A 53295-nucleotide genomic window follows, 5' to 3' on the forward strand; every position below is an offset into this window, starting at 1 on the left:
GTCCCACCCCCGCTCACCACTCCCACACAGGTCCCACCCCCGCTTGCCGCTCCAACCTGAAGCAGCCACCCCTCTCCACCCCCACTGGATTGGGTAACTTCTAAATCAGATGGAAAAATTGGCTCCAGTTTTCCATGTTGTAAATCGCCCACATAAAACTCTTATCTGCTCATTTTTGTCGCTGCCACCTTTAGGAGAGATGAGAACTTGTTCTCCAAACTAGCATTGTTAAAACTCAAAGTGAGAGCATTTTCTGCTGGGTCTTGAATTTCACATGTTTTCTTCTTGGTTTTCTTTTAAAAGAGAGGGGGGGGGGGGGGGGGGGGAAACAAGCAAGTACACAATTTTAAATAAATCCCTCAACTTTGATGGAAAACATTCAGACAGTTTGATTGAATCCATTTCTTTATTCTATGAGCCATGTTTGAAGGCCAATAAAGTATATACAGCATTGCTTTTACAACATTGACTTGTTATACTTCATACATTTGCATAAAGCATATAAACAAAGTATGAAATGGTGCGAGTTTGAACGTAACATTTGCATAACATATAACACAATGCAAGTATAAACATTACCTGATTTCCATAAAACAGAAACATCCAACTTAATTGTTCATCCCTCAGGAGGATTTTTTTTAGTGTAAGTCACTTTAATAAATACTCAGGATCAGACTACAATTATTTTTTACTGAATTACAATATAATTATTCTACTGAAGCATACCTACAGTTTACCCAAGTAAAACCAGGCCATTAATTACATTTAACCCCTCCTTATCCATAAGTGTACAAACAGCACTTTTTTTGCGGATTAACACTGTTTCGCTCAATTTAAATAGGGATTAATTACGAGTCCACTTGTATTAAATAGAGAGAATAACACTTTTTAAGATACAAGGTTTTTGGCTCGAGCAGTTTTAATGCAGAGAATGCCAGTATTTTCAATAACATAACAATGTGCAAAATCTACTGAGAACCATCAGTAGAACCAAAATTAATGATCAACGTCTGTCAACAGGCAAACTCTGCATAATCAGTACCATCAGACATTCAGAATTAACAAAGTGGGTTTGAACTCATCATGGATTGGAAAGGGTTAAAACAGCACAGTTCTACACATGGAGATGATAGGGTAATCACAGAATTTACTGAAGCCCACACCGTGGTCAAAAGCAATTTGCAGACGAATTAGAAATTCAGGCCGCCAGTTTAGGATGGGCGCTGCTTTAACTGACATCAAGGATGCCCAATTAGTCAAGGCCAATACCCAGTGGAACCACCTTATTTCACAAAGATGGTAAGATTTTTTTTAATAGATCTTTGGAAAATATGCCCAATGTGGAAAGCACTGGGATGGGAATGCAAATGTATTTCAGACATGTTGTTTGGCTCAAAAGTAAAACCCAAAAGTGTGCAGACACATGGCTGAAGTAAAAACACGATGCTGGAGAAACTCAGCGGGTCAGACGGTGTCCTTTATAGAGCCAAGTTCACATTGCTTATGCATCTTTTCGGGCTTGAGTCCCTTCATCAAGGAAGGAGCAAAATATAGGTAAGCAGGCTCAAGCCCGAAATGTTGTTCAGGTGTCTTTATCTTTGCTATATAAAGTACACGGGGCCTGCCTAGATTTTGCTCCTACCTTGATGAAGGACTCAAGTCCAAAACGATGGTGATGTGTCTTTATCTTTGCTTCACAGCTTGACCTGCTGAGTTTCTCCAGCGTTGTGTTTTTACTTGTCAAATAATTCCGGCAATGATTTTACACAAAGTTGGTGGAAAACATTTGTTTAAAAAAAAATTATATTCATGCAAATTACTGATGAGAAAAAAAGAATATTTAATTGTACTGGTCAATGCCATTTTATCACTTCATTATAGGTGAAATTCTTTTAATTTTTTTTTTAAGGCCCTTTCGGCCCATGTGCCCAATTACACCCAACTAACCGTGCTGTCAGTGAACGTGGAAATTTTCAATGGAGGCTGTGAAATGTGTTCCATCAAACCCAGAGAAAACCAAAGTTCACCTCTCAGATATACAGAATATTGGCTCCCTATTTATGAAACAATGCAAAACAAAAACGATTCAATCCTTTTTTAAAATACTGATTTACACATGGACGTAGTTCAATTCAGCTAAAAAACAAAAGTTGCTACATTTCTTCAGATTGGGAACCCTGTCCATATTCAGAAAATTCCGTGATACCCTTCATCTGTACCTTGCAGAAGCTCACAGAAGCCGACATATATACAGCAGCATTCAAGGGCGTCTACTACGTACCTACGTGCAGCACACAAGAAACGTCTACAAAACTGGCAGCAGATCCGCACGTGCAGAGAAATGAAGTTCCTCAAGACAGTGATGCACATGGTCTGGAATCTGCTCAGAGTATTTATTCAGGAAACTTTACACAATACTGAAGGTTAGCTCCCACTGAAATTTTTTTGTTTAAGAAATGGCACAACAAAAATCTGCGCTTTGGACTGCAAACATCTTACTGTCACTAGCAGGTCAACAGTGGCATTTCAATTCATTCACAGTCCCCATGCTGAAATGACCCGATTTGAACAATTTCATTGAATTCCCAGTAGTTCTGTAAAATGTAAGTGTTCACCACAGATTGGTCATCGGTGCTGAAGAATGAAACTGCTTTTCACTTTTATATCCCTGACACCACCAAACCAGTGGAGGTTAAGAACATAAATGTTAATCTCATGACCATTACAGCAAGGTGAAAAAGTGTAGCTAAACATGACAGCATTTAAAATATTTGTTTCCAACTTAATATTTTGCCAGCATGGTGATAAGGCACTTGCTTCTCACCTTTATATCTTTGTTAGGCAAAGCCTTGCATTTCCAAAGTAATCGTGATAAACCAAGTGTGGGCATTAGTAGCATAGCATCTTTTAATCTTGCCCTGCCGCAACATTCTATCTCGGAAACCATTCCAACTGGCCCATCCGTGTGGAAACTTGAGCTGGAAAAGAATTTTAGTGCTAATCTGTAAACACAACTTTAATTGGCTGTCAGTTTTTCCACATTTCTTAAAAATTAAGGTTAAAAAAAAAATAGCCTCGCAATGAAGTTAATGTGAAGAATTATCAAATTGTAAATTTTGCCAAAATACATCGTGCCTGACAACTCTCATAGCTTTGAGGAAACATCATGACCACTGCTTCAAGGCTGCAGTTACATATACAAGTCTGGCCAAAGAAAGTAAGAGATTCAAGGATGCTTGGCTCTCATCTACGGCGGGGTGGCCAAACCACGGCTCGCCAGCCACATGTGGCTCTTTGACGTATAATGTGCGGCTCGTGGAAATATGTTGGCTGAGAGGAAATGGATGGGCCGGTGCTCACCGTGGTATTTTTAATTGGCATGGCTTGCAATTATGTGATCGCGGCTCTCAAACATCTGAAGCTTATCGTATGTGGCTCTTAGGTTAAACAAGTTTTGCACCCCCGACGTACGGACTTAAAATGACCCTTTGGTTGGTGTTGAGCACCGCTGATCTCGCCGTGGGGGTTGCTGTGTTATGAATCGAGCAAGCTATTTATATTTCTACCAGCAGGTCAGAAGGAATTCTGGCTGTGGTAGTGCTCAAAGGACGACTTCTTCCTCTTTCACATCAGAATTCAAGACCCAATTCAATCGCCAGTTTTAAGTTCGTAGATTCTGGCCAACCTTAATCCAGAGTTGAGGCCAAAATCAACCTGATTTGGTAGTAATTAGACCAGTGGTTCTCAATCTCCCCCTCTCCCCCCCCCCCCCCCCCCCATATACCACCTTAATTCCTTACTAACCACAGAGCACCTATGTCATAGTGGTTAGTAAGGGATTACTGAAGGTGGTGTGTGAGTGGGGGGAAATAAAAGGTTGAGAACTATCGTCTTAGGTTCTCTCTGATTAAGCAGAAATGTAGCTGTGTGAGAGGGGTTAGCCCTCGATGTACAATTCTTTTATAAGCTGCATGTGGTATCTCTCCCTTATCCAAGACAAACAAAACAAAGCTGCTAGTGTCCAAATCCATGCAGCTCAGCTGCAAGCAAGACTTGAAAGCAAACATCAATCTTCACATTCGATCTCATCATGCCTGACCCATGGGTGCAAAAGTGGAAAAGAAGTTACATTCTTTAGCTCCGAACTCCACTCTGCTGAATCCATTCTGTTTATTTAGAACACTGCAAAGCCATTTAGTTGGCAGAGTAAATTGTAAAAGCTGTGCAAGAAACTGCTGTATTTCCAAAAGGGCAGAGGTGGACAGCGCCGATGATCCATCACAGGGACTCGGTGAAAGAGAAGCTGGAAATTGCCAACTGCACTCACTGACAGGAGGAGGAAATGCAAGGCAGCTCTCAACTTTCAAAAGATATAGTGAACACATTTTCAAAGCTGCAATATATTCAGCACTTGGTTACAATTTCTGCAGTTTAAACGCATGAGCGTAATAGCTGAAGACAATACAAATAATTGAGTAGGCAACAAACTATCATTTTCAACTCAATTATTAAGCAGGTTTTTTTTCACCTCTGAAATTGCATAGAATTGAATTCAATTGTAAATTCTTAAACTGTGATACCATGCCTCCACCTGGTGGAATACTGTGCATGGAGTTCAAGTTTACTGGCTACTCCTTGTGTTCCTAATTCTCTTGCTTCTACAGTTATCAATTTGGTTCTGAGGAATATCATGAACAACACTTGTCACTAGACAATACAATCATTACTAGACAGATTAATCCACACTACCCACTCTGGTTTCTATTTCCTGTTTTCGACCTCATATTTGGGAAGAGAGGATAATCACAGCCACATCAGTCAGCCGTCACATGGCCATAAGAGAACACCTCCAGCGTGAATCACTGAAAAGCAATAAAATCCAGATACACTATCAGTTTCATCGTTCCCTCTCAGGCCACTGTCCACTGCCGCCACGAGCTAAAGCCAGCCTACAGATCTGAATCCAGGGGATGCCTACTCGGCTTGCTGCATACCTCAACAAAGACCACATTTGATTTCCTTTTGCTGTACATTTCACAATTTTAATGGTTAAATCTGGTAAAGTGTGAGCAAGGCACACAATGATTCTAGTCTAACTTTGCTGAGGCGAAGTACTGGTTGTCTGTCTAAACATTCACAGAACCAAGTTGAAAAGGAACAGAGAGGATTGCACACACAAAAAAAAACTATCAGTCCACATTTCTTTTACAGTAATATGACATCCTCTAAACACCAAGCCACAATCAACAAGCAAAAATATAAACTGAAAAAAGATCATAATTTTGTCATATTTTATTACACATTCCACCCAGTTAGTGGGCTCTTCTTAGCTATAGAAACCTAACACAAACTAAAGTGCAGTATCATCTCCCATCACTGTAGTAATTATACTTGATTTAAGGGGAGGTTGCTAAAGGAATTCGGCAAAATAAATGTACCCAAATAATAAATGGAATTAGATCCAGGAATGTCATGAATAACATTTTGCAGTATCACAGCAGATAAGAACACAGGGATTTTAAATTTTCCAATAGGACAATATGTTACAAGACTTCAAAACATACATGGATTGTAGGTTAATCTGGGTATTTGGGCATCTTGGGCTCATGGACCTGTGACCGTGCTGCATGTCTAAAAAAATTAAAAATAAAGACAGACAGCTGGAAACTTAAAAGCACAAAATGAACGATCTGAATTACATTTTTTTTTAAACACTGTGAACAGGGAGTTGGATAGGAAAGCTGCGTGGGGAAATTGGGTTGAGCCAAGATTGAAACTATGGTCAGCACGGATGAGCTGAGAGAAAGGGTCCATTTCTGCGCTGTAAAGTTCTAAGATTTGATGACCTTTAGGAGACTTGAGTAGAGTGAAGCCTCTGCTCTCCCATTCTGTTTTATGCTTGCAAAGTCCACATCCATCAACTCAATTCGTACAATAAGCATAAATATACTGCAGCTTTAAAAGGCATATTGAGAAAGTTGAACAAACATACACAAAAAAAAGGTCAGGCAATATACTCAATTGCAGGAAGTCATCCCACTATTTCCATCCCCGCAGAATGGCTTGTGCCCAGAAACTTGTTCCATGATCACATTAAATGGTAAGAGTACAGGGTGAAAGAGGAATTATGGTCCTTTTTGTTTAACTACAGCTAGAATGCAATGCACAAATTAGTACGTACCAACGATCTTTAGGAGCAAGCAAATCTCAGTGTAAACAAGGCACCAGACCAACTGGATTTTGTTAAACACTATTTTATACGTCAAGCATTGGCACTGTTTGGCACATTTTGAAACCCTGAAAACACCAAGAAGCCAATTACGGAGAAAAATAACCAAAGTGTGTTCAATACAAATTGCAGAAGGCCAACTTGATAAAAACATGTTCTTTCAATGCCACCGTGGAATAATCGGGACTTCACTTCCACAGATCCCTTTGAGTTGTCCGATAGGATTGAGAAGATCCCTTTCTCTGAGTAGATGGAATGCAAACTTAAATAACTGAAAGTATGTGGTATATATCAGTACAATTTCCAAAGCGAAAAGTACAAAGTCATTATTGCCCACCTGAAGCTTCCACTTTTATTTTTGAATATGTTCTCCACCAGCCGAGTGGCTCTCACCTTCTTTCCCTCCACGCACAGACACTTCGCCCCATCTGTAACAGACCCACGGACCACCAGTGAGGGGTGTTGGGAATGGCTAACTCAAGCCCTCTTGCAGACCACCACGGGGAGTTTTATTAGAAACGTTTTTTTGAGAAATTTTAGGTTTTTTGGGGTCTTTAAATTTACAATCTTCTTTCACACATCGCTTGCCAATACCATCAGTCTTCACTGCACTGTTGTAGAAAACCTATAACACACCCACGGACGACACACTTAGAAATACACGATGCATCTATGAATATTCTCAATCATTTCCCTCATCAATACTTTTTAGCTGTTTGGTTTTCATTTCTTCTTCTATCATCCTTTCTCTGCAAAGGCATTAAAACCCATTCTTGAAATGGATGCCTCTGTCAAAACAGCTTCTTCCTTCACACGTCTGTGAACTCTACAGCCATGGCAGAATGCCCCCCACTCACACGGGTGGGTTATGATGTGCGGTGGATGGCCAAGCCAAAGGCGTCGTCTCGTGCTGAATGCACACAGTCTTCAGCATGAGGCAAGGAACAGAATCAAGTCTGCTCCTCCTCTAACAAATGCAACCAACTCAACAACTCTCCCTTTCTCTCCTCTTTATGCTTGCTTTCTCTCATTCCCACTTTAACCTTGTGGCCCTTCTCCTTCACCCCCCCCCCCTTAATACTTGCCATCTCCCCTTCCCCAGACTCCATCATGGATCTCGGAACAAATTGATGGCCGACCATTTCTCTCCGTGGATGGTGCCTGACCCACCGAATCCCTCCAGCTTCTCTTTAATTGTTGACCCTCCCCTCCAGGCATGCGTGAGATTTGTGTCCGTGCTGATTTTATTAAGGCAGCTACACAGGATCAAATTAAAATCAAATACTAATTTGATTCCTGTTGATAACAAAATGTAGAAGTATTTGATTGCGTAGGTCACCTTTGGAATTTGTACCGAATATCCCTAACATCATTGACTGAGCAACTCCATGCAATTCTCACACTGTTTGCCACAGGATACATAACAAAATGATGCATAGAATAACTGTTTGCAAACACCTTCAATAGTCTTCCTGAAACCTGAAGAGACAGTATGTTTCCAAGGGCCTACACAAGAACGGTTTCAAATAGGATGCACCTCAACAAACAAAACGACTTCATAAAGCATTAAAATTTACTAAAAGCACTTGGCCCTATTTCAAAAGTAGCAGCCCATCAAAATCTTTGCCTTTACTCAGATTCTTCAACTCAATGGATCGCTGCAGGAATGTTGAAATCATTTAAAGCCATTCTGAAATATTTGTGTATATCTAACCTTTGGACAGAGACTGTTACTTTTAAAAAAAAAAGGGAAAGTTTTCTTTGAAGAAGAAAAATGCAGACGGTTATGTACCATATTTGACACTTCAGAAGGAGAACATTTTTAATGGCAATTATGGCTAGCAGTGGGTCCCAACAAATGAAGAGCTGAAACAAAGCACAGGAGAAGGATTAAAAACATGCATAAAAATGCCCATTAGACCCATCCAATGAAAACATGTAATACCTGACACAACGTGGGGAAAAAAAACATCTTTCACTTCCACTGTGATCTTGCGCTTCTTAAAAGCATTTCTGTACTCAATGTACGGTAAAAACCCCTGGTATCCGGCACCTATGGGGGATTGGTAGAGGCTGAATAGATTAATTTTTTGGTTGCTTGAGATTGCGTGTTGCATGGATTGGTGAACTAACTGCCAAGGGAGTGCCAATTTTAAACTTGCGTAGTTTTTACCTGTTTATTTTCTGTGATTTTTTTTGCCAGTTGTTTGAAGCTGCTGGTGGCTTGAATTCCAGATAGCAGGTTTTAATTATATCTCAATTCCAATGGGAAAAGAAAATTACTTCAAACAACAAAAATTCCCTTTAATCATTTCCAAAAAATAAAAATTGTGAACAGAGTGGGTTGTAAAAAGCTGAACGGCTAGATGAAGGAATCTTCCAATCAAGTTCTGTAAAAGCTAACCATCCAGAGTACTGATTGGAGACCGGGATTAGCAGAGAAACAGGCCCTTCAACCCACTGAGTCTCTGTCGACCATCAACCACCCATTTTCATTAATTCTACCTTCACTCATTCTCAGCAACTCTTCATTCACCTACATGCCAGGGGCAATTTACAGAGGCCAGTTAACCTCCCCACCCGCAAAGGTGGAATGCGAGAGGAAGCTGGAGCACTCAAGAGGAAGTCCACACGGTCACCGAAGGAGCGTGTGAACTCCACACAGACCATGCCCGAAGTCAGGCTTGAATCTGGGTCTCTGGGTTTGTGAGGCAGTAGCTCTTCTCCTGCATTCTGCCTCCACTGCTATTGTTGCGTTAAAAATTTTGTAAAAAATTAATTGAGGTTCAAGTTTTGTTTGAATCCCCAAAACAAACCGAACAAGAACGGAATCACTTCAAGACCAGTCTCCAATACACAGAAGTGCTGGAGAAACTCAGCAAGTCAAGCAGTATCCATAGGAAGTCAAGGGTAACTGATGTTTGGGCTCACTTCCTTTGCGGTAGACTCGATGGGCTGAATAGCCTATTTCTGTTCCTATATCTTATGGTCTTGTATCCTGTGGATGCTGGGATCTGCTGAGGTTCTCCAGCACCTTCGTGTATTGTGCGTGATCCAGTGCCTGCAGACTTTGTTGATTTAATTCCGACATATCATCTCAGTTTTAACTCAAATTAAATGATTCATATTTGCCTCATTAGCTAACCAATAAAAGCAGAAAAAAAGTGGACAGAGTGTAGCCGGTTAGCTATGATCATCAAGATTACTGAAGTGCCCAGGGCTTCAACTTGAAAAGAATTTCACGTGCAAGTTTATAAAGCTGGAGTTCCAGTTAAACATGGAGATGCCCACTTAAAAGTCCCATATAAAAAGTGGGTGTACTCGGAAAGTGATGCAATTTTATTAGAGTTAAACTATATTTGAGTTTGATACAGTAAAATGTCTGGTATCTGGAATTCAAGCAACTGGCAAAATAAAATCGATGAGGAAAATTAACAAAAAATGTTTAAATAATTAAGAATAAACTATAGGTAAAAAATATATGCAAGTTTAAAATTGTAAAAATACACATTCTGTGAAGTAACACATAAACCTTGAGTGAAGATGCGAGCAAATATTTAGCCTTGGTCGGGCTTTGCTCGTAGCAGCTGGTTGAATAAAGTTGTGTGAAACAGTGATGGCGTCGCCCAGGATGAAGAGCGGGTTGATGCCGCTCGCCGTCAGGGCGACTCTCTTAAAGTGTCTCCTTATCCCCGCTTCGTAAGAGTCACCCTGGTCAGAGGCTTTATCTGTAAATTTGGGGGAAGGGGGTTAATTATCTATACTGTTATTGTCCATCTTTTGGGTGGCTTCGTGAAACCTGCAGATGCAGCGATGGTTAAATCTTTTCAAATAATGTGATTAAAAATAAAGTTAAATGTTTTAAGGTTTAGACATTCATGGAAGTGAAATTTGTTCAGTGCAAGTATTTTTGTCTTATGTCTTTTAAATTGCTTATTCCCAATGCAGGTGTATTTGTTGGTTGTATGAATAAGTCTCAAGCTACCAGAAATACTCTTACCTGGCATCTACCAATCCTCACAGGTGCTGGATACCAAGGGTTTTACTGTATATGCAATATGAACAACATGGATTTCTGTTTTAACATATTTGGTAAAGATGACAGGATGGGATGTTGCTCCATCAGGGAAATGTGTATTGGTGGACGTCAAGGGTAGAATGCAACTGCCCATTTGGTTCCCTCAGGTGCATGCCAAGATTCTCCCTGTACTATTTCAAGAATGATTTGGGAAATTATCCAAAATGCCTTTGCAGATAATTTTTCCTCCATCGTTGTTTCAGTGACAAAAATGTGGTGAATGTCATAAAAATATCTTCGCAAGAGGCTGCTATACACAAATTGACTGCATGGTGGCAGATTCTATATTTCAAAGAAGGTATTGGCCCCTAAAGGTCTTCGGGGCATTTTGAGAGAGGCCTAATTGTTTCCCCAACTCTTGGGCAAGGTGTGGCAGCTCTGGATAAGTTATGGAGCACAACCCCAAAGTAAATTTAAAAAGTTGTTAGATTAATATATTAAATCAAGAAAGTGGCAGCGCTTACAATGGCAGGTCTGTACTGTTGTGCCTTGTCTTGCGTGATGTCCCATCATCCCGTGGTAGTGCTTTTTGCAAACTGGACATAGCAGCTGTTTTTTTAATGTCTATAACAGCGTAAAACTCAGTCCTACGTGTGGGAGTTGGTGGGACTGGAGTGCTGGGCATTTTGGGTGTCTGGGGGTTGTCCGAGTCACTGGCACCCTCCAGCTCGACTTGGATGTAGTTTAGTTGCCTCTGCTCGGCGCACGGGCGTCTAAAGTCAAAGCTGAAGACATTTGGAGTGCAATCTCGTCGCCGGGTGAAGTCTACCTTGTGTAAACCAGGTTGAATTGTTACATTCTCTGTGTTGACGTAGTTCCGCAGTGGGTCAAGGTTATTGTGGTATCCGTTTTGCGGGGGAGTTCCAGAATCACTCCAGTCCTCTTCCTCCCGCCTCTGTGTCTGGCTTTCCCACACAGGAGGTAAAGAGGGCAGATTTTCATAGTTTAGCATGGCTGTCTTCCTGTGAGCACAGTTATTAAGGTTCTGGCTATCCCCACCCATCTTAAGTCGACCTCGTCGTAGCCCTGTACCAGATGACACGGGTAAACCATTAACATTCTCGTATGTTATCTTGTTTGGGGCGCTCACCACATTTTGCTCAGCGCCATCCAGAACATCACAGTCCTGCGAACTCGAGCTTCCACCACCGTATTCAGCGTGTTCTCTTTGCCTGTCCATTCGTTCAAGCTCCATTATTCTTCTCTGAACCGGCGTTGGTCCCAGAACAAACTTGACTTCACCTGGCTGCAGCAGAACCTGAGGAGACCGGTCTTCCATTGCAGGGCAGTGATTGGCGTGGCTCTGCGTCATTTCAGAGAAGGAGGGCCGTAGTTCCGTCAGGCCATGAACACAGGGTCTCCTCTTCCGCTCATCATCAACATTGGAAGTGTTCACGTACGTGTGGATCTGGAGCAAACAGGCCACAAAAGGTTGGAAGAAATTATAACCAACTGCTCACTTAGAATTTATTAACACAATCAAAATAATGAGGATTACAAATCCAATCCCTGCAAACGATTCAAGTTGCCAATATTTTTTGTCAACAGTATCTGTTTTCATTCATCTGAAAAGTTAATCTCCAATCAGTGTGAAATCAACAGTTTCTTCTCTGCAGTCATCAGGCTCCTAAATGAACCCCACAACAGAGCTCTCACACTGCCCTTGCCTGGTGCTAATTGATCTTCCCTTTCATTCTAATCCTATACTCTGTAAATTGTGCTCTTTACATGGTTATATGACTGATGGTGATAACCTGCTAATCTGTTTGCAGAAGAATCTCGGGGTGGTATGTGATGTCGTATATGTTCTCTGACAATAAATCTGAAGAACCCTTCTCACTGTACCGTGTAGTTTATGACAAATAAACTTAAACTAATGCAACAATTCTTCATTTTAACCATTAGAAATAATGCTAGAACACTAATTATCTGCCTAGTGGATTAAAGTGCTGTGAAACTTGCCCAGTCTCATTCATTTCCACCTATGCCAGCAACTTGACATGCACATGTCAAATGTGAATTAAGTTTTTAAAGGTTTACAATAAATCTATTTAAGTACAACTGGGGTTTATTAGTGAATATGTATATTTTAACAATGTTAAATAGTGTCTCTTTATTAGGTAAAGGGATACATGGCAACTTCCCTCACCACCCAGGCCATACCCTCTTCTTGTGGCTATCATCAGGAAGGAGGAACAGGAGCCTGAAGAGGAGCACTCAACCTTACGAAAACATCTTCTTCCCCTCTGCCATCTGATTGGGCAATTAACCCATAGAAACTTCCTCTCCTTTTCGCTTCTTTCGCACTAATTATTTATTTTTTTAAGTCTTGTGTTCACGGAATTGTAATTTAGCACGTGGTTCTGCATAATACTGCAAAGCAGCACATTTCCTGACACATGTTCCTGACAATAAACCCGATTCTAATTCTGCAGTATTGATAATTTTATTAATAAATCCAATAGCCCACATGAATACTTAGCCATCTTTTAATGACTTGGTTGAAATTGTCAACGAAGAACATGCAATGAAAATGTGCACTTTACATCCTACCTGGAGGTCCATTTCTAGAGTACACATAACTAATATAAATTTCAATATTCCTGAAATTTCATTGACTTTACAATCAGCCAGATGAATTCAGGACGTGCCAGCATTGATATCCCCGCAGTTTTGGCATATTTCTTCCACGGTTATGGTGCAGGTGACTTGAGTTCCCAATTCTGATCTCTCTATGACAATGTATAACATTGTTTAAGGCAGTTGACACTATCGAGCCGCAGAAGAGAGCGTGGCTTTGTGTGGCAAAAGTGGCTTGCTCATCTTTCAGCTTTAAAGAAAAATTCAGTTTTGAGTCCTTTCAAATTGGATCATGGTCTCTCAAATATATCCCATTAGCTGGCCTCACATCATTTCATATATATACAATGCAACTCTAATTTTCAATCCACTCAGCCGCAATACCATTAGAATCACAGAATCAGACTGCATGGACAAGGCCCTTTGGCCCAACTCATCTATACTGACCAAGTAGGCATTCTGGGCTAGACCCAATCACCTGCATTTGGTCCATATCCTTCCAAACTCTTCCTATCCATATATCTGTCCAAATTTCTTTGGAATATTTAAATTGTAGCCTCTTCTGCAAATTTGGACAGCAGTTTATTCCAGATATAGACTGCCCACTGAGTTAAAAAGTTGTCCAGCAGGTCCCTCTGTTTTTTGTAATATTTTATTTATCATTTTGAATATATTTAACAATCATACCAAATACAAAACATCAAGAGAACCCCTCCCTCTATACAAGTCCTATTAAACAGAAAAAGAACAAAGAAACACAAAGAAGATCATCCCATTGTCAGTGTGTACAGTAAAACAAAATATTACAGTGTTAAGATCGTTACAGAGGTCTACTGGCTAGCCAGTAGGAATCGTAACCCTATTGTGGTGCATTGAGTTACCGATATGCTCTAAATAAGGCTGCCAGATTTTTAGGAAGGTGTTGTATCCCTTCCTGAGATTGTATTTTCAAGTGGGATGCAGCTATTCATCTCCGAAGACCACCTATCCACGAGTAGATGGGAGTCAGACTTCCATGTAACTGCTATACATTTCCTGGCCACACATAAGGCAATTTCTGTAAATTTAATTTGAGAATTGGTTAATAATCTACCAACTATGGTAAAGTTCCTCAAGAAGCTTTCCCTTCTCACATTTCAGCTATGGCCTTTAGTTCGAAAATCAATGGCCCGTTCACTTTATCATTATTTTATTTTTGTCTGAAAGGTTGCTCCTCAGCATCCTACACACCAATTAAAACACTGTCTGTCCAGCCTTTCCCTTTAACACAAGCTCTTCAATACTGGCAACATCCAAGTGAATCTCCTCTGCACAACTTCCAACTCACTGGCATCCTTCTAATAGCTGGACCCCCACGACCCAGGCCATGCCCTCTTCTCATTCTACCATCAGGAAAAAGGTATAGGTGCCTGAAGATGAACACCCAGCTTCTTCCCCTCCGCCATCAGATTTCTGAATGGACAATGAACCACACACTTCCTCACTTTCTTCTATTCAATGACCTGTACAGCTGTATCGTGATGTTCCAACTTTTGTATTCAATACCCCATCCTATGAAGAAGGGGTGTGTGTGGGACAGGGGTCTATCGCTTTCCCAGCACACTGATCCAATGCCAGAGATTTCAGATGTAATGTTGGCTGTTTATTCCCAATTAATAAAGAGGTATACCACCTGACCCCAATATCTGTTTCATCACTTACAAATTTTATTCTGTCCAAGACTTCATTACTTGCACACAGTGGCTTCTTTGAATGAAGCGGTTCATAAATGTATATCCACACACCTGATCCTCGCCTCCTACAATCAGTGGATGGGTGGACTCCTCACCCACAGAGGAGAGACGTGCACTTCCTATGGAAGGATGTCGAGTCGATGGATGAGAGGAGCCATCGCCCATTGGTGGGTAACAAGGGAATCCGTTAGGAAATCCGGGCACAGTGAAACCTGGGGCTGAAAGCAAAGTTATTAACAATTAGTTTCATTTCACTAAATAACTGCATATTCACACAAACTATTCCACCTTTATTCTTCCTTTTTGAAATCAAGTACCAAAATTATTGAAACTTTCCAAAAAAAATTTTTTTAAATGCTGACCATACAAATCACATCAACAAGAAAAAGGGAAGCAAGGTTGTAATGGAAGATTTAAACTGTGTTTTTTTACTTTTGCGGCCTTTGCTTCTGCAAGGCTGAGAACCTGTTAGTTTTTTAGAATCAGCAGACATTATCTAATTTACACCATGAGGCCCAGGATGCATATTTAGTAGACTCATCAAAATTCCACCATGGGGCCCAGGATGCAGTTGAATGGAAGACATAATCTAATTTACACTATGAGGCCCAGGGATGCAGTTTTCTTTTGTTGGTCGCAGATAATTAAATCATTTGTTCAAAGAGATAAGATCTGAAGTAAACAACTTTTGGGTAGTATAAGGCATGGTCCCGACTCTCCGAGAGGTGGCAAAATCTCTCAGCAAGAAGAAGAACTTCTAGAGTCCAGCTAACGTCCAGGTCGAAGGAGGTGGAGAAGCTGCTACTGGCGCCCCGACAACCTACTACAAATGTGCAGTTATTGCCTTGCTTCAGCAGTTGGGACCAGTCCAGGCGTTGATATATATAATTGGGAAGGGCTTGCATATTGTCGTGTGAATTCAGCTTTAGATTTAGTAGTAAAGACTTGTATAAACTGAACTGCTCTTGGTGTGTGTGTGTGTCTATTTTCTTTCGGTAGCTCAAACACTGTGACCAATCTAAAACGAACAAAATGAGAGGTATAAGACGACGGTTAGCTCAGCAGTTAGCACAACACTGTTACAGCAGCGGGAGTTCGAATCCGGTGCTACGTGTAAGGACTTTGTACGTTCTCCCTATGTCTGCTGGGTTTCCTCCAGGTGCTACAGTTTCCTCCCACCCTTCAAAAAAAAACGTAGAGGAGTGTAGGTCAATTGGGTGTAGCTGGGCGGCACGGACTTGTGCGCCAGAAGGGCTAAATTTAAATCTCACAAGGCTAAGTGTAAATATTTTTATTTAATTTATTCTTTACCATTTAACCCAACTGTGAATATTCATAATTTATTCACTTTATATTTATTATCTCTATTTTCTATTTTTATGCATTGACTATAATTGCATTATTTTATGTAAAATTACAGTAATGCTGGAGAGACCGAGCCGCTCTCGCAGCACCGGCTGAGCTCCTCCAGCATGCCTGTGTTTTTACTACTATCACAGCGTCTGGAGACTTTCACATTTACTCCAATGTGTTTTACATATCTGTTTGGCCGCAACAAGTCAGACTTTCACTGCAAGTGTAGATTGTACACTTGCAAGCTACAAACACAGGGCCTCGTTCCCCCTTCTGCAACTGGACCCTTGATTTTCTCAATGGAAGTCCACAGTCCATACTAATTGGAAGCAATGTCTCCTCCTCACTGATCATCAACACAGGGGCATACCAAGGATGTTTGCTTAGCCCATTGCTCTATTATACACCCATGATTGTGTGGCCAGGCACAATTCCAGTGCTATCTACAAGTTTGCCGATGACACCACAGTGGTCAGCAGAATCACAAACGACATTGAGGTAACGTACAAGAGGGAGATAGATCAGCTCATTGAGTGGTGTCACACCAACAGGCTTATGCTTAAGATTAGCAAAACCAAGGAGATCACTCTAGACTTCAGGAGGAAGTCAGAGGAGCATGACCCAGTCCTCATCAGGGGCTCAGTAGATAGTGGAGAGGGTCAAGAACTTCAAATTCCTGGGTGTCAACATCTCCAGGGATCTGTCCTGGAGCCTCCATGTTGATGCAATCATGAAGAAGGCTCCCCAGCGACTCTACTTGGTGATGTGTTTGAAGAGAATCAATACGCCACCAAAGACGGTCGAAAACTTCTCCAGGTGTACCGTGGAGAGCATTCCGGCTGGTTACATCACTGCCTGGTATAGAGGTGCCAAATCTCAGGACAAGAATAAATTCCAGAGGGTTGTGAACTCAGCCTGTGACATCACAGGAACCAGACTTCACTCCATTGAGGCGATGTCTTAAAAAAGCAGACTCTATCCTCAAAGACCCCACCACCCAGGCCATGCCGTCTTCACTCTGCTACCATCGGGGGAAAAGGAACAGGAGCCTTAAGACGAGCCCTCAGCAGCACAAGGACAGCTTCTTCCCTGCTGCCATCAGATTCCTGAATAATCAATAAACCAAAGACACGGCCTTAATTTTCGTGCACTATTTAAAAAAAAAAAAATATATATATATATATAAAAAATATGAATGTTTGCCCTTTGATGTTGCCACAAAACAACAAATTCTGAATTCTGATTCTGTACTTGTGTAGCTGATAATAAACTGCCATTCGCTCATTTGATAAGTTGGTGTGTAGATGAAATTTGGAGTGAACCGATGGGTGGGAGTCGTGCTCCTCAGAAACAAAGGCAAATCAGATCAATTTTGGGTTTCAGGTGTCACAGCGTTCAAGGGATATAGAAGTAAAACACTGTAAGACCAAGAGACCACTTTACCTGTAGCTCTATGACCTTCCACTGGTTTTCCACCTAGCCCTGTAGGAAACTACCAGCTCCCAGTCATAATGCCTCTCCAAAGTTCTGAATCAGTGCATTGTCTTCCAAATCAGTGCTCAACTTCCCATTAAATCACTGCCAAAAATGTGGCCATCCTGGTCCTGGCCCCAAAGTTAATAAATCAGTTTCCCTGATGATACTGCATCGCCTCTGCTTGCACTCTCTGTAGTTTTTGACATGTTTGGTCGCACTACCCTCTTCCAAGGGCATTCTTTTGTTGGCCATCTACATGCTTGGTTTCAATTCTCATTCAGAGATGTCTCTCCATGGAATAAAACACAAACCCCATCCCAATCAATTCTCATCTTTCCTCCTTCCTCTCCTCTTATCATATCCAGTGAACACCTTTTGCCCTCCCCCTCCCATACTTCCCCTTTCAGCCAATCAATTCTCATCTTTCCTCCCTCCTCTTATCATATCCAGTGAACACCTTCCTCTCTCCTCATCATATCCAGTGAACACCTTTCGCCCTCCCCCTCCCATACTTCCCCTTTCAGCCAATCAATTCTCATCTTTCCTCCCTCCTCTTATCATATCCAGTGAACACCTTCCTCTCTCCTCATCATATCCAGTGAACACCTTTCGCCCTCCCCCTCCCATACTTCCCCTTTCAGCAGCCTTTTTGATATGGGCCCCTGCCTGCTTTTTGCTCACACCTTCAGGAAGGGCTCAAGCCCGAAATATTGGTTATATATCCTTCCCTCCTACGGACGCTGTGAGACCTGCTGAGTTCCTCCAGAATTTCTGTTTTTACAGATGTCCTTCTATGCTCAGCCATGACAAATACTCAACTATCTTTCATTCACCTCTCAACCTCATCTATGAACTGCCTCTTAGAAAATGGTGTCCAAACGTGGCATCCTGCACCTTGATGATAATCACCTGAATACGCCTGGGATTGTCTGATCGCGGAAGCTAAGCAGGCTCAGGCCTGGTCAGTACCTGGCGGGGAGACTGCCTAGGAACACGAGGTGCTGTGAGGGGCGCTGGACAAAGTGGCAACTCTCTGTCTGCCTTACAGTAGTCAGAAGTTAAAGAATTTCATGCACGTTACATTCTAAATGTGGTATTATGAGACAATAAAGGAACCTTTACCTTTATCAATTACCCCTCTCAGTCAGTCATGAACACAGACTGCAGGAAATATTCAGAAGCTAGCCAGCATGCATGGAGAACAAAGTAAGATGAATGTTTCAGACTCATACCTGAACAACTCGTGAGTATTTGGAGCATCTGTAGCCTTTTGCTTTTCCACTCATAAATTAGCACTTACCTCAATCCCCTAATAATCAGCTGACTCGCATCCTCTGGTCTCCCATTTGGACAGCATTAATCCTGATAAATTTCAGGTCACATGTGTTTCTTTAGTTAACTAATCCACTGCAAATTTGCATCAAGGTATATTTAGTTTGAAGAACGATTCCTCCTCCTTCCAAAGGGAATTTGAAAAAGCATAGAGGGTCCCTACCTGAATTGTTGATTGTCCATGGATTCTGCCCGTCCAGCTTCTCACATGATTACAACATCCATAGTTCTTGCTTCTCTTGCTTACTAACCCCCTTTCAGCTCTCTTCAAGGTATGGTTTCAATTTTTTTTAAATTTTAAATTTACAGTATTGTAACAGACCCTATTGGCCCATGAACCTGTGCCAAATGAGCTACAACCCCCGGTACGTTTCAAACAGTGGGAGGAAACCGGAGCTCCTGGGAAAAACCCACACACGTCACGGGGAGAACATACAAACACCTTACGGGCAACACGGGACTCGAACCGCGTTGTGCTCACCGCTGCACTCACCGTGGCACCCCTAACCAGGTTTCTTCCTTCCTCTGATGGGAACCCCAAAACATTGACAGTCCATTTCTCTCCATAGATGCTGCTGGTTCCTTCGAGCTTCTCTTTGCTTGCTCTACTCATTAAAACTTTGCTGACCACATCACATCTCTCGGGTCCTCACTCACCCATTGCTGGCTCACACTGATGGATCGCATTTAAATTCATAATTCATTATTGCTCTGTTAACTTTGTTTTTTTAAGAAGAAACAAAATCCTCCTTGCTCTGACAATCCTTCTTGCATTTCTCCCTCTTTATCCTGTTATCAGTTACCTTAACTTCAACCTGCAATGGAATTATTCAATCTTTCAAACCCATCCGCTTTCGGTCTTTCACTAAAACTAAGTTCTTCAATGATCAATAGGCATTTTCGTGTTAATTTGGTCAATACAATGCAAATATAAAACCAGATGAAAAAGCAGTAAGGTGTTGAATAACAACACAATAAACATCAATCCTACACAAACCAGTCTAACACCCCACCTCCTTTCTATCTCGACCTCACTGTGAGCTTTCTTCACAGGTACTCACTGCTCGGTGTCTGTGGCGTCCTTGGTAAATCAAGGTCCGTTGGATGAGGGTTTCTCGATATCATCACAGGCTCTTCGACGACATTGATGCTGTTGCACTGCATGATCTCTTGGAGAAGGTTAAAAATCTCCTCAGCACGTGCACACTTGAAGGCAAAAATGCCTGCAAAAGAAGTAAAACATCGTAAAAAGGACATCAAGAAATGCAGGATTTTAAGAAATTATGCAATTAAATCTGGAAATGCCTCACTGGGATTCCCATTTGTGCTGCTGAGGGCTCGTCTTAAGGCTCCCGTACCTTTTCCTCCGATGGTAGCAGAGTGAAGACGGCATAGCCTGGGTGGTGAGGTCTTTGAGGATAGAGACTGCTTTTTTAAGACATCGCCTCAATGGAGTGAAGTCTGGTGCCAGTTGGGTTTTTTTAATTGTTCACGTCCAACAAAAGCTCCATTCATACATGGTGTACATCATCAAAAATAGCTTAATACCCATTGCCTTTAGTACTTGCACAAAAAGTAACGCTTAATTTTATGTACAGTGCAACTGTGTAGTTTTTTTTTGTCTTGCAAACAATTCTACACCACAAATACATCAGCATTTCTTTCAACAAACATTAGGTGGTGCTCAGAAACTGTTAGTTACAAAAATGCAATACAGCTTCACAAAGATAATCTCCACTTGCTGCAATGAGATTGATTGCAAATTAGTAAAAAAATAAATATCTTGAGCAAAAAATCTCGGGACAGGATTAGATACAAGAAAAATCACACTGCAGGGAAATTGCAACGTAAAGTCTGAGCTGGTTGAAGTTAAGGTAACTGATAACAGGATAAAGAGGGAGAAATGCAAGAAGGGCCATTGTCAGAGCAAGGAGGATTTTGTTTCTTCTTAAAAAAACAAAGTTAACAGCACAATAGTGAATTATGAAACCCTCTAATCACAACGGTGACATTTATCGGTAAATGAGATCCATCAGTATAAGCCAGCAAGGGGCAAGTAAGGACCAGAGAGATGGAATGGTTGGTGTAGCGGTTAATACAATGCCTTTACAGTGCCTACAATTGGGACTGGGGTTCGAATCTTGCGCTGAGTTTATATGTTCTCCCTGTGTCTGCGTGGGTTTTCCCCCGGCGGTTCCAGTTTCCTCAGACCATTTGAAACGTACCGAGGGTTAAATGGGTGTAATTGGATGGCACAGACTTGTGGGCCAAAATGGCCCGTAACTGTGCTGTATGTCAAAATTTAAATTTAAAACATACAGCATGGTAACAGGCTATTTTGGCCCACAAGTCCATGCAGCCCAATTTGCTCCCAATTAACCTACACCCTTGATATATTTCTACATTTAAATGATACAATATTTTACAAATTCTGCCAGTTATTTAATGCACTTCAATTTACAAAAACCATTACAGAGGCCAGAGAATTAAAACTCAAAATAATTGCCATCATTCTTGTGAAAATCTTCATTTTATTTAATCAAATCATAGATTATTATTACACATTAAATAAAATTTGTTTCAACACTGGAAATGCACCGTTAGGTGAGAAATTGGAGAGAGCATTCTTCATGAATAATGCAGACGGCCACACCTCATATTCCATCTGGGCATCCTCCAACCAGATTCCATTAATATCGACCTCCACTTTTCTTGTACTCCCTCTTTCCTACCCACCTCCTCTATCCTTTCCTTTAGTTCCCTTTTCTTTTTTTCACCTGTCTCCCTTCCCCCAGCTCTACATTCACAGAGCTAACCCTTCCCCTGATCAATTCTCACCTTTCGTCTCCTGCCCTCCTATCCATTTCCAATTATTCATCTGTTGATGAGTGCTGCGCCTTCACCCTTTCTTTCCTTCTCCTCCACCCTTCTTATTCTGGCACCTGCCTATTTTCTGCTCATACCTCAACAAAAGGCTCAGGCCCAAAATGTCAATTATACATCTTGATCTCCCATGGACGCTGCAAGACCTGCTGAGTTCCTCCAGAAGTTTTGTGTTTTTACTACAATGACACCAGTCTTGCATGTTTCGCTTGCGTTGTTATTTATCCATTTTACTTGCCGAGGTGAGTCATGTCTGTCCACTTTATGGATGGCGCACACTGCAGCCACGATGTAGCAGTGGGGAAGGGGGTCAGGTTTTCAGGCTGTGGATGTGGTGTCACTCCAGCAACCTACTATCGTTTGGATGGCATTTTTTGAGTATTGGTGGAGCTGTAGTTATCCAGGGAAATGGAGAGCGTCCCATCATACTCTTGACATTTACCCTGTAGATGGCAGAAAAGGTGCCGAGAGGCAAGACTATCTCAGCAGAGATTCAGCCTTTAATGTTACATTCTAGGAGTTCCCGAATGTTGATCAATTGGATAAAAACAATGGTGACATGCATGAATATGTTCAGACACCAAGAAGGAATGGCTTTCCAGCAGTCTTCTGGTCTTTTACATCTTGTAAAGAACACACAAGTGATTTCATTGATATTTATATGATTATTAAGAATCAATATGATGGTGAGAATCCCCAAATTTAAAAGGTAAATGAAGATCCTCTGGCAAGAAGCTCTTCAGCTACCATCGGGAAGGAACCTGAGGGCGAGCACCCAGTGGCACAAGGACAGCTACTTCCCCATTGTCATCAGATTTCTGAACAGCAGATGAACCATAGACACTGCCTCACTTTCTTTTTTTTTTGCACTAATTTATTTTTAAATGCAATTTTATAGCAATATTTGCTATAAAATAATGCTGTCACAAAACAATGAATTTTTGTTCCATTCATGACAATAAATTTCGATTCTGATTCACATAAACTCTAACCAGTGGATGGCTTACCAAAAGAAACAAGTCTGCAGATGCTGTGATTTTAGTAAGAACACAAAACTGCTGGAGAAACATACCAGTTCGCACAATATCCATAGGAGGCAAGGATATATGACCAACATTTTGGGTCAGAGCATCTTTGGGTGACACTCACACCTTTTAACATTTCAACATTTAGAACATAGCACAAACACGGAACAGGCCCTTCGACTCACGGTGTCTGCGTTGACCACAATACCAGATTAACCTAAAACTTGAGAAACACGAAAGCTGAAGATGCTGGAATCTTGAGCAGACAAAGAATTGCTGGAGGAGCACAGCAGGTCAGACAGCATCCATGGGAGAAAAGGTCAGTCAATCCTCAAGAATGACTGAAAGATTCAGTCAGACCATTTCTACCCATGGATGCTGTCTGACCTGCTGTGCTCCTCCAGCAATTCTTTGTCTAAGCAAAGCTCTGCTGCGTGCACATGATAGATATCCCTCCATCCATAGATATACAATCAGTAATCATTGGGGGGGATCAGAGGTGGAGAGGGCCAGCAAATTTTAGTTCCTGGGACTCACCATCTCACAGGATCTTTCCTGAACCCAACTCACTAATGGCATTGTGAAGAAGCATGTCAGTACCTCTACATCCTCAGGAGTTTGAAGTTTGGTATGACACCAGAAACCCTGGTAAATTTTTTAACAGAAATTTCTAGTGAAAGTAAGCTGACCCGACTGCATCACGGTCTGGTACGGGGACACCAATATCCCTGAGCATAAACCCCTCCAAAATGTAGAGGACACAGCCCAGGACATCACAGGCAAAACCCTCCCTGCTATTGAGAACATCCGCAGGGAACGCTGCCGTCGGAGAGCAGCAGAAATCATCAAGGGTCCTCACCACCCAGCACATGCTCTGTTCTCACTGCTGCCATCAGGAAAGAGGTGTAGGTGCCACAAGACTCGCACCCCCAGGTTCAGGAACAGCTGCTCCCCCTCCACCATCAGACTCCTCAACAACAAACTCAATCAGGGTCTTATTTAAGGACTCTTACTTGTGCACTTTATTGATTTTTTTAAATTCCCTCTGTATTGCACAGTCAGTTTGTTTACATTCATTATACATTTACAATCCTTTATTTGTTTATATGTATACTCTGTGTCGTGTTTTTTTTTGCACCACCAATAAGGCCCTCAGAAAAAAGAATCTCAGGGTTGTATGTGATGTCATGTGAAATAAATGTGAAATCTGATCAGAAATCTATCCCCCTTGTGTGTCTCTCTCTAGAAGCCTCTTAAAGGTTACTATAGTATCTGCTTCCACTGGCAGCCTGTTCCACTCACCCACCACTCTCTGCAAAATATTTTCTCTAGCTGATCATATCTAGATGATGACAACGTTTTCTTTGTTGTTTTAAACACCTTTTCCACAGATGCTCTCCATTTTTTCCATGACATTACCCTGCATTATTTGTCCTATGAAATGCGTATTTCTGCACTTAAGCATTCAAATCTTCAATATTTTTCAGTTTCTTTGCTAGTTTTTCCACATAAAGGATGGTGGATTTATGGAACAAAGTGCTCAAAGAAGTGGTTGAGGCAGGTCCAATTCCAGCACTTAGGCGGTAATGGAGACAGTGGTAGAGGATACATTCCCAATGAGGGCAAATGGGATTTAGCATGAATTGCTATCGTGGTCGGCATGAAGGAGCGGAGTCAAAGGACCCCATTTCTGTGCTGTACTTCGTGATTCTACAATTCCAGACAGAGAATTCTAAATCCAGGAATTATTCAACAAGAAATATAAAAAGAAGAAAAAAATTTAAAGTATTTTTCAACAGTGAATTTGTTCAGGAGCTTGATCAACATAATTGGGCAGACCTTCCTTGCCCCACCAACCTTGGCCCACTTTGTTGGTTCAAGCCCAAAGAACGATTACACTGGAGTCCACCATTCAGGCATTGCCCAATGAAGCCGAGATAGATAGCTGCACTTCAACAATGGCTTGGACAACAGGTAGGGTTCCATCCTGAGAAGCACAGCTTGCCAAAGTTGTCAGTACAATCAGGGCCATTGAAAATCTTTCACCAACATTGGGCATGCAAGAAAAAATATATACAAAATATTGCCTTGTTTTACACGAGTGCTAAAATGGTCATCCATATGCAATCTATTATCATCAATGAAACCAAAATAAGTTAAAATACAACTATTGAAATCTCTGCAAAAATTAATATTTCATTGGGGAAGGACATCCAAGAGCTGGAAAGACCTTTAAGATTACATTGCCTTGAGGATTGGATGAAGAGACTGTCAGAGGAGTACAGGAACTGGCAGAGAATACCACTGTTGACTTAGTCTCTGGTGTTGCCAATTAGGACTTCCAAAGGGATAGCAGAAGAAACCTTGCCCTTAGGGCTAATACTGATCTTCCCCCATGAGCTGGTGATTGCCAATACATAAACACAGCACAACTAAATATTTTCTGTCTGTACGTAGTCCATACCACTCCATTCTCTGCATGTTTAAGTGTCTATGCGGAAGCCATGTAGAAGAAAAAACCTAGTTAGTTGTAAATTTCCTACCCTCCGCTGCATGTACTGTGTGGAACTCCAGTCAAAAAGTGCCATCTCTCTAGACTGCTGAGTTGAAATGAATTATTACCACCCTGTGTCACAAGATCACCTGATCTCTATTGTCGAATCAGCTTCCTGATCTGAGCTTTTCAAATCCAACTGCCTAAGTCACCTGACTCCATTTGCCAGATGCAGCCTTCAGATAAAATCCCCGATGAATTCTGCTACGGCCTCTAAACCATTTTACCTGTTTTCACTTCTAATCCTGGCAGCCCATTCCAGGCACTTAATATTCTGTGTTGGAGAAAAAAAAACATGCTGCACACATCTCCTTTAAACATTCTCCCTCCCACCTTAAACACATGCCCTCCAGTATGGTGTACTAACAACAGCTTCTCATTTAATGGCACCAAAATCAAGGAACTGATTGCAGACTTTAGGAAGGGAAAACCAGAGATGTACGTGATCATTGGGGGAACAGCAGTGGAGAGGGTGAGCAAATTCAAAGTCCTGGGAGTTACTGTTTTGGAGGACCTGCCTGGACCCTGCATACTAAGGGAAGCACGTCGGTGCCTCAAAGTAGTTTGTGGATATTCGTTATGACATCAGAAACCATGGCAAACAGAGGTATAGTGGAAACTGTGCTGATCAGCTGCATCAAGGCCTAGTGGACACAGCTCAGGACAACAAAAACAAAACTCTTTCCACCTTTCAGAACATCAGCATGGAACATTGCCGTTAGAGAGCAGCAGTGATCATCAAGGATCCACAACACCCAACACACACTCTCTTCTCGCTACTACCATTAGGAAAGAAGTATTGGTGCCACAAGACTCGCACCACCAGGTTCAGGAACAGCTGCTCCCCCATCACACTCCTCAACAACAAACTCCATCAGGGACTCATTTAAGGACTCGCACTTTGCACATTATTTATTACTGGGTTTTTTTCTGTATTTCAGCTTGTTTACATTTCTTTCTTTGTTTACATTTCTCTCTTTTGCATACATATTTTTTTCTTGATTAGTTTACACTATCAATAAGTACAAATTCTGCCTGCCTGGCCCGCAGGAAAAAGAATCTCAGGACTGTACGTGATGTCATTTGTACTCTGACAATGAATTTAAATTTGACGTTTTTATCATGGGAAAAATATTGACTACCCTATCTGTGCTTCTCATAATTTTATACACTTCTCTCAGGTCCCCTCTCCTGATGGATTGTACACTAATCCAGGCGCATCTGGTAAATATCTATATCCTTTCAGAAGGCTTCATATCCTTCCCCCATTGGGGCTTCCAAAATGGCACATAATAGTCCAAGTGTGGCCTAACCATTCATGGCAAAAAAAAACATTGTGTTGAAGAATACAGGAAAGTCTGAAGCAAACAGCATTGGTTTGACACCCAGGTGGCTTCAGGCAAAAACTGTTAAAGGAATTCTGTAATATTATTGACCATGCAAAACCAACCTTGGCCAGTCTGACATCTTCTTCCACTTTCAAATGAGAAGAGGTTAGAGTCATAACCATAGCGTCGCAGACAGAGGTATGGCCATCTCACAGCATCTCGTTTCCTGGTGTGCAAAATTAACTCAGAGTTGGTCAGTTCCATGATCCCAGAGCCCAGCTCATTGCCATCATCATCCACGTTTGTCACCTGCACCAAAGAACAGACATTTAAGAATGGGATGATGCAGGTTATTTAGTCAAAAACTAATACAAAGCATAAAAATTCCAGCACAGTTACAGGCCCTTCAGCCCACTATATCTGTGCCAAGCACAAAGTCAAGTTAAACCACATTTCTTCTACTTGCACATGATCCATCCACATTTGTGTGTCAAAAAGCTTTTTATATGCTACTATTGCATGTGCTTGCACCACTAACCTTGGCAGCCAATATCAGGCACCTGCCACTCTCGGTAAAAAAAAATAAAATGTTGTCCTGCAGATCACCTTTAAACTTTCCCTGAAATGCACCATCCTCTAGTATTGGATGCTTTTATCCTGGGGAAAAAAGATTCTAACTATCTACTTAATCAATGCCTCTTATAAAACTTCTATAATGTGTCGTCCCCCACCCCAGCCTCCTACAGTCACGAGAAAACATCCCAAGTTTATCCAACCTCTCTTCATAGCTCCTACCCTCTAATCCAGGTAGCATCCTGGTAAGTCTCTTCTGTGCTCTTTCCAAGGTCTCATCATTCAGAATTTCATACAATACTCAAGATGCAGCCTAACTAAAGCTTTATATTGCTGCAATGTAATGTTCTACTTATACGGTCAGTGACTCGACCAATTAAGGCATGCATACAATTCATCTTTATTACCACTCTACCTATTTGCGAGACCACTTTCTGGGAACTATTGTCTTGTAAGCCCCGATTCCTATGCACATCAATGCTGTTGACATTAACTATCTATTTTTCCGTTACATTTGACCACCCAAAGTGCAGTATCTTATACTTTTCCCGATTAAACTGTCATTACTCTGTCCCTATCCATAACTGTTTTATATCAAGATTCAATTTATTATCATGTAATTAAAAGTGTCATGTAATTGCCTTTTGTCTGCTGTAAGACAGACACATTCTCCATTGGCAGAAATTGCCTGAAGTGCCTCAAACAGTCAAAGAAAGAGAAACAAAAGAAACCCCCCCCCCCCCACCCCCAGAGTCACCGAGTATCTATGGATTCGCCTCCAGCTCCTGCAGCCACAGAGTCCAGTCCAAACCCCAAGCTCCAGATTCAAACCTCTGATACCATTAGGAACCCTTCAACGCTATCGGCACTCTCTCGCATCCCGGTTCCGATACCTGGTACCCTTTCAGCCAAATTCAAGCCAGTCTCCAGCAGTCCGCAGCCTCCGTGGGTTCCTCGCCTAGAGTCACCAGCAGCCCACTGCTTGCGTCGGTCCTTCAGCCACAGAACCCCTCACTTGTCCCCCACCATGGTCACCACCCTCTGGATAGTGGGAATGCTGTGTCTCCACTCCTCGCTAACTGCGGGTCCGCATCAGTGGCAGTGCTGCCATTACAGCAGCTCTGCTGTATACTTTAATAAACCTCAACATTGCCCATAATGCTATCAATATTTTTCATTATCTGCAGACCTACTTTTTTATCCAAGTCATTTAAACGATAACAGGGAAGATAACAGCATCAACCCCTGTGGAGCAGTACTGATCATAGATCTCCAGCAAGAATATCACCCTTCCAGCAGTATCCTTGATCTTCTCTGGGCAAGCCATTTCGGAATTCCAACTATCTATTCACTGTAGATCCCATATGCAAATAAATATTAAAACATGGCTATGTTTATTATCCAGAGAACCAAAGAATATTACAGCACAGAAACAGGCTCTTTCAACCCTTCTAGTCAGTGCCAAATTATTTTTATACTTCGTCCCATTAGCCTGCACCCGGACCATAGCCCTCTATACCTCTCCCATCCAAATACCTGGCCAAATCCTTCTTAAATGTTAAAATTGAACCTGCTGGCACTTCAGCTGGCAGCTCGCTCCACACCCCCACCACTCTCTGTGTGAAGAAGTTCCTCCTCATGTACCCCCTAAACTTTTCCCCTTTCACCCTTAACCCATGTCCTCTGGTTTGTACGTCACCTCCCCTCAGTGAAAGAAGCCCTACCTCTGTCTGTCCCCCTCATAATTTTAAATACCTCCATCAAATCGTCTGTTTCCTGAGTGAATACTGATGAAAAGAGAACATTTAAAATCTCCCCCCATCTCTTTTGGCTCCATACATAGCTGACCCACTCTGATCTTCAAGGGAACCCATTTTGTCCCTTACTATCCTTATCTTGCTGCATGTTGCCTACACCTTCTATACACCCTCTCTTCTTCCAAACTTCACGGTCCCTGTGTCTGCTAAACTTTACTTTTAACGCTGACAGGATCATACAATCTCTGTGCTCTCAAAATTTCCACTCACCTCGCACGTCCTTGACAGAAAACAACTTGTCCCCAATCCACACATTCTAGATCTTTTCTCCTTTCCTCAAAATTAGCCTTTCTCCAGTTTAGAATCTCAGCCCGAGGCCCAGACCCATAATTAACTTGAAACTAGTGGCATTCTGATCACTGGACCCAAAATGTTCTCCTACACAGATTTCATTAACCTATCCTGAGTCATTCCTTAATAGGAAATCCAGTATTGCATTCTTTCTAGTTGGTATGTCAATATATTGATAGAAAACTTTATTGAACACATTTGACAAACTCCAAACCATCGAGCCCTTTAACGGTATGGGAGTCCCAGTCGATATATGAAAAGTTAAAATCTCCCACTATCACCTACACCTGTCTGCTTTCTCTCTACAGATTTTCTCCTCCAATTCTCTTTAACTATTGGAAGGTCTATAATACAACCCCATGAGTATGGCCTTTCCCTTTCCTCAGCTCCACCCATATAGCTTCAATAGACGAGCCCTCTGGTCTGTCCTGCCTGAGCATCGATGTGATATTTTCCCTGAGAACCAATGCCACTCCTTCCCCTATCTTTGCCAATCCTCTGATCTTCCGCATCTTGAAAATCCAAAGGCTTCATTGCTCCATCTATGGCCATTGTCAAGCCTTGAAGGCTTCTCATTCTGCTAGGTTTTGGTCTTCCTTTCTTTTCCAAATGCTACCAACATGTGTCACTTTATCCAATATTCATTAATTGTTTCTTTTATTGTATGCATCATGGTTTTTAATAAATGAAATATTCCAAAAAAAAATCTTTATCCAATATTCTAGCCACTGTCCCTTCCCTCTCTACCATCCTCAGTTCCTTCAGCAATAGCAGGGCCATTGTCTGTGTCACTATTACATACACTTCTTGAAAAACTTCTTTAAAACATCCATTTAAACATAACTTCAGCTAACTCCCCTGAAGCACCATCTCAGAATGTGGCATTTTGGAACATTTATCTAGCAAATGCACACATGTAATAGTCAATACTGTGTAAAAGTTGACCTCCTACATTTGGCCCAAAAATCTGGTATTTTCCATATATCGTGTGTAAAAGTAGTCATCCCTACCCATCCGAGCTCCTGACCCCCTGACTGTGGTCTCATGCCTAGGCCCTGGCTGCCCTCCTATCCGAGCTCCTGATGCCCCGAGTGCAGACACCCTACCCGTTCCTGGCCGCCCGCCTGCCCATCCAAGCGCCTGACACCTCGAATGACACAGATACTTGCCACGATCAAAACTAATATGATCAAAACTAGTTTACCCCCTAAATTTTAACCCTAAAAATTAGTCCACAAATTCAACTATTACACGCATATGTGATATGTTGGAATTAAAAGAATTGTTGAACCCATAAGACATCAAACAAAGGTGCCACTGAAACTAGACCAAAGCATGCACAATTCCCAGGCAACAGTGTTATTTCTTGCTTTCTGACAATCGTGCTTTCATTTCACACATCTTAAAGTTTGCAAAGGTCAGTTAATGGTAAAATGCCAAACCAGAATACCAAGTTGCTATCTGCACTGGACATCTATACCAAAAGAGAACAAACTGTAATGTGGCCCACAAAAAGAAAAAAAAATAAACGGGTTCTCCAGTTTTATTAAAGTCCAACTTAGTGCTGCTTAGTGTAAAACAGAGAAAACCTGATCTCCCTTTCAACCAAAATAATCACTTCCCTTAACTGAGATTTCCATTCGCTTTAGATTGTAGAAGATGTGATATTACCTTGAATTTAGTTGGGTGGCTTTCTGAGATTGTGTCTTTATCCAGACAGCTCCAGCAACTCCCCATGGCTTTAGCAGACCAGCTGATCTCTGAATAAAACAAATTAATGATGACGCAACTCATCTCTGGAACTCCGACCCATTGTAGTCGAAACAAAAAAAAGTTAACTATTGAGGTATTAAGTACTGGATACATTTTGCGAGCTCTACTTTTTATAACATGATAAAAGCCATTAAAACAAAAATTATTTTTAGAGTTTTTGCAGTTCTGCTAAACATCTGTAATATCCAAAAATATTTAAAAGTCAATACTTAAAAATCCTGAAGTGCAGTTATTTCTTCCCTTAGTTTTGCCAAATTATCCAAGCCATGCCACCATCCAAAGCATTGGGTGCCTCAAACTAAACAGTTTCCTTCTGCACACCTCAAAAGCCTCCCACAAGCTTCACCCCTCTGAGTCACAGAAAAACTAACCTCTCCCTCTCACGCTTTCTCCTCTGCTGAACACCACTCCCTAACTGACAATGGTTAAAGGACAACAGAAAAACAGATGTTTCAATAGTCCATAAGCTTTCAAAACAATTTATTAGATATGCATTAGTTCCTTTAACATGAAAATTATTTTTAAACATGTACGTCAGAATCTAGTCAATTAATATTAACGGTTAGAGGCACGGTTAACGCAACGTTATTATACTGCCAGTGATCCCAGTTCATATCCCGTGGCTTTTGTAAGGAACTTGTTTGCTCCCTGCATGTCTCCGTGGGTTTCCTCTGGGTCCTCCGCTTTCCTCCCACCCTCCAAGAACATACAGTGGTTGTAGGTTAAATGGTGTATTTTGAGGGGCCCCCACAAGGGCCAGAAGGCCCTACTACCATGTTTTATGTCTAAATTAAAATTAAATTAATATGTAAAGATCAGGATGTAATTAGCATAAGTGTAATTAAAAGGAACATTTCTCAAACATTAATCTTTTTTTTTCATTCTTATGCTACATATCCTTTGACTTTTGTTCACACAAACTCAACTATTCATGATTTCTCAATCCCTCGCCCTTTCCTTTACAATGAAGAGCCAATTCTTCATTTACACCAAATTAAATACAAATTTTTATGTTGAACAACTCAACACATCCATGTCAGAATTCATGTTCTACTCAGATCTTTGCACATCTTTCCTTGGTACAGCTTCACCAATTCCTTCTCCTCATTATGTTAACCTACTGTCCTTTACTTACATTTTAAACCATTTATCTTGTCCATTCTCTGTGATAGTGAGTTCTACATTCTCAATTTCTCTTGGTGGACAAGTCCCCTCTGATCTCCTCCCACCGTTTGAAATGTACTGGGGGGTTGTAGGTTAATTGGATGTAATTGGAAGTCATAAGCTCATTGGCTAAAAGGGCCTGTTACCATGCTGTATGTCTAAATTTAAATTAAAAAAATTAGTTGATGATTGATAATCACCATTTTGGTCTTGTTTACTCTTTCAGCTGCTCCCAGCCAAAACCTAGCATTGAAGATCTTTGCTGGGTCAACATTCCATCTCTTCAATAGAAAAGAGACACAGTCTCAAATTCTCTCAGTAAGTATAACCATACATTTAGGGAACCAACTTTGCATCTATTTTTGCATCATTTTCGGCACCTCTATCACTTACATAATATACGGATCCCTGATGGCATCTTTCAGATTTCTATATCTGCCTCAACAGTGTTTAATGATGAAAGTATTTGAAAAGCATGGATTGCATTCCCACTGTTCTGGCCTTGGCCATGGACTGCACTCCCACTATTCTGGCCTTGGCCATGGATTGCACTCCCACTATTCTGGCCTTGGCCATGGATTGCACTCCCACTATTCTGGCCTTTGCCATGGACTACTCTCCCACTATTCTAGCCTTGGCCATGGACTGTACTCCCACTATTCTGGCCTTGGCCATGGACTGCACTCCCACTATTTTGGCCTTGGCCATGGACTTCACTGCCACTATTCTGGCCTTGGCCATGGATTGCACTCCCACTATTCTGGCCTTGGCCATGGATTGCACTCCCACTATTCTGGCCTTAGCCATGGATTGCACTCCCACTATTCTGGCCTTGGCCATGGATTGCACTCCCACTATTCTGGCCTTGGCCATGGACTGCACTTCCACTATTCTGGCCTTGGCCATGGACTGCACTCCCACTATTCTGGCCTTGGCCATGGATTGCACTCCCACTATTCTGGCCTTGGCCATGGATTGCACTCCCACTATTCTGGCCTTAGCCATGGATTGCACTCCCACTATTCTGGCCTTGGCCATGGACTGCACTCCCACTATTCTGGCCTTGGCCATGGATTGCACTCCCACTATTCTGGTCTTGGCCATGGACTGCACTCCCACTATTCTGGCCTTGGCCATGGATTGCACTCCCACTATTCTGGCCTTGGCCATGGACTGCACTGCCACTATTCTGGCCTTAGCCATGGATTGCACTTCCACTATTCTGGCCTTGGACATGGACTGCACTTCCACTATTCTGGCCTTGGACATGGACTGCACTCCACTATTCTGGCCTTGGCCATGGATTGCACTCCCACTATTCTGGCCTTGGCCATGGACTGCACTCCCACTATTCTGGCCTTGGCCATGGACTGCACTCCCACTGTTCTGGCCTTGGCCATGGATTGCACTCCCACTATTCTGGCCTTGGCCATGGACTGCACTCCCACTATTCTGGCCTTGGCCATGGACTGCAATCCCACTATTCTGGCCTTGGCCATGGACTTCACTGCCACTATTCTGGCCTTGGCCATGGATTGCACTCCCACTATTCTGGCCTTAGCCACGGATTGCACTCCCACTATTCTGGCCTTAGCCACGGATTGCACTCCCACGATTCTGGCCTTGGCCACGGATTGCACTCCCACGATTCTGGCCTTGGCCATGGATTGCAATCCCACTATTCTGGCCTTGGCCATGGATTGCACTCCCACTATCCTGGCCTTGGCCATGGATTGCACTCCCACTATCCTGGCCTTGGCCATGGACTGCACTCCCACTATTCTGGCCTTGGCCATGGACTGCACTCCCACTATTCTGGCCTTGGCCATGGACTACACTCCCACTATTCTGGCCTTGGCCATGGACTGCACTCCCACTATTCTGGTCTTGGCCATGGATTGCACTCCCACTCTTTTGGCCTTGGCCATGGATTGCACTCTCACTATTCTGGCCTTGGCCATGGATTGCACTTCCACTATTCTGGCCTTGGCCATGGATTGCACTCCCACTATTCTGGCCTTGGCCATGGATTGCACTCCCACTATTCTGGCCTTGGCCATGGATTGCACTCCCACTATTCTGGCCTTGTCCATGGATTGCACTCCCACTGTTCTGGCCTTGGCTGCAGGTGCACACCAGAAAGAGCACAAAATACATTGGAGTCTGACACAAATTTAATAAAAATTTCAGAACAATACAGGAGCCACTCTCAACAGGGACTCACACACCTCATTTTAGGGGGCCAAGGACTGAAATCATAACATATTTTTATGTTTTTATGTAGACCTTAGGAGAGAAGTACAGAAGAAACTAACCAAACTTGACTGCTTCAAAGTGAAAGGGTCCCAAAGACATTGAGCAGAGCCCTAAGGGGGCCATAGCCATAAAAAGGTCGAGAATGGCTACAGTATACTGCATGGAAACAGATCCTTTGGCCCAACTTGCCACTGTCGATCAGGTTATCAATCTGAACTCATTGCATTTGCCTCCATTTGGTTCACATCCCTCCAAATCGGTTTTTTCCAAGTACCAGTCCAAATATCTTATAAACACCACAATTGTATTCACCTCTATTTCTTCTTCTGGTAGTTTGTTCCATGTAACCAGCACCCACTCTGTGGAAAAATTTGCCTTTTAAAGGTTGCTTTTAAACTTTTTCCCTCTCACTTTAAACCTATGACTCCTAGTTTTGGACTGTGACTGAAAAGGCAGAGGTGGGACTTCATGTTAGAGCTGTGCAAAACACTGGTTAGACCACACTGTGTAGAGTTCTGACCACATTACAAGGAAGATGTAACAATGGAAGGAGTTCAGTAAAGATTCATCAAGATGCTGCCTGTAATCACAGAGAGATTGGATAAGCTCAATGCTTTTATTTTCCTCACTGGAACATAGAATTATAAGTGGTATAGATGGGCAAGGGAGTCTAATATTAAAGGGCACCGGCTTAAGGCGAGAGGGGAGAAATTTAAAGTAGGTTTGAGAGTATTTTTTTTTCCCCCCCACAGAAAGGTGGTGGTTATCTGGAATGAACTGCCAGAGGTGGTTGTAGAGGCAGATATAATAACAATGTTAAAAGGCATTTGGATAGATATTTAAAGAAAAGGTGTAGTTTCAGATTTCACATTTATTGTCAGAGTACATACATGACATTACATACAACCCTGTGAATTGTTTTTCCTGTGGGGCGCGGCAAAATTAGACTCCGATTATCTGAAATTGGATTCTCCGAAATCCTCAGTTACCCAAGGATATCCGAAACAAGAAATCCTCAATTACCCAAAGTTTTCTCGGAGTCGAACTGACCAGGGATGTCAGACTCTCAACGGCGGCAGCAGCGGATCCTCGGGCCCTGGAAGCAGTGGCAGTGGACCCTCGGGCTCCTGGCGGTGGTAGCAGCAGGCCCTCGGGCTCCCAGCACAAGCGGGGCCTCGGTGGGGAAGCGTCAGTGATCGGCAGTGGCCAGCATTTATTTTGGTGAGAATTTGTTGTTGTTTCAACACTGTTGCAAATGATTTGCTGTTGCTACTGGGCTGTTTTTAAAAAATGACCGGTTCTAGGAAAAAACGTTTAGCTGAATTAAGCCCAGTCCCAAACATTTCGGATTATTGGAGTTGTACTGTACCACCAATTGGTAGTGAAAAAATTTACGCTGTACACAGCGTAAAACATGTAAACAAACAAAGAACAGTAAGCAGATAATGAATGTAAACAAACTGTGCAATACAGAGAGAACAAAAAGAAAATCAATGAAGTGCACAGTAAAAGTCCTGATGGGATTAATGTGGATTGGGTATCATGACTGATGGACTATTACTGTGGAATACGCTTTCAAGATACTATGTTGAGATTCTCCTTTTTTTTTAAAATATAAAGGAAATTTTATAAATTTGGGTATTTTAAATATAGCTGTTTGTCACTCCCAATTGATCTCAGTAGAAGCTGGTAGTGGATGGTTACGAGCTATGATTTGAGGATCACACTGTATGTTCTTACCTAGTCTTGGCCATTAGTGGGAAAGCTTCCCAGTCTCAGTTCCAGATGCCTCCACTTGGAGTCATGGTAAACAAACTCAAGCCATCTCATTGAGCACGTATGCCTTTAACCTACAGTAAAGCAAGGGTGGAATATATTTACTTATTTTCCCTCAGAGCAAATGTGTTAAAATATTAATATTCTAATCTTAACAATATATAAAATTGAGGCATTAATTCAAAACAAATAATTTCTCACTTTTCTACAATCTGTTAGTAGGAACAGCTCCAAATATTATTTTCTTAAATATCGAATAACCCTGATGAAAAATGAATATCTGAGAATGGATCTGTACAGACAACATATCACAGCAATCTTCCCTTTATAATTATTATATTATCCACTCTTTGTGGCATCTTAATTATACTTGATTTGTAGTAAAACACGAAAGTGTTTGAAGTTAAAATCAGTGCTGGAGAAACTCAGCAGGTCATGTAATTTATGTAGTAAAGATAAAGATACAGAACTGATGTTTTGGGCTTTAAGTCCCTTCAATGAATCTGCACATTGTACTTAGGTGTGTGACAATAAACGAACATTCCTTCATATCCAAGTTCTTCAAAAAAAAGCAATAAAGAACATTGATGATTTTTCACTTCTGAGGCAAGGAGTCCAATTGGAGGGTTACTTTTGTCAGGCAATATGAAACTGCTCCAATCTCTACAATTGATCACCATCCAGGGAATATACTGGAGTGATAAGCCATTTGGGGAAGTGGTGTAAATTGGCATTATATTACTTCCATGCATTTTATTTTGAAAATGATTTGTTTATCGAAAGAAGAGATTTACAACATATACAAGATCTTTAATAACGTTATATATTACAAAATACTTTTCTTTTAAACAAGCTCATTTAGGGGCGGCACGGTTGGCTTTGCGATTAACACAACGCATTTACAGCGCCAGCAATTGGGTCCGGACCGGAGTTCGAATCCCGCACTGTCAGTAAGGAGTTTGAGTGGGTTTTCTCTGGGGGCTCCGGTTTCCTCCCACCGTTCAAAAAAAATCATTCCTGGGGTGTAGGTTAATGAGGTGTAAATTGGGCGGCATGGACTCATGGGCCTGTTACTGTGCTGAATGTCCAAATTAAGAAAAGACGTAGAAAGTTAGAATTTCTACCAGGAAATAACAATGGAATGATAATTCAACTACTGCAACGCAAAAAGTGTGGTTCTACTTGCCTACAGAAAATCTGGTGTGTGATTCCACATAAGCTTCCTCATGCTTATGGTTAAACTTTGGCGTGAATGAGATTTCAAGCTTTTGTGTATGGGGGGGGGGGGGAGGAGCGCGTTGAATGATAGGGTGTGCAGTGCGGGTGAAGAGCTGAATAATGACACATTAGAGTCAAGTCCACTTCAATTTTCCATGGTTCTCAAACCCACTTCCAGCAAAGATTACAAAACAGGTCAAGAATGCAAACTAATGATCCTCTTCCAAATCAGAGCAGTTCCAGGGTTTCCACTATGTTCCAAGCACATAATAGGGACTAAATATACAGTCTTCTGGCTTTTAGCATTACTCTGGAAAACTTTCTGTATTGAGCTGAAGAGAAATGGTCGAAAGGTTCATGAAATGTATCCTATCCTCTCCGAACACTTAATTAGGATTACATTAGGTCAGCACATCATCGTGTGATGAAGGGCCTGTACTGTTATGTTCTATGTACATGCCTGCAAAACTAAGCCTTCTCACTCTACTCCAGGAGAGTGCATTCAGATATCCTTCAAAGCTTTGATAACAGATCTGTACCTTCAGCTGTATAATTTGCTTGTTAGAATGCTTTTTACAAAAAGAAACACAACTAACACAAAGTAATAACTACAAAATTTCTCTGGAAGCCAAGTTTACTGGTTGTCTACAGAATAAAAATATACAGTAAAACCCATAGTATCCAGAAATTCAAGAAACTGGCAGCCTCAAGTAACTGGCAAAAAAAGTTAAATAAATATAAACATTAAAATAAATAAGAATAAAATAATAGGTAAAATATACATATTTAAAATTGTAAAGTAAATGTTCCCTGAAGTAACATAAACATTTGGTGAAGATGGGAGCAAATATTCAGTCTTGGTTGCGCTTTGCTCTTGGCAGCTGTTTGAACAAAGGTGTGTGAAACAGCAATGGCATCGCCCAGGATGAAGAGCGGGTTGATGCCGCTCGCCGTTGGGGCGACTCTCCTAAAGTGTCTCCTTATCCCCGCTTCGTAAGAGTCACCCTGGTCAGAGGCTTTATCTGTAAACTTGGGGGAAGGGGTGTTAATTATCTATGATGTCATTGTTAGTCTTTTAGGTGGCTCCGTGAAGGAGAGGAACCTGCAGACGCAGTGATGGTTAAATGTTTTCAAAGAATGTGACTGAAAATAAAGTGAAATGCTTTAACATTTATATATTCATGCAAGTGAAGTTTGTTCAGTGGAAGTATTTTTGTCTTATGCCTTTTAAACTGTTTATTCTTCATGCAGGTATATTAGACATTGCAAGAGCAAGACTCAAGCAACCAGAATATAGACTTGTCCATCCTCTAGGTGCTGGATACCAAGGGTTTTACTGTGCATTGATTATTTTGTGAGCCATTTCCAACGTTTGTGAATAATTGCAGAGGATTTCTCACCCTCTACAGATTACAGACAGCATGAACTTTCAGCTGTGATAGAACAACTTTATTTAAAAAGGTACTCAATCTTCTGGAGAGAGTTAGAATGCTGAAACAAAATCAGAAGTTTAGAAATTAATAAAGTGTGTCCTTGAATGTTGAAAGGGAATTAACAACACAAGAAATAGCATGTGTTGGGCATTCAACTCATTGTGCTTGCTCAGCTCTGATGTTTCACCTCAGCATTTAATGTACGTAAGACACAGCTCGGAAATCCGTCATGACATATAAAGCAGGAAACAGTGTGGAGCTGGTTCATTAAGATACAGTTCGCTACAAACATTTATTACATATACACAATAAGACCATTCAAAAGGATTGCTCCTCAGTGCATATCCCATAACTTTTGAATCCCCTCATAGCATGAAGTCTATTCATCGATGTTTTGATGGTGACTGAAACTCATGGCCCTCTGGGGTCAAGAATTCCAAGCACTCATCACCCTCTCACTCCTTTTAATCCTAAATGGCCGACCTTTCTAAGATTGGCATCTGGCTCGAGACTCCTCAACCAAGGAAAACATTGTCCCTACACCAAGCCTTGAAAACCTTCCGGAACAGACATTGGATCACATCTCATACTTCTTAAGTCAGAGGATACCCACCAGGCCTATTCACTTTCTCCTTGCATGGTAAATCTGCCATCCCTGAAACCAGTCTAATGAATCTTCATTGCACTCTCTCTCAGGCAAGTAGATTAATTATTAGTTATGGGGACTGCACAGAAGACCTTACATCATCAAGACATCTTTATTCTTGTGTTCAAATCAAAATAAAGGTTACCTTCAGTGAATCCCATTAATGGATACCATTTCCCTTCATAATTACACATTGTACCAGAACGTTAATTTTCATTTACTTGTGCTCAAGGACACTCTAGTCCCTGTGAACATCATCATTTCTCAATTTATCACCATTTAAAAACCATTCTATTTTCTGCTTTGTGTACCAAAGTGAATGACCTCACATTTGCACATACAGTACCGCAATCTATCTACCAGACTCTTCCCTCCTAGTTTAGTTTATATGCCCTTGAATCTTCCTTGCATCCTCCTCACTGTTCACAATCCCTACCCCCACCCCACCCTTTTTAGTATCATCAACAAATGTGGAAATGTAACATTTGGTCCTCTCACCAGAATCGGTAAGGTAGATTGTAAGTATTTGCAATAAACCACACATTATAGCCAGTATAAGACCCATGGATTCACACTCTTTACTTGTCATGTGTTAACCAATTCACAATCCATATACATATGTTATACCAAATTAGGTGTTCCCTACCCTTGGTGACCAAACTCCTTGTAGGAGCAGGTCTAAAACTTTTGAAAGCCTAAATATACCACAAAAGGAAAAGTGACAAAGACTGGGATTTGTTTTCTATAGCCCCTTTCAGACTGCCAAGTACATGTGGGTTGTACCGGCCAAATTAGTGGATCTGGAATGGGTAATCTGACAGTGTGAAAGGTTCCAACCAGGCAGGGAGAGTAAATATCAACCGGGCTCTGACTCTTGCTGGAGACAAGTACTGGAGCCCGGCCAAGTTAACTCGTTAATCACTCTGAGGCGGTGTGAATGGTCTACTCGAATTACCGGGTTTCATTAGTGCCTGTTTGCTTGCTTCAGTCTCTCAAAGCGCGGGGGGCCGTGCTGTGAAATATAACTGTGCTGTCAGCGGGGCTGTCAGAGTGCAGCCAGCCACGCTGCACGCTATTAGCATAGACCTGTGCTTTAAATCGTCACAAGGTTATTTCTAATATCTAATACAATGTAATGTTACGTAAATTGATGTTATACTCGATTGTTTAGGGAATAATGACAAGCTGGTCTGTGGGTTTGACAAGTTGGGACAATCTGAATCCCGTTGTGGTAGATTTTCCCAGTTTTTCATACATTGAGCTCGTATGTCTTATTAAAGTCTGCACATTTTTTCCCCCACAATCTTTTAAACATGAGTGTGCATGTGCTTTATTCCCACTACAATTTCACTGCCCTACAAATATGTAATTCGTCACTTGTGACACCACCACTGGAGGCAGGACCCCCCCCCCCCCCCCACCCTTAAAATGCCAGGTTCCTGACGAACCAGGTAAATCAGTGTTGGCGGTGTGAAAGGGGCTAAGCATAGGAGGTTGAGGAATAACCCTTTAGTGGCATTCAAAATCATGGGGGGGCATATGCAAGATGAATGGTGACATTCTATTTCCTGGGGTAGCAGAGTCTACAACTAAAGGGTCTGGATGGAAGGTGAGAGGAGAAAAAGGGAAGAGGGAAATGATTTAAAAGGGTCTTAAGGGGTAACATTGCATATACCCACCACATTTTGAAGGGTGGTGGGTAAGTGCATTGAGAAACTGCAGTTGTGGCACAAATAAGGCTTTTAAAAGGGTTTTAGACGGGTACGTAGATAGAATAGTTTAGGGGGTACGAGCCAAAGGCAGGCTATAATGGGACAAACTCAGGTTGACAACTTAGCCAGAAAGGACGAATTGGGCCAAAGAACCTGTTTCCATGCCGTACGACTCTATGGCTCCTTTCATTGGTCACACTTTACCTCGTCTACTTGTAACGTTCTCAAAAAAATTCAATGATTTGGTCAAACAGGATTTCATAAATCCATGAGGTGACTCTTCTCAATTTTACTTTTATTTTCCAGATTTCCTGTCATTATATCCTCCATTCATATGGTCCAGCATTTTCCCTCAATAGGTGAGCAGGTCAGTAGATCCCCACTGTCACTCCCATCTTCAATAATGGGAGGGGGAAGGGGGCATTCACATTTGCAACTCTCCAACTCCTGAATCTATAGAAATATGAATGATAATAACTCAGTGAAACTATGCTCTCCACAGCCTCCTCAGGGATATGCAGTGCCCTCCATAATGTTTGGGACAAATACACTTTTTTTTCTTTATTTGCCCTTGTGATACACAGTTTTAAATTTGTAATCAAACAATTCACATGTAATTAAAGTGCACATTCCAGATTTTACTCACGTTTATATAGATTTTGGTTCGACCATGTAGAAATTACAGCACTTTTTATACATAGTTCCCCCATTTCAGGGCACCATAATGTTTGGGACATTTGGCTTCACAGGTGTTTGTGAGTATTCAGGTCTATTTAATTGCTTCATCGGTCCAAGTATAAGGGAGCTAGGCTTGCTTCTAAACTTTTGATCTCCTTTGGAGTCTACATGAGAGCCAGAGTAATGCAAGTCAAGTCAAAGAAGCCGTTATGAGGCTGAAAAACAAGAATAAAACAGTAAGAGAGATCATCCAAATCTTAGGATTACCAAAATCAACAGTTTGGAACAACATTAAGAAGAAAGAGCATACTGGTGAGCTCAGTAATCACGAAGGGACTGGCATTCCAAGGAAGAAGTCCACTGCTGACGACAGAAGAATTCTCATCATAATGAAGAAAAATCCCCAAACGTATGTACAGCAGATCAGAAACATTTTTCAGGAGGAAGATGTGGATCTGTCATGATTACTGTACACAGGAGGCTTCATGGAGAGAAAAACAGAGTCCCTTTGCATCAATGAAGTAATTAGACAACAGACCTGAATACTCACAAATACCTGTGAAGCCAAATGTCCCAAACATTATGGTGCCCTGAAATGAGGGAACTATGTATAAGAAGTGTTCTAATTTCAACATGGTCAAACCAAATTGTATACAAATAACCGTGAATAAAATCTGGAATGTGCACTTTAATTACATGTGAATTATTGATTACAAATTAAGAACTATGGTATACAGGTAAAGAGTTTCTTTGTCCCAAACATTATGGAGGGCACTGTAGCTTTGGAATTAATCTACTTTTAGTTTCAGAAATCTCTCTAGTGCCATATTTTCATAATTTCCTTCAGTTCGCCATTCTCACTTGACCCTTGGTTCTCTGGTATTTCTGGCAGGCTTTTCGTGCCTTCTCCATGAAGACAGATGCAAAATATTGGGTTAATTCCTCTGCTATTTTCTCGTTGATCTTTATAAAATATTCTGTTGTAGAACAGAGAAACCTAGGGGTACTGGAGCATAATTCCTTGAAAGTGGCAACTCGTGTGGATGTGGTGAAGAAGGCATTTGGCACAGAATACAAAGGTTGGGACACCATGATTCAGCTGCACAAGGCCACATTTGGGATTCTGGTCACCCATATATAGGAAAGACACCAATAGGTTGGAAGGGATCCAAAGAAGATTCATCAGCCCGATGCCGGGACTGGAAGGCCTGAGTTAATCAGGAGAGGTTGGAGGATGGGTCTTTATTCCCTGAAAGAGGCTGAGGAGAGGTGAACGCTCACAGTGACTCCCAGGAGACATGACTCCAGAATTAGAGGGCATGTGTTTAAGGAGAAAGTAGAAAGATTTGAGATACACTTTTTCCATTCAAGAGGGTGTTCTCTATCTTCAACGAGCTACCAGGGGAAATGCCCTAAAGACATTTTAGACAGATTTATGGATCAGAGGAGCCTAGGAGGATTTATGGATAGGTACATTTTAGAAGGATATGGACCAATTGCATGCAAATGGGTCTAGTTCCAAATGCGATCTAGGCCAGCCAAATTGGACCTGTTCTATGTTGGATGACTCTATGACTATATTACTGACTAATCTCTGCTCAATATCAAATTTAGTGTAGCCCTTTCCTTAGTTAATATATTGATCCACAAAATTGTATAAACGTTCCATTAATTTGCTCTCCAGCTTATTGACGGGGACATAACCATCAGAATTGAGAATTCAATTCTCATATATGAAAAAAGGGGAATTGTACCAACAACCAAGTTGGGGTTTTTTTAAAATCCTTTCCCTCAAAATTTTCAGTGATTTTTTTCACTTGCTTCTTTCTTTTAATGAAGTGCATTGTTTTCTAGTGATAACCTATACTTAGTAGACTACCTGACCAAATAAATGTTAAACTGGCAAATCAGTCCAGCGTGCAAGATGGGAAAGCAAATCAATACCATTTAGTGCTAAGCCCCCTGCCCAAATTGCCATGCTCTTGGAGATATGGTAGGGATAGTCAGCTGAGAGATGCTTGATGGCACTCAGCAGAAATCCACTTTTTCCAGAGGGGAGTTAGCAAAGACAAACAGTTCCAACTCATCGTTACTGATGAGCTAAAGAATGACATTGCAAACCAAAGAAAGAGCTTCCTTGGCTTCTTGGTCAAGCATGGGTGCGGCACAGGGCTCCCACAAATAAAACACAAAGATAATAACGGAACATCTTAAAGACAACCATCATTGTGGTGTAGAGTTGTGGGATTTGGGGCAAGCAGCACTTTGGAGGAAAAGACTTGAAGAAAAATTGGTGACCATAATATGACCAAATCACTCTCAGGAATGTCCTTGAGCCTGGGTCCACACACAGGCGAGCCGCCAAGCAAGGCTTCAGCAATCCACCCTATCAACCACAATCTGTATATGTCCCAAAAAAACAAAACAAATGGGAGAAACAAAAATGGGAAACGTATTGATGGTGTGCGCCTGTTTGTTGAAATCTGTTCTCTACTGTAAAGACCTTTTTTGAAACCAATGCAATAACCTATAACTTACACTCCCACTAACAACAGATAGCACTGCAGAAACAGATTTGGCTTTGATGTGAGCATGAATACTTCATTCTATAGCAAGAAAAACTGCACAAAGCTCCTGAAGATATTCATTCTGGCCTAAACAGTTGAAAAGAGAACAAAAAAAATTTGGTATGTTTAACAACCGACAAGAAGTTATATATTTCTTTTATTTACAGCACGGTAGAAGCCGATTCTGACAGTTTAAACCCGTGCCGCCCAATTACAGCCAAATTAACCGACAACCCTGAATGTTTTGGAAGGTGGGAGGAAACCAGAGGCACCCAGGGAAAACCCAGACACATGAAGTACAAACTCCTTACGGACAGCGCAGGATTTGAACCCACCACTGTAATAGGGTCTCGCCAACCTCTAGGCTAACCATGCCGCCCTTATCTTAGTGCTGTTTATGTTAGAAGCCATTTTGTTCTGATTTCTACAATATTTTACAACAGAAACATTGACGTTGAAGCAATTCATATTCTGCAATGATTTCAGACTGATGTATAATTTACGTTCCCAAATAAACTAGACAATCTCTATTCTCCCAAGTGCATAATTTAGGAAGGTTTGTTAAAGTCTAATCTGGTGATGTACATCAGTGTTAATTAACTCACATATGTGGTTCTCTATACATGTGCTTCCTTGAAGAAGGGCTCAGGCCTGAAATGCCCGCGGTCTCCGATGGATGTTGCAAAGACCAGCTGAGTTCCTCCAGCATTTCGATGTGTTTTTACTTTTTTCTGTACAGAATCCACAGATTGGCTACAGCCAGGGTGGTGGGGACTTCTTCTAAAAAGTCACTTTCCTGAACAGGTGCGCACATAGTTACCCTGAAACATTAAAGGCATATATTTCTGTCTCCCTAAAAGCCAGCAAATTTGAACATGCCACTGCAAAATGTAGGAAAACGTAATCGCTTTAGAAAAGCAACAATGTCAATGTGAGTTTATTGTCGTATACACAAGTACACATATCATTCTTACTTCTGCAACCAAACTGGCACATAGAAAAGCAATGACAGCAGTAAGCATTTCACTTCGGGCAATGCAAGACAGTAAAACAGATAATAAATATCAAAGATAAATATTCACACTAGTTAGTGCAAGAAAAAAGTGATGATCTTTTTTCAAACATTTATAAGCCAAATGTTGAGGCAAATAGTTCAATTCAAAAATATTCCAAGTATATTTATAACAGAACCTAAAATGTATATATAAAAAAGTGAATCAATGATTACAACAGTTCTTAAAGATCCACATTTGAAATATCAGACAGCAATTCTGTCTGCAGATACTTGCTAATCTTCTGACTGTTTCACCATCTGTTTTTCATTTTTGTTTTGCAAGACTGGTCAATTTGGGTTAAAATCTGACTGTGTGCTTTTCTAATTTATAGTCATTTCATCTGCACAAGTCAGAATGTTGAGACTTCCCAAACATGCCCCCTGCTGAATTGCATGCTTGTAGATTTTTTTTGCCTGCTTTCGTATTTTAAACCATCATGGAGGACCTACATTTCATTTCCTGGATTGGCATGAAATCCGTTTTGCAACGACTAGCATTTCACTTGTGTGCAGAGAATGGGTGTGTGTCATTCTGAACCAGAGCAGCCTTGAATTGTGAAAATACCCGGCTGTACAGTACAGTTGAAGTCCAAAAATCCAGATGCCAGAAACCTGGATAACCAGAGAATCTGGACTTTTCAAAAACTCTCAAACCTTTTTAGCAGGTTTTGTGTGTGTGCATGCACGTGGGCATGTGTAAGTGCCACAGATGCACAGCATCAACAAGTGACCACGCATTTTGTATTAAAATCAAGTATCGACTTTATTTTTCTTAAAAACTGCTCATTTTGATAAATGAAGCATGCTGTATTTGCTAAAACTATTAAAATTTACCTGTTCATCTCTTCTTTATTCCTCCTTAAATTTGAATTTTAAAACTACTGCCCAACAATCCAGAAAACTCAAACCAACAGAATTCCCGAGCAGTCAGGATTTTCGGACTTCTACAATATCATATTGCTGCCCTCCCAGATGGGCTGTGCCTGAATGGATGAGTTTCAGTTGTACAAAACCAGTGTGGATATAGGACTGCTACCATATCCAGTCATTTGAAATGAACTAAAGCCATGCTCATTCTCTGTCATAGGCAGGAGGCCAAACACTGCATTGATGACTTTCAGCTCAAACCAGCCAATTTTCACCTTTTCACCACAAATCTGCCCCACCACCAAGCTCGGGACTCTACTCCAAATACTCAGTTTTGAAGCACGTGTGGGAACAAAGTCTGATTTGGTTTCGTGCTGCCTAATGCCCAACTAACGAAAAACAGAAAATTCAAGAAATTCTCAGAAGGTTGTTCTGAAGAAGGGTCCCAGACCCTAAAGCCTGACTATTTGTCTTTCCTCAGATACTGCCTGACCTGCTGAGTTTTTCCAGCATTTAGTTTTTTTATATCTTTCCAGCATCATAGATTTTTTAATGTTTATTTAATGAAGGATAAAATGGCTGAAACTGATTTTTAGCTGCCGCATTTACTTTAGGTCGTGGTTCTCAACTTTTTTTTCCACTCCCATCCCACTTTAAGTAATCCCTTTGCCATCGGTGCTCTGTGATTAGTAAAGGATTGCTTAAGGTGGGATGGGAGTGGAAAGAAAAAGTTAGGAAACCACTCTTTTAATTGTACCTCATTGACTCGTCATGTGCACGGTTTCAGAACTCCAAAGGAAATGGGCCAATGACCATTTTTCTCAAGCCAAATATTTCAGTAACAATTGAGTCTAGAGCATTGATTCTCAATCTTACCTTCCCACTCACATCCCACTTAAGCAATCCCTTACTAATCACAGAGCACCAACGGCCTAGGAAATATCTAAAGAGGTATGTGAGTAGAAAGAAAAAGATAGAGCACCAATGGTTTAGAGCAAAAAAGAAAAAAGATCATAGAGACGCAAAAAATAATTAAATCACAAATGTAAAAGACAGAATTAAAGTGGTGGCTCTGGTTTCACTGCACTGTATCTCTACTGTACGATTAACAGATCTAGTAACAACAGAGTGAAAGTATTAAAAATCGAATGGGTCATAACATATGATAGGTGAGAATGACAGTCATCATGAGTGGAAATAAACTCTGTGCTTAACTATGACCTCATCTTCAAATAACTAAGACAGTAAAAGTACTCGATGTTCCACACACAGTTTTCACAACCCCTCCTGCTTGTTCAGGAGTGTTCATACGTGTTCACTTCTACCCCAAAAATATGTTGAGATTCTAAAATAACTGAGATGATACACAATTCTTTAGAAAGCAGAATAGAAATTACTTGAGTGAAGACAACAGAGAAAAGGTTGGGAAAAAAACCATGTGCAAACTATATAATACATAGAGCAAAAGGTATATCGTTGCACTGCCAAGATCTGTCTACCTCGAACACCACAACGACGTTGAATAGAAAATCCTATAAAATTCATTCTCATGGTTAAAGAATTTAAGAAGAGGCGATTTAAAATTGGGCATTTCTGCAAGAAACCAAAAAGGACTGATCAAACTTATAAACTGTGACTAATCAAATTTGTCCTGACCACTAGTGAAGGACAAATTTAAGAGTCCAGACAATCTGCTACCTAGGAAGAATTGCCAAGATTGGCAAAGAATTATTTTAATTAAGTTAACTTCATTGTTTTTAAAGCATTTGGTGACATTATGAAGATATGTCTGTTGGGGAAACTTAAGCACAGCATGCCATCCTGAACCAACCTATGTCTTTCCCTCTCTTTTTACCAGGCTTTATTCTCTAGCTGGAAGATTTTTTTAAATTATTCTCAATAAGCCCAGGACACTGGGAAGGAAGAGTATGAGTTGTAGAAAGTTATAGCACTGAAACAGGCCCTTTGGCTTCCTAACTCTGTGACAAGCACAAACCATCCATTTACACTAAACCAATATCAATTTCATTTAGTATTCTCCCCACTAACTTGTCCAAACCTCCACCCCTACACATTCTATCACTCAGCACATTCAACTCTCAACCAGAGCAAAGGCGGCACGATTTATTACAGCACCAGTGACCCAGATTGTCTGTAAGGAGTTCACGTTCTCCTTGTGTCGGTGTGGGTTTTCCCTGGGTGCTCCAGTTTCCTTCTCCCTCCAAAAAATACGGGGTTGTAGGCTAATTGGGTGCAACTGGGCGGCACGGGTTTAAATAGCAGGAATTGGCTTCTACCGTACTGCAAATATAAAAAATTTAAAAAGCACAGTCGTAGGGAGAACTCCACACAGATAGGAGCTGAGGTCAGGAGTGAACCCAAGTCTCTGGTGCTGTGAGACAGCTCTACTAGCTGTGTCACTGTGTTGCTTTGTTGTTAATCAATGCTATTTTTAAAAAAAATGTTAGATTTTGATTATTAAAATCTAGGAAACAAATCTTATGTTAATTAAACTCATCAATTAAAAGAGCTCAAATTATTTACATCATTCAAAGATAATCCCTTTATTAGCCTCAATTCAACAATGACCCAATAGCAAATGTACAGCCACAGTAGACACATTCAGCCTGAAATATCACGAGTGGGTAATGTTTCCAGTGGGAACCCATTGCCCACATTATGCTGCATCAATGAACATGGCTAAGTTCAATCATGTTTCCCCTGGACTGAGTCCCTGTTATCAGGAGTTCGTCATGGAAAGAATCGATCTGCTGTGCAGCTCAGAAGTAGACCAACTTTAATGCAGCATCCATTTAGGACAATCAGTTTCATGGATTTTTCTACTTTGTTAAAACTAACAATAATATATTTTTGTGCTTTCTGGGAAGCCAGAACTGATTTTACCAGCCACTAGTGGACTAAAGCTAATATTACTACAGTACAGTTTCTTGTGCCTATTTAGTTACTTCGGTACAAGGAGACTTATTAAATAGTTTCCAAGCAATGCAATTGTGAACATTTCTTTTTGCTTCCAGAACTTTGCAATGAAACAAAAATGTATGCGTACATCATAATGTGCATAGAGAATCAGAATCTATTGTCGGGAACATGTCAAGAAATGTGTCGTTTCACAGCAGCATCACTGGGCGAACATTTAAACCACCTGACAACTGCAAGAAAAAGACAAAGACACAGAAAGGCAAGAAACATGAAAGTCTGCACACGATCTGGAGAAATTCAGCTGATCAAACGGTGTCCTTGATATAGCAAAGGTAAAGATTTATAACCAATGTTTCGGGCTTGAGCCCTTCATTACCCTTCATACAACCCATTGACCTACATCCCGGAACATTTTTGAAGGATGGGAGGAAACCGGAGCCCTGAGAAAATCCCACGCAGACACGGGAAGAACGTACAAACTCCCTACAGACAACACCACGTAAATGCCCTTGATGGAGTGAAGACTGATGCCCGTGATGTCACTGGCCAAGTTATCAATCCTCTGGAGTTTTTTCATGTCCTGACCACTAGCACCTCCACAGCAGACAGTTAGGCAACCAGAAAGAATACTCTCCATGATACACCTGTAGATGTTTCCAAGATTCTTCAGTGGTGTACCGAATCTTCTCACAAAGTCTAGCTGCTGGCAAACATTCTTCATGATTGCATCGATGTGGAAGTTCCAGGAAAGATCCTCAGAGGCGTTGACACCCAGGAACTTGAAGCTCTGACCCTTTCCACTGCTGACCCCTCAATGAGGACTGGTTCCTCCTGAAGTCTACAATCATTTCCTTCGTTTTTCTTATATTGAGTGCAAGGTGTTAGTGTGACATCACTCAATTAGCTGATCTCTCTCACTCCTGTACGCTTCCTCATTGTTGTCTGTGATTCTACTGACAACTGTGATGGCATTGGCAAATTTGTAGATAGTATTGGAATTGTGCCTGGCCACACAGTCATGGGTATAAAGTGAGTAGAGCAGTGGGCAGCAGATAATAAACATGTATAAAATATATATGTCGTTATCTGTGGCCATGAATACATTGTGGAATTCCATAACAGAGGAAAACTTGTACTCCCGAAGATTCTAACTGATCACAAATGTATTTATAACCAAGTCATTATTCAGAAAAGAAATGAAGATCCCTTTATTGTCATGTAATAGTACAGAACATGTAATATTATTCAAAATTGCCTTATGCCTGCTGTAAGGCAAACAAAGAGTCACCATTTGAGATGCCCAGCGCCCCTTACAGACAGAGAAAGAGAAGCAAAAAGAGGATCCCTTCAGAATCACTGAGTGCCCATGGATTCACCTCCAGCGCTCCCGCAGCCTCTGCAGCCGCACAGACTTCTGTTCAACTCAATGGCAACGCGAGCTCCAGATCCAAATCTCTGACATAATCAAGAAACCTTCAACGCCTGAGTCCCTTCGGAAGCCCTTCTTGCCCCCATCACCCTCTAGAATCATAGTTCCAATACCTGCTTTCCATGAGCCAGTCTCCACAGCATGTTCCAGTCCCCCTACCGCAAATCGCCCACAGCATGTGTGGGTTCCTCAGCCACTGAGCCCCCTGTTAGCATCTACTGAATTATGCAGTTGCCTTAACTGTGAACAAATCTTTTTAAAGGGGCTCAATCTGTCTTGTAAATAATTTCTCGGTTTTTAGGTTTGCTAATACAGTAAATCCTCGGTATCCAGCACCTACAGTTCCTGGATGAGAGAATTTTCCAATTGCTTGTGGTTGCACGTTGCGTGACTGGCGAACCAACGGCAAGATGTGCCAATTTTAAATGTCTGTATCTTTTACCTGTTTATTTTCCACATTTTTTTTTTTGCCGGTTGGTTGAGGCTGCCGATTGCTTGAATTCCAGATAACAGGGGTTTTATTGTATGTACTTTGTTTCCAAAATAAGTTTACTGTAATATGTTGGAAAGTCTCACTGAAAGTAAAATGAATAACAATTTAAAAATAAATAAGTAAAAGGATTATTGATCCCAAAGAAATATTTCAGACAAATTAGTTGGCTTCCTCTCAAAGTAAAGAGCAAATAGAATGCATCAGCCAACTCTCATTCCCATTTGCTATCCAGCTAGAATCTGCTTGAAAACATGCATGCTCAAATACCACATGACAAGAAAACAGATTCAGCTTTTATTGTTCCTAGTCTTAATACAACAGTATTGCCCGCTGACTCATTGCAGGTTCACCAGCAAAACCTGTGCACCTGGATGCTGCTCGTGGAATAATACCCAAATGCTTCTTTGGGAGAACAGGAGGAAAGGAGAGTCGGTGTGGTTGAAGGACAGCATGTTTTTTTTTAAAAAGATCTCCCACCAGTAAATCAACCTTAAATAGCCAATGGAACATTGTCACTGTACATTGTTCATGTTATTTCAGTATCAGTTCTGTACAACAAGCAACGTTATTGGATTAGGTTTTCAGAATTTCCGATGCATGACTGACCATGCTTTGTGAACAGAATACAATAGAAGCACATGCAATCTCTCTGTGACAGTGAATAGTCAAAGCCAACCAATTAGGTGTGAAAAATGAATGAAAACTCCAAATGTTATATTTTGAAAAATAGATGGTAAACATATCCAAAAAATACACTTCACAAGTGTGCCACTTTAAAAATAGAACGGGATAACAAGGGGACAGCATGGTTAGTACCACGCTGTTACAGTGCCAGTGCCTTTGAACCTCATGCTGTCTGTAAGGAGTCTGGATGTACTCCCTCTGTCTCTGTGGGCTTCCTCCCTCCAATTAAAACATACCAGGAGTTGCAGGGTGTAACTGGGCGGTACGGGCAATGGACCGAAAGGGCCTGTTACCGTGCTGTATGTCTAAATTTTTTTTTAATATGTAAATGTATAATCTGAAGTCCCAAGAGAAACCCCAACTTCGAGATTTCTCAAATTCTACTGCTTCTTAATCACGGTCTTCAGTTTGTTCTAAATTTATGTGGGTCACTATTCATAGATCAGATCACCAATTTGTATGGAAGATTATTTAATCCATATAATATTTAACCTGAGAGGATATAGTCTTTGTAACAATTTTGGAAGTAATAAAGGGAGAAAATAGTCACTCTGGTCAATGTGGCTTTTGTTCAAGAGTAAAATCATTAAAATACAACAGCTTTTAATCTTTAAAATAATTAATTTTCTTAAAAATGCTTTAATTATATATTTGCTCAGTGAAATGCCGATGTTTACTATCCAGCAAGATCTTTGAAATAATGCACAAAACCATTACCTACATGGTGCACACATGGGTAGTTTGGGGGCGGGGAGGGATGCGGCATGGAGAATTAATGCAAATTGCTTGTCCTGTTCTTTGCTTTTAAATATATTGGGAGGAAAGAGCGAGCTTCCAATAAATACAATTCAGTTCCAGGTTCAAAGCTAATTACATAGAAACAAACATTCAAACTTGTGAACAGAGATTGCAACAATTAGAACACAAACCCTTGCCCTAAATGTATTGTGAGCAGTATTAGACTCCACATTTAAGAAAGGATGTGCTGACGTTGGAGAAGGTTCGGAGGAGGTTCAGAAGGATGATTCCTGAGCACCCGGAGGAAACTCACACAGACATGAGGAGAATGTGCAAACTCCTAACAGACAGCGCCAAACTCTAACCCGTATCGCTGGCGCTGTAAAAACATTGTGCTAACCACTTGGCTGACCGTGCTGCGTTTGTGGTTAAAATAAAAGCCAAGAATGAATATTCCAGGAGGATTGTAAAGAAAGAGCCAGTCCGTTACAGTGGTAAATACCATCTGCACAAGTCCAATAATTTAGCAACAGTTCATTAATAAGAAAACAAAGATGAATTCACTTCTCTTTCATAGTAATTGGAGGTTTTATTTGTAGCTTTAAAGAAAAGATA

General features: G+C 41.2%; 1 protein-coding gene and 1 long non-coding RNA gene across 9 annotated transcripts; one reads left to right on the forward strand and one right to left on the reverse strand.

Moving 5' to 3' along the window:
• Positions 1–387: 387 nt before the first annotated feature.
• LOC138765206 (fibroblast growth factor receptor substrate 2-like) lies at positions 388–45291 on the reverse strand. Of its 8 annotated transcripts, none has more exons than XR_011358525.1 (11): positions 45081–45291; positions 42219–42389; positions 41877–42123; positions 36186–36295; positions 30924–31012; positions 26694–26880; positions 19843–20004; positions 14672–14838; positions 10772–11715; positions 6567–8095; positions 388–2978 (listed from the first exon to the last, which is right to left on the reverse strand). XR_011358525.1 is itself a non-coding variant. In XM_069942149.1 (11 exons), the coding sequence occupies exons 5-10, from the start codon at positions 30987–30989 to the stop codon at positions 8068–8070; spliced, it is 1554 nt and encodes a 517-aa protein (XP_069798250.1). In that variant the 5' UTR covers positions 30990–31012; positions 36186–36295; positions 41877–42123; positions 42219–42389; positions 45081–45291; the 3' UTR covers positions 388–2978; positions 8022–8067. The 8 variants fall into 8 exon arrangements, 6 of the variants coding, with proteins under 6 accessions (XP_069798250.1, XP_069798249.1, XP_069798248.1 ...); XR_011358524.1 differs by having other exon boundaries at positions 388–6471; XM_069942149.1 differs by having other exon boundaries at positions 8022–8095.
• LOC138765207 (uncharacterized) lies at positions 18567–20090 on the forward strand. Its single transcript, XR_011358526.1, has 2 exons — positions 18567–18692; positions 19835–20090. It is a non-coding gene; the product is annotated as an uncharacterized lncRNA (long non-coding RNA).
• Positions 45292–53295: the final 8004 nt, after the last annotated feature.

This window comes from Narcine bancroftii, chromosome 5 (assembly GCF_036971445.1).
Source record: "Narcine bancroftii isolate sNarBan1 chromosome 5, sNarBan1.hap1, whole genome shotgun sequence".
Taxonomy (NCBI): Eukaryota; Metazoa; Chordata; class Chondrichthyes; order Torpediniformes; family Narcinidae; genus Narcine; species Narcine bancroftii.

Excerpts from the sequence above, each read along its gene's own strand:
- LOC138765206 (XM_069942146.1), bottom strand. The coding sequence starts at position 30,989 with ATGGGGAGTTGCTGGAGCTGTCTGGATAAAGACACAATCTCAGAAAGC. Across the intron at positions 26,881-30,923 it reads GCCACCCAACTAAATTCAAG|GTGACAAACGTGGATGATGA; the intron begins GTAATATCACAT and ends TCTTTGGTGCAG. Across the intron at positions 20,005-26,693 it reads AAGATGTCAGACTGGCCAAG|GCATTTTTGCCTTCAAGTGT; the intron begins GTTGGTTTTGCA and ends CTTCTTTTGCAG.